General features: G+C 52.9%; 7 protein-coding genes and 2 non-coding genes across 13 annotated transcripts; 5 read left to right on the top strand and 4 right to left on the bottom strand.

Moving 5' to 3' along the window:
- The first annotated feature begins 11,099 nt into the window (after positions 1-11,099).
- On the top strand, positions 11,100-14,252 carry NOXO1 (NADPH oxidase organizer 1). Its single transcript, XM_074598283.1, has 7 exons — positions 11,100-11,174; positions 11,284-11,359; positions 11,850-12,030; positions 12,293-12,483; positions 12,792-12,905; positions 13,163-13,280; positions 13,547-14,252. The coding sequence occupies exons 1-7, from the start codon at positions 11,100-11,102 to the stop codon at positions 14,199-14,201; spliced, it is 1,410 nt and encodes a 469-aa protein (XP_074454384.1). The 3' UTR covers positions 14,202-14,252.
- Positions 14,253-15,762: 1,510 nt separating this feature from the next.
- TBL3 (transducin beta like 3) lies at positions 15,763-27,804 on the bottom strand. The gene is made up of 22 exons (XM_074598275.1): positions 27,697-27,804; positions 27,557-27,608; positions 27,379-27,471; positions 26,547-26,594; positions 26,111-26,252; positions 25,500-25,584; positions 24,864-25,031; positions 24,485-24,560; positions 23,959-24,055; positions 23,345-23,541; positions 22,836-22,977; positions 22,306-22,364; positions 21,669-21,772; positions 20,844-20,994; positions 20,473-20,703; positions 18,894-18,964; positions 18,146-18,302; positions 17,648-17,706; positions 17,051-17,154; positions 16,739-16,810; positions 16,157-16,315; positions 15,763-15,997 (listed from the first exon to the last, which is right to left on the bottom strand). The coding sequence occupies exons 1-22, from the start codon at positions 27,735-27,737 to the stop codon at positions 15,885-15,887; spliced, it is 2,421 nt and encodes an 806-aa protein (XP_074454376.1). The 5' UTR covers positions 27,738-27,804; the 3' UTR covers positions 15,763-15,884.
- A 616-nt stretch (positions 27,805-28,420) lies between these two features.
- Positions 28,421-28,545, bottom strand: LOC141748116 (small nucleolar RNA ACA64). The gene has a single exon (XR_012588925.1). It is a non-coding gene; the product is annotated as a small nucleolar RNA ACA64 (small nucleolar RNA).
- A 415-nt stretch (positions 28,546-28,960) lies between these two features.
- Positions 28,961-32,187, top strand: RPS2 (ribosomal protein S2). Its single transcript, XM_074596709.1, has 7 exons — positions 28,961-29,290; positions 29,472-29,561; positions 30,024-30,131; positions 30,739-30,912; positions 30,996-31,155; positions 31,623-31,714; positions 32,064-32,187. Exons 1-7 carry the CDS (start codon positions 29,135-29,137, stop codon positions 32,142-32,144), a joined length of 861 nt encoding a protein of 286 aa, XP_074452810.1. The 5' UTR covers positions 28,961-29,134; the 3' UTR covers positions 32,145-32,187.
- On the top strand, positions 31,408-31,547 carry LOC141748102 (small nucleolar RNA SNORA64/SNORA10 family). Its single transcript, XR_012588912.1, has one exon. It is a non-coding gene; the product is annotated as a small nucleolar RNA SNORA64/SNORA10 family (small nucleolar RNA).
- Positions 32,188-32,657: 470 nt separating the features above from the next.
- Positions 32,658-35,232, bottom strand: NDUFB10 (NADH:ubiquinone oxidoreductase subunit B10). The gene is made up of 4 exons (XM_074596710.1): positions 34,420-35,232; positions 33,625-33,763; positions 33,182-33,321; positions 32,658-32,879 (listed from the first exon to the last, which is right to left on the bottom strand). The coding sequence occupies exons 1-4, from the start codon at positions 34,565-34,567 to the stop codon at positions 32,779-32,781; spliced, it is 528 nt and encodes a 175-aa protein (XP_074452811.1). The 5' UTR covers positions 34,568-35,232; the 3' UTR covers positions 32,658-32,778.
- RPL3L (ribosomal protein L3 like) lies at positions 34,997-43,490 on the top strand. Of its 2 annotated transcripts, none has more exons than XM_074596706.1 (10): positions 34,997-35,193; positions 36,053-36,245; positions 36,879-37,047; positions 37,950-38,085; positions 39,216-39,402; positions 39,951-40,111; positions 40,399-40,500; positions 41,145-41,240; positions 41,722-41,841; positions 43,352-43,490. In XM_074596706.1, exons 1-10 carry the CDS (start codon positions 35,191-35,193, stop codon positions 43,406-43,408), a joined length of 1,224 nt encoding a protein of 407 aa, XP_074452807.1. In that variant the 5' UTR covers positions 34,997-35,190; the 3' UTR covers positions 43,409-43,490. The 2 variants fall into 2 exon arrangements, with proteins under 2 accessions (XP_074452807.1, XP_074452808.1); XM_074596707.1 differs by lacking the exon at positions 34,997-35,193 and adding an exon at positions 35,255-35,449.
- Positions 41,954-50,925, bottom strand: LOC141747082 (testis-expressed protein 2-like). 4 transcript variants are annotated; one of them, XM_074596704.1, is made up of 12 exons: positions 50,758-50,904; positions 48,426-49,324; positions 48,065-48,265; positions 47,661-47,964; positions 47,284-47,498; positions 46,918-47,091; positions 46,703-46,802; positions 46,407-46,539; positions 46,162-46,299; positions 45,669-45,881; positions 45,410-45,530; positions 41,954-44,608 (listed from the first exon to the last, which is right to left on the bottom strand). In XM_074596704.1, the coding sequence occupies exons 2-12, from the start codon at positions 49,305-49,307 to the stop codon at positions 44,483-44,485; spliced, it is 2,607 nt and encodes an 868-aa protein (XP_074452805.1). In that variant the 5' UTR covers positions 49,308-49,324; positions 50,758-50,904; the 3' UTR covers positions 41,954-44,482. The 4 variants fall into 4 exon arrangements, with proteins under 4 accessions (XP_074452805.1, XP_074452806.1, XP_074452804.1 ...); XM_074596705.1 differs by having other exon boundaries at positions 46,918-47,064; positions 50,758-50,897; XM_074596703.1 differs by having other exon boundaries at positions 46,918-47,498; positions 50,758-50,925.
- Positions 50,926-54,633: 3,708 nt separating this feature from the next.
- MSRB1 (methionine sulfoxide reductase B1) lies at positions 54,634-57,642 on the top strand. Its single transcript, XM_074598358.1, has 4 exons — positions 54,634-54,731; positions 55,287-55,429; positions 55,554-55,668; positions 56,336-57,642. The coding sequence occupies exons 1-4, from the start codon at positions 54,677-54,679 to the stop codon at positions 56,365-56,367; spliced, it is 345 nt and encodes a 114-aa protein (XP_074454459.1). The 5' UTR covers positions 54,634-54,676; the 3' UTR covers positions 56,368-57,642.
- The last annotated feature ends 8,510 nt before the right edge of the window (positions 57,643-66,152 follow it).

Raw genomic sequence — 66,152 nt, 5'->3', positions numbered from 1 at the left:
GCTTCACAGCTGGGTCTCTCACCCCTTGAAAAGGTTAATTATCTGCAGCTTGGCTCCTCGCTGAAAGTGCAGATTTTGGCTTTTGGCAAATCAGCTTTTGGCTGATTTGACCACCTGAAGTGCAAGAGTAGTTTTTACAGGGGTCAGCCGATGAAAAGTGGGAGGGCAGCACAGACTTGCTCTTTTCCTTCTTTTTGGCTTGACGCTGTTGTGCCATTAGAGGTTTTGAGACCACAGGATAAATCTCCCACTGTGGACAATACACTCCAGAATGTGAATTTTGTATCCATCTCCACTTTTCACCTCTTCATGTCAGGTCAAGTAAAAAATATGGTTATTTTGTTTAATACAAACAAACGTATGGACGGGATGGAGGTAGACTAAAATATCATCTTAAGAAATCTTGTATTGGCTGGCTGGGGCAGGTTTTTGCCTCCCCTTCCTCCTTCTCTTCCTTTCAGGCAGCACCAGCCCTTTTCTTGTCCCTTCAGGAAGTCGCGGCCTGGGGCCTTCTCCTTAGCAGCACCTGCCCCTGCAAAGAGCTGTACTTCTCCACATCCTATTCCTTCCAGGCTGTTCCATAGCCTATTTGAAATTCATCCTGAGCCTTTTACCCAATCTTGAGTGCAGTTGTGCCACCAATTCTGCAAAGACATAAGTTGTTTGAAAGTTGCTGGAAAAATACCGCTCATTTTCAGCTGTTATCCTCCGATATATTTAACACAGCATGGTGTAAAATGTTTAGTAGGTAATACGTCATTTTAGAGAAATACTTCAAAGACTTGCCTTCGAAAACATTTCAAAACTTAGTATGCTTTATATGGAAATGGATGGTCTGTTTCCCAATCTGTGCAGAACTGAGCTGATGATCTGGATCTCCATCTTTGTGCCTCCTATTTATGAGTGCTCCATTATTTTTTTTATTTGCAATTTCATGAGAACATTTATTTGCTGATATTCATGAGGAAGGGAGAAGAGACATGAGTAACTGATAGGAACTACTGAAATGGCTTTGTCTAAAGTTATAGACAACTATAAATTTTACACGCGAAGGAAAGATCAAGTAGGGGAAACGACGTTCTTTATGTTTGTTTTCTTTACACACCAATAAATATTTAAATTATGTTGATAATCTCATTCCTTTTGTTTAAATTGAGGAAGAAAAGGTATGCTGGTATCTAGAAGAGAGACCCGGGGAATTTCCTACAGTGCTTTATTGCTTAGCCTTCAAGCAATTAAATAGTTGCAGAACTGTTTCTAAGTCAAAGCAATCTCCTTGTTTGGCTGCTAACAGTCTGTTTGCTTTCTTGTTAGTGATTTCATTTATTGAGTTAGTTAAAATACAAGCATGTTTTATTTAAAAGGGAGGAGTTCATAACCTGGAAAGAAGCTGTTTACAGAGGGATTTGTGCTCCGTGTTGCTCCCCCTGCCCCTTTTCTGGTCGGCTGTAAGAGCTGACTCTTTAGGAAAAGGTGCTCCCAGTTTTCTCTATTTGCCCTCACAGCAAGCATTATCTTGGTTCAAAGCAGGTGAGGAAAAAAAATGGAGAGATGCTTAAATTCAAATCAGAGAGAGGAAATCCACTTTCCTGTCTCTAATTGAATCCGAGCGCAGAGCCTAATTAATTCTGTCCAAAGGAGGGGACACAGCGCAGCGAGAGGAAGGACTCAGCAGCCCTCCTTCCCGCTCTCCTTGGACATCCCTTCTACTACATCCCAGCAGGAGCCTGGTGGATACTGGTGTTCAGCCCCGTGTGTCTCACCGGGACTGTGTGACACTGGAGCATCCCTGCACGTCCCTGCCCCGCTGCTGCCCTGTCTGCTCCCAGCCTGCCCGAGGGCACTCAGACCAGGCAGAGAAGCTGCAGCGTGGTCGGGGGACACGAACGCTCGGCGGGGACGGAACTCGGGGTGAAGGAACCCGCAGAGAGCCCTGGCAGGCTGGCGTGATGCACGCTCCCACCCAGCCCTCTATGATTTAGGAGCTGGCAGTGTGGTACAGCGTGTTACCAAACGAGCGCCTAACGAAGACCCCTCCTAAGAGCAGCTGCTTCCTGGGGGCAGGGAGCAAAGCACAGCTCCATCCCACGCTGCCCGAGGCTTCCTCGGTCTGCAGTCCAGGCACCTGCTGACAGTGGCACGTTGCAGTGCTCCTGGGTGTGGGCACTGCCAACAAAGCACCTATTTTTCAATTACTTATGTCTGCAAGACTGGGCTCACTCAAGTCTACTGAATTGGTGCCTCTTCCTTACAGCTGCGTAATCTGTGACTGGAACAGGGTAATGTGCAGAATGGCAATGATGGTAATTACCAGGAAGCATCCGCAAAACTGGCGCTTGAGAAAATGAAAAGGGCGTGTTTGCGTTTCTCAGAGGAAGACTGCTGTTTGATGTTCTGCTCTTATCTTGGCACTTGCTAAACAAGAGCTTGGGAACAGGCAACTGATAGTGGGTGCACGGGGAAAGAAGAAACGGGCTGGCAACGGGAAATGACCTGTATTTGAGGCCAGATATGCATCCCTCTGCTCGCTCTCTAGCGCGAGGGCAGAATCTGGGGTCAGACACCCCCTTTGGGGACGGGCGCCTCTCTAGCCCTCTGATCCCCACAGCACCGTGGCCAGAAAGTTGAGTCAGGATAGGCGAAATGCATGGCACAGGCATACCCAGAGTGGGCTTTGGGGGAGGACAAAGGCCCGAGCTTAAATGCAGCTCCTGAGCGAAGGAGGGGTGACCCCAAGGAAGGGTGGCCCCAAAGAAGGGTGGCCCGAAGGAGGCTTCACGCAGCTCTCTACCCAGCAGCGTGACCCCAGGCTACATCAGGATGCTCGTTTTATGCATGGGTATGATTATACCTACAGAAAGGCTGCTAATTTTCAAAGATAATGGGCTTAACGAACAGAGAGGACAAAACCATTGCTGTCTGCACAGCCCACTTTCTAGGATGCAGTGGGATTATATGAAAATGTGACAGCCTGCAGAGCCAGTGAGCCCGGACTGCCTGCTGGTATGCGTTTCTCTCCAGTACTGCAATAAAAAGTTAGATTTTGACCAGAGAACACGGAATCATATTCACAAAGCCTTCTGCTTCGTTTGGGAACCTAAACACCACTGGCTTTCCACTAATTGATTATTACTAATTTATTTGAAGATCTTTGGAAAATACCTCTCAGGTTTCTTATCATGGTTTTTGTGATGGTTTTATAGATAGCTCCAGTGAATGTAACTGTTGCCCTCTCCAGGGGAATACATCAGCAGGAAGCTGATTTGTATTGACTTGTAAGGATGTGAGCCTGAAGCCCAACCAGTTGCAAAGCCAGCATCAGGAATTAGCCATGCGGGTATTTGTGAAATTACAGCCAACTAGGAAATTGCAGCATCAAAAAATAACGTGTATTTCCAGATAAGTGAATCATATTGAACAGTTTTGCTTGTATACAAGAAACGCATCACCTGCAAAATTTCACAAGGCGTGAATTTGCTCCAAATATTCAGGAAGGAGCTTGCTGCCGTACTGACACACTTCACTGCCAGCGAATGGGTGAGACATTGATCTCAGTTCATATCCATCCAGAACTATTAAAATCTGTTCAAAACGGTCTGAGATGTAAGACTTCGCACAGATGGGACCAGGACTCTTCCTTGCTCAAATCTGGGGATCTATCCCCAGAGACTGCGGCATGTTATTTTAAAGTTTGTGCCGTTTTAACCTGTGGGTCCTCTTGCTGATTAAAATGAGAATTCAGAAGTACCTGTGTATATATTTGCAATAGCAGGGATAGGGAGAAAACCAAATTATTTTGTGCAAGATGGTACAGCCAGTGCTCCGACGCTTGTGTCATACTCCAGTCTGTGCCTCCTACATCTCAAACTCTGTCCGAGCATCCGTGGAATCAGTTAATGCATTCTGAGCACAAACACAGCAAAACTGGGATTTTCCTTTTGTGCTTGTGTAAAATAAAGCACAAAATCTTCAGCAAGCAGCACCCATTCCTCTTGGCTTTGCGAAAGGAGACTGGCCCGACTGCCCTCTGTGAACGGCAGGAGAGTTCAGGGTGGGCTCCAGCGGGGACTGGGGCTCCGGCTGCTGCAGCAGAACCGACTGCACGATAGGAGCACCCTTTGTTTTAGTAAGAAGATGCTATTTGAAGTTCATTTAAAAATGTTGTAGCATGCTGTTTCCCACGTGGATTTTGAGGGTCCTTCCTTATTGGAGACTCCCATTTTCATCTCCTAAAAATGAATGACCCTGTTGTTATGAGAAATGTGCTTTTAAAAGGGCTTGTCCTGTACAGGATAGGAGATTTCTGTCTTTTCCCTCATCCATATGCAGCTCTCCCTAGTTGTCGGGTGATTCCTTTTTCTACAAGTAGATCAAAGCATATAGACAGTAGTAAGTCTCAATCAGTGGTGGAGGAAGAGATTTCGCTCAGATAACAATTGCTATAAGAATGTGTTGAATCGTTGAGAATTAAACATTAATGAAACAACATTTCTTCCACATTACTCTTCTCCCCGCCAGGCTGTTGAATGAAGATCAAATATTGTTCTCCCTGTTTTCTGAAGGGGGAAAGGAATGCAAAAGTCTTGTCTTTGGTCTGAAATAAAGGTGAACTTGAGCTTCAAGCGCTGGTGGATACACCAAGAGAGGTAAGACACTTTGTGTATTCTGCTTATTGATGGCTGTGCGGAATGAGGAAAGGGGTAAGAATAGCACGAGCATTTCTCTGACTAATCTGGCAGGAATACAATGGTGTTGTCTCTGGTCAGACTTTGCCATATTTAGCATGAGGCAAGAATAGATTTTGCCCAAGTGAAAACAGTATTTCTACGTGTTCACCAGCGCTTGCTTCGCTTGCTGTGGCTGTACCGGTTGTGTCACTGGGTTTTCCCCTGACGGATTTCGGAGTGTGCGGAGCAGGTGGTGCACTGCAGAGGCACAGCCTCCTCAGGACTGAAACCCCTCGGAAACTCGACCCAGCCTTCCGTCTCCCTTCACATCACATAGCCAGGTCCCAGCGTGAACACACGCTGCATTGGCCTCGTACCATGCAACGTGCTCATCAAACATCTTTTTTTTTTTTCCTTCTAGGAAATGATGCAGAAAACTTTCTTGTGCAGGGGCTTAAGCTTTACATTCTCCTCCTTCCTGGAAGTTTTCTTCTTGAATCATGCTCTTGTCCTTTGCCTAACCTTAGAGAAACATGCCACTTTTATAAGAGAGCTATGAAATCATTGCAACAAGTGCTTGGTAAATAGGGGCCTGTCTGTTGTGCCCCAGGCGGCAAGCAAACATCCTGTGAAAGGCAGCTTTCTCCCTGGGCTGGGCAGCTGGATCCTGAGGGCATTTCAAGGAAAATTCGCTCTGTTGCTTTCACCCCTCTCAGCCAGCAGATGCGGGGTTTGAGGAGTTTGATGTGCTGCCGTGATTTTATACCAACAGTCTGGCTGTGGCCATGCTGTCAGTGACCCGAGGGGACAGGACCCTCATGTCCTGAGCCCTGGTCTCCTGCGTGGGGGCAATAACCACGGATGCCCCGGGCATACGCCCATGACAGGAGATTGCAGATTAAAAGGAGTGGGACTCACGCTGAGATGGGAGGGTGGCAGAGGACAGCAGAGCAGAGAGGAGAATGACAGCCCCTCTCCACGTGCTGGCTCACGAAGCCACAGCGATCACGTGGAGTTTCCTTGTGGAAAAGGCAGATCAGGGGCTTGCAGAAAATGAGCGCTGCCTTTTCCCAGCACCGCCATAGGAGGCCTTGCTGGCTGGGACTGTTTCTAAGACAGCTCAGGTAGCAGCACTGCAAAATTACTTTTTTTTTTTTCCTTCCAGCAAACTCTGCCTTACCAGCCTGAGCTGCTGGAGAACAGAGAAACACGCTCAGCCTTAACGGATCTTTGGTCTCCGTAGCAAGAGAACACTGTTATAAGCGGCAGCGATTAGCTGGGATCTGAATGAAAATTCAGCTTGTGGGTATTGCAAAACGCGTTCTTGGTGCTGTGCACACACACGGCAAGTTCATCACGTGGAAAGGCAGGTCCCGCGCACAGCCCCGCTGCAGATACTTACCCTCCAGCTCCCGTTACTGTACATCCAGTGCCAGTTACCACAGCTCTTCATGCTGGAGCCCTGCTTATCAGGAAGTAAATCTGCCTGTGAGTAGTTAATGAGCCCCTGCACTGAAGATGGACCTGCATCTTCTGAAGCTCCTGCAAGGCAGCCGCTTCTCGGGGTGGAGAAGTGCCACGCTGCTGCGTGTGCTCAAAGTCTTTCTGCTTCCACTGGCCACTGAAAAAATGCTTCAAAAGCTGCTGAAATTAGGAGGAAATGAAATACCTTCTTCTGGATTAGATATTGCAAAATCTCTCATCCCAGCCTGCGTGAAAGTTCAATTGCTTCCTTTGTTTATGAAGTGAAGGGTATTTTTGTCAACTCCAGTGTTTGATTTTTTTTTTTTAAATAAACGTCTGTTTCTCTATTTATTTGAAGTCTAAAAGCTCTTTGTACTCTTAAAAATCAGCTTTTAGCAGCTGGGCTTTTCATTAAAGGTGCTGATAGGTCATGTGTTATTGCAGGTGACCTTCAAGAACAGCAAAGGGCAGGTTTTGATCCTGAAGGTGATGGTGGGAGAAGATGAAGCTCTCCTGCTGGTGTTGTGCCAGGCGAGGGCCCCCTTTGGCTGTGCCCGCGGCTCTTTTCCTATCTCTTCCTTGCAGTCGTAGCATCTCACGGGTGGTTTGAGGATTGTTTCTCTCTTTGCCTTTCCCTGGTGGGTTTGCAAGAGGTCAGTGAGGCTCACCTCTAGCAGTTCCTCCCATTCTGGGCATAGAAAGAGAAAAGCCTGATTTAGAGTCCCACACATCTGCAGTGATGAGACGTGCAGGTCACTGACCATCCTGGACCTGACTTCTATGTGTGGTAAAGGCTGTTCATAACACAGCTCCTTCTCTTTTGTGTGTGTGTGCGTTTGTGACAAGGCCCTTGCTTGTTAGACTTGGAAAATGGCCGTGGTGGAGCTGGTGAAGAGCTGCCTTTGGCATGCCCAAGCATCCACACGCTCAAACTCTGCTTCTGGCTCCCATCTGATGCAGTGAGGGATTGGTCCGGACTCTGCCGTACTCTGGGTAAGCACACCAGACTAAGTTATTCCTGATCCATTCTGAAATGGTAAGAAAGCCAGATCCTAAGCATTTATTTGTCATGGAGATTTTACAGTTGATGGAGGGAAGCTGGTCTTGTAATGGAAGTAGCGGAGGGGCAGCCTGGGTGGCCAGGGGTACTCCCTGAAGCCACTGGATGACCTCCCCTGTCCTTCAGACCGTGGGCTCTTTGGGGCAGGGACTCTGGTGTGGTTCCCCATGACTGTACCTTAGTCACTTTCTGTGACAAACAGTATTTCGTACACCCAAAGCAGCTGTTTATGGCAGGGATGATGCTCCTCGAGCAGCAGGAGGCAGAGCTCCACCTTTGCGAGGCGTACGTGACTTTCTTGGAGCAGGCTGCAAAACGTCTGCAGTTATTATGGAGGAAAACACGTGCTTCCTCGGTCTTGTCAAACCTGGACAGTCCCCTCCTATATATTACTTGCTAATTTATGATCTTTTTTGTACCTTGTAAAACGACTACAGAAAAAGTAACTGCGGTCCTTGAAACCTATGTAAATAAATACTGATGATGAAATAGCAGAGCCCAGCAATACTCGCTGAGCTTTACTTTTTCCAGGCATACCACTCCTACCCTTCGGTTAATAATTACACATAAGGAGGTACCAATTTATGGCAGGATGATATGGAATTAGTAGAAACGATAAAGTAAACTTGATGTAATGTCAGGAAGACGGTTTTTTGGGTTGGTTTGTTTTTTTTTTTCCGTAAGTGTGCTCAAATGTATCCAGCAAAGACCTGGAATCAATGGCCTCTTCTAATCAATTATCCACACTCTTTCCACGAGAAACGGCCCTGACCCGTCAGAGTTTTGCGAAGGAGGAGCAGTAACGCTGTTAAGGAGCACTTGCGCTGATGCAGAGGCAATCTGGCATGGCCCTTTCTTTGGTTTCGCAGATGGCATCACTTCAGACTGATACGACGTGACTCATTAGGTCAATCTCTTGAGCAGTTTCTTGACATCGAACTTGACAACAACAAGCCAACAATACTTGATACTCGACGATGACAACTGCAGAGCCCTGAACAGAGCTCTCGGGGATGACACCAGAAGTATTACCCCTGGGTAGTGCCTGGCCATTCTTCCCCCCATACCTCTCTTCTGCATTGCAGTGACTTTTACTTCTGCAATATGCTTTCTCAATAACTAATTATCCAGTTTTGAGTAGTATTTTGCTCATATCTCGCTTTATCTCTAAAGTTTCGCTTTATCTCAGATCCCCCTCCCTAGCCAACCTCCCCCAGAAAATCAACTCTCCAAACAGGTTCTTCAGCCTCTGGTGACCTGAAATTTCATTATACCTTTTCCACGCTGCCCTTCTGCTTGAATTCCCTAAAAATGGTGAAATACAGTGGAGCCTTTGAAACTAGCAACTCGCAATTTCACTGACCCCTGCAGTACCTGCGGCCATGGAGCGAGGTGCTGTCTGAATCTCCCCTGGCCGTCTCCTGTGCCTGCAGATTGCAGCTCTTCTAAGATCTTAATTGTCTTTAGCCTTTCCTATTAAGGTTAAATATGTTTAAACCTTTACGCTCTTGAAAATACATTGTGGTTTGTGTTTACTCTGAGACAGGAAACCAAACCAGTGTGCTTTGTTGGGAGTCTTGGTTCCAGCCATCTCCGAGAGCCGCATGACAGCCATGTAAAGGCGAGCGTGGCTGCGGCTTGGCTGCCAAGGAGAAGGCCGTGAGCGTGGGTACGATGACAGGGAGTCGGTGAAGTGTTTTGCGACCTCAGAGACTGGCAGCTTCTACATAGGCACAATCGTAAAGAATAAACTCTCTGGATGAAGCGATTTTCTCTCTGTCCATAAAACCCTTACCTTTTGAACCCGGTAGATTTAACAGCACATGCTTTTGCTGGACCCTTTGTGAACAGAGGGATGGAGGGTCCGATTCTGGGACTGTTGAGGGCAGCAACCTGCTTTGCATTGCCCTTCCGCAGGGGAGCTCCTTCCTGGCTTCCTGAGCCAGGAAGTGCCCTGGAGATGCCATCAAAGGGGTTTTCCCACCAAACCAAACACAGGACCAAAGTGCTCTCTGTACAACCTTCTCTTCCCAACAGAGGAGAGATATCCCATAGCAATAGATTAAACTGCAACGAAAGCACTCCCTCTGTCCCCAGAAACTGTTGTCCTGCTGTGCAAGAGCAGCCTCACATGCTCATGAAATGCAAACCAGGGCCATATTCACTGTATTGTCTGGCCATCCAGAAGGCATCTTCTTTGGCTTCCTTTTCAGATTCTGGGGTTTTTTTTTGGTAGATGAAAAATCATCCGCAGCTGTTGCCAAGGGTTTTGAGACACCAGTTATAACTGGATAATGAAAGGCAAAGCAGGGCTGAGCCTCTCAATTTGGGCTCCAATAACGATAATGATTCAATTTAGGCTTCATCAAAGAAGAGGGGGAGGGAGGACGGAGAAGGCGGTTTGATCACACAGATGCCCATCAGCCAAGTCATAACCTGAGGCACGCTCAAGGCAGCAGTTCAGTGAAAGGACAGGCTTTCCAGGGCTGTAATTACCGGTCCTGCAGTGCCGTCGGGCAGTGGGAGCCGGTCCGTGGTTGCCCTGGGGGGGGATGGAGACCTGGTTTGAGGCAGGACAGAGAACGGGGCACTTGGAGCTGAGTTTCCATTGCATATTTACAGCTGAGAAGCTCTGGGACTTTTCCAGTTACAGCCCATGGATGTGCTTGTTCCTCCTTTGCTCCAGCAACATTGGCATCAGCATCTCCCACTGATTTCTGAGAGCATGCAAATATCGATACAGCTCCCAGAAATCCATCCGAAGTGAAGCATCTCAGCAGATGGGACAAAGCAGTAAAGAGAAGAGATTTGTAACAGCTGTCGCACGTGTCGAGTTGTGACTGATTTGTGCTTGACAACAAGCCACGTTCCTAATCGGTTTTTGGGACTGGTGTGAGCGCAGCCCACGCTGCAGGCAACTCCGACAGGCACATCCATGCAATATAGCCATAAACACGACATGTCCGTCCCTGGAAACGTGCTTCAGTTCATAGCAGGTGTTGCTGCCCCGGTGACCTCCCCAACACCCAGGGACGATAAACAGACCCGGTTGCAGGGCCAGGCTCACTTACCAGCATTATTCTAATAAGGATGTGATAAGATAAGATGCTTCTCCTCCCCAGCTCGTTGAACTATGCCCCTGCCACCTGCACCCGGGAATATTTGCATGTTAAAAGCAGGGGGGCAGGTAAAAGGCACGCGGTAGTTTGCCAAATTACGGAATTTCTGCCAGCGTTACCGGGCGGAGGAGGAAGCGCACAACGCCCGTGCCCTGCCTCCGGCTCCAGCGTATTTAACCAGGGCAGTCGTCCCCGGAGCCACATCTCCGCTCAGCCTCCAGCTGCCCCGGGGAGGGAGGAGCAGCAGCCTTGGGGAAGATGAGCTCCAGCAGGTACCCAGTGGATGTAAAGGCTGTAGGCCTGATGCAATGCAGAAAGCAGAAGGTACTTTAATATTATTTTTTTTGCTATTGGATTTTTCTTTCTCCTTAAATATTTACAAACTGGGAAACTGGCGGGCTTTTTGCATTACTCATACAGGGTTACACTTACTCATTTCCCCGCAGTGCTGGGATTAGAGGCTTGGGATCTAGGACAGGGGTCTTGGACTTGTTTTTTAATGGTCTTAATATCGTAAGAAAATGGTTATCTTAGATTCTGCTGTCTTTCTGTTCACAGTGTCATAAATTTCCCCTGGTTTTAACAATGATTACCCATTTAAGGCCCTAAAATTAAGGAAATATTTTTGTAGGTCTAATGTTTTATTTAATTTTTTAAAGTGACAGTCTTGCAGCCTGAAGCCAGAACTAAACCACGTGTTGGCAAATGATGACTGCTTGAAAGCATCCAATAACGAACACTTAATTAAAAAAAATGCACTTCTTTTCCCTTTTATTTTTACAGAAATACATGATGTTTGTGTCTTGGTCAGATCAGAACAAAATTGTCATCTACCGGACATTTGAAGAGTTTAAGAGTTTCCATGTAAGTATTTCCCTGAAAACAGGATTCCCGTCCCGGGGAGAGGGGAAGGAGCCCAGCCGTGTGTCAGGGCTGCAAAGCATCACTATTGTCTCCTCCTCCTCACTTTTAGAAAGAGCTGAAGAGAAAATTCCCCATCGAGAACGGCTCACTCAGGAGATCTGAACGGACAATACCCCGGTTTAAAGGTAAGGAAAACAAATCCCTGATGGACCAACAAACACGATGGAGCTGTTGGGGGCAGTCGTAACTGAAGACGTAGACTTCAGTATCCGAGTCTGACCTTCCTCTGGAACAGATTAACAGCTCAGTCCTGCTTGTGGCATGGCACTGCTGGGTTACAGCAATGTGCTCAGGGTTATTACTGACTTAAAATAACTCAGGAAGACTTTTTTAATAGGTAGTTGCACTTGGTAAATTAACATTATACTCCAAATATTGGCCCAGAGCTCCTTGCAACATTTATGTGTGAACAAAGATAAATTCTAGATATTAAAAAATTGTATCAGGAGCTATGAAAAAGGCAGAGACAGCTGCTGTCTCGGCTTCTTACAGTTTGGGCTTGCGTGTGGGAAGGCGGTAGGTGAGGGCACACCTCTGCTCAGGCAAAAACTGCTGCTCTCAAAGCGCCCAGATCCGTCGTTGTCTTACACCAGCTTCGCTTTTATCATTTTAAAGACGTAAACTCAAAGCACAGGAAGAGCGGGAAGCTGAACAGGTGCCTGGAATTACTGAAACTGCTGGAAACTTACTCCCAGGAGCTGCTGAAGACAGAGGCTAAAATCTCCCAGGGTGAAGACGTCATTCAGTTTTTCAAGGCACAGACCCAAGACTTAGATCCCTGCTTTCCTGAGAACAGGTGTGAAATCATATTTGTACCTTTTGTTTGTATGTGTCTTCATGAAACAGCAATGTTATAGAATAGGGGTAGATGAGAAACAAGTTAAATACTGGGGCAGCAGAGCAGGGAAGTTCTACTGAATGCTTTAATATATGTCGATGTTGTTTCTGATGCCTAAGCTTTTCTTAGCCTACTGCATAGACAATTTTACCAAAACTAATACTAAACTCAGCCTTGCACGTGAGTTTTCAGTAAACTGATATTAAACTTTGCCTTTCAGTGTTGTGATCATGCCATCAGAAATTGGAGGGGGGAAGAAAAACCAGCCAGGGCGGCAGCTCTCTATTACACACCCTCAGGCATCCCAGAGCTACAGATGCATCGAAACCTTTGAAACCAAAGACACAAAGAACAAGACTTTCAAAGTCACTAAGAAGGAAATTGTTGAAGTGTTAATCAAGGACATGACTGGTAAGTTTGATAGGGATTCTTCGCTTTCAGGGATGGATGGCGTAAGTTGATTCATAGCTTGGCAAATGCCGAGTCGGTAGCATCCCGGGTGCGGGTGGGTGTTCGTATGCACGGGGTCCTTACCTGGATTTACACAGGAGCAAAGAACACAGTGTCAGCACGGCATCAGCCAGGCGCTGAGCTGCTCTGCAGAATGCCCCTGGCTCTTGGAGCAGAGCAGCCCCTACCCCGGGATTATGGTCATCTGTCCACTTGCAAGCTGTTAAAAACCTTTTTTTTTTTTTTTTCTCCTTCCCTGTTTTCTGCAGGATGGTGGCTAGTGGAAAACACAGACAAGCAGATAGCCTGGTTCCCAGCCTCGTACCTGGAAGACACTGACGTCCACGAGGACATCCAGAATTCTTTGAGCTCAAATGAGGAGGGTAAGTCTGCTTCTGTCTCCCTGGAACACCACATTCCTTCTTCAGAAAATTAGTTCTGTAAAAACCCCACCGCTTTAGCCATTGTTTGGAGTCCCTGCCTGTATCTCTGGCTCTTCTGAGCAGCTCTACCCTCAGCTGTGGGTCTCTGAGCAAATCAGTCACTCTCAGGGACGCTTGCCCTACACCTCTCTGGTTGGTCACAGGGATGGAGGTATTTTCTCCACAAGGCAAAACCAACCTCCCCCTTCTCTCTGCAGGGAGCCTGTACTTTGTTGTGCGGGACTACGAGTCTCAGAAGGCAGACGAGCTCTCGCTGAACAACGGTGTCGTCGTGGAGGTGGTCAAGAAATCTGAGGATGGCTGGTGGCTGATCCGGTAAGGAGGCTTTTCCGAAGCGGTTGTTCCCTGAGGGAGCCGGTTACCTGCTGCAGGTGCTTCTTGCCTGCTCCTCTCCAAGCGCGGTGCAGAGGAGCTCCCCCAAAGTTGACTGCCCTTGGTTAGGGATGATTTTCCCCTTTGTGTCCTGTGTATGGCACTGAGCTGAGTCCTCACCCTCTTCCCCTTGGTGCTCTGCTCCCTCCCCTCAGTTGGAGCTGGGAGAAGGGCTCTTTTCAGTGTTGCTTTTCATCCTTCCCCCTCAGATACAACGGCCATACCGGCTACATGCCCTCCATGTACCTTCAGCCCTACAAGAATCCTCACCACAAGCTCCAGACCATCATGACCTGCGGACTCAATGTCTCCACCCCGAACCTCTGCTCCTCTCTGACGGCTCCTCAGCCCCAGGGTGAGGCCACAGGACAGCACAGGGCGCGGGCTTGCTCTTCCCTTGACAAGACTGAAGAGGACGTGAGCTCTACGAGAAGCAGATCAAGGTCTCTGCCCAGGCCCAGCTCCACCCCGGACCTGGAGTCAGACAGCTCATCCCTCAGCTCAGGGAGTAGCAGCAAGCGGGACGGCCAGCTGAGCTGGAAGCCTGAATTGTCAAGATCTCTGCCCGAAGTTGAGCAGGCCAGGAGCTCTCCCCTGGAGCACGCCTTGGCCATGCACACCAACAAGTCTCCACACCTCACCCACAAGGACAGGAACGATTCAGGCTTCGTGGAGTCATCTGCAACTGATTTAAGTTACTCCCTCACTGACCCAGACTTGGACACTTGTGTCCCCAAGATGCCCGTGCGCCCCTCAGCCCATGAGATCCTCCAGAAGTGCAGCACCATCACGAAGCAAGCTGTGCAGAAGTCTTCCACCCGGCCTGCCCTCCAGGCTCTGCTCCCTCCCCCGAGTGTGCACTAGTCCCTGCTGGGGAGGCACGGACCCGGCCCTGGGCCAGCCCCACGACCGAGAGCCAGGCTCCCTCCTCACTGACATCCCACAGGAGCCGTGGGCAGTGGTGCGGGGACTGTGAGGGCTTGGGAGTTGTCACTTTCCAAGGACACAATTAGATCCTGACAGAACTCACATGCAAACATTGCTTCCCTGGGTAACCCTGATTAGTGCTGCAGCTCGCACAGGGAGGTCGGGAAGCCCGGAGGGGCTTTACCGGACTTAGGGAATTTAGTGGTTTAACTCATCAGGGGAGTCACGGCAGCTGCGGATGCGGCAGCTCCTCTGTAAGTTAGCGGTCACTTCGGATTCAGTTAATTCTCCCTCAGGCAGGTATTCATCCTGCAGTGTAGTATGAGAAAATGTCACAGTCGTTACCATGTGATTCCCCACGCGGGGGTAGCTGGCAGAGCGCTGCAGCCACCCTGCCGAGCCGCGGAGCGAAACCCAGAGTAAGTGACAGAGTCACCCATGAAATCCACAGCTACAGCTATTGGCATGGGGTAGTTGATGGGATGCTGCTATTTATTTGAACCACCTATTTTATATATTTTTTAAAAACCTCTATTTTTGGTGTTTCGGCGTTTGCTTGGGGTTTGGGTTTTTTTGGTTTTTTTTTTTTTTAAAGGTTAGATCAACTTGGGTAGTGGAAACTGGCCATCAAATATTTGAATTGGCTGGATCTGCTGAATGGCTGCGAGTACAACAAAACCTGTTGGCCAGGAACCTCTTCTCTGACCCCTCCCTACAGAGATGTGTGTGCAGGCACACAAACAAAAATGCTTGTAGTACAGCTCGTTTCCCAAGCAGGTAAGGGGGCCAGAGCTCATTTTTACGAACAAAATATTCCCCTTTCAAGGGGGTCTGGTAGTTACTGAAACTCACAGCAATTTTCGTCCTAAGTTTATTTGCTAGAATTGAGTTATAAAAATAGTTATAAGAAAAATGACTTTTAAATAGATTGTTACCTTTAATTTTAGTTATTATCTGTTTTTGTTTGTTTTTTTTTTTAAAAAAGCAATATAACTTGTGAGGTGTTTATGTTGTTCTGAATTTTATACATTTTTATTACATTTATTTTGGAGACTAAAATAAAATACAAGTAAATATCCATGAAGACTGCTTGTTTTTTGTACTTCAAAAAATTTGTTAGCTGGGGAATTAAAATTGCACTTATCTCCCTCCCAGGCGCTAACATTCAGGGCAGGCACAGGCGAGAGACCTGCCTTGGCCCAGGCTGCATTTCCCAAGCAAAGAAAATACTCAATGACACAACACTGATTCAATGACACACGCACCGCCTAGCTGGGCTTTGGGATGTGACACGACATTGCCCGTAGTGTCTCCCAACTCCGCAAAGTCTTTAAATCCCCAGCAAAGACCAAACGCTTCTGCCTTTTCTCCAAACTAAGTGCTGTTTAAGTGTCTGGGCCTGAAAATCCAGGGTGTGCAAATAGCAAGGGAAACCACAGCTTGGCCAAAGGAATGACCCCTTCCTCTCACCAAGCCCCAAGGAGACTGAATGCCGGACTGGTTTTAGAAATTCAAACTTCAAAAATTTATTATAAAATACAGGAATAGTCCAGCTGCCATACCTGGTGGGAAGGCAGTTCAGACTCTCCCCTCCAGAAGGAGCAACTGGCAGGAGGAAGGTCACAAAGTCACATCTTCCTGCTGGGCTGCATCAGCCAGCCTCATGTTTTGCCACATGAAATCAATGAACATGGAAGCCTGTAGCAAACGGCTCAGTCTCTGAAAATGGCGCTCTGCAAAGAGAGAAACGCAATGGTTAGCATCACAGGAGAGAAAGCTCACCAGAACGGGGGGCAAAAACCTCCCCTCTCTTTAGATCAAGGCAAACAGGGAATATTCAGAAGACAGGAGGCGAGTTCAGGCTCGCAGCCTGTCCCAGCAGCGTGACCCACCGGTGTAAGGCAGCAGGGACTCCACAGCAGATTTAATGCCCGAGTACTGCAGGAGGCTGTCCGGTGCTTCGTGCTTCAAGAGGGTTTCAATGACAGCTTGGGCCTCGTGGCAGTTTCGAGAGTTCGTATTCCACGTCACCAAGAATGCTAACACCGCCTCTAGGGAGGAAGGAAATTTGTACAGGCTGGCTGTGCCATGGTGCTGGCACACAGGAGACGCCAAGTTCGAAAGCATCTCTTCTGTCGTACAGAGCGGTTCAGCTCCCACACCCCCTGACCGACGAGCCCAGACGGGCAGAACAGCTATGCACTGAACCGTTTCTTGAGCCGTTACACGAACATCCCAAACAAGGCGGGGACAAGGCCAGGCAAAGCCACTCACACAAGCTCAGAGCAGTTGCTGGTGTGCACCACGAGCAGCACCATCACAAAGAAGCTGCCCAAGGCCAGTCCCGCTTCAGCACGGTGGGAGCGCAGCGGTAAATACTGAGTCTAAGGAGATTCTTCTCCTTTTAATTTCAGTTAAGAAAACAAGCCCCTAACCTGAATGGGTTTATCACTTTAAACCAAGTTACAACAAACCTTTCTGATCCTTCCGCAACCGAACAATGTTCTCTTCCAAGTGCTTCCTCCCATCAGTTTCCTTGAGGATGGCTGTGGAAAAAGAGAAATGAAGAGTCCATGCAGGAGTCCAGCCCACGCACCCATGGGCTGAGAGCACGGAGACCATTTGTTATCAAGGGCGATTTCACTTAGGAAAACGGGATTCATCAGAGAAAGAGAAAACTGAGTCTTTCAGACAAATGAGACTTTCTAGACTTTGTCTACCTGGAAGAGATGTTCTGGAAAGCAGAGAGGGCAGGAAAATGCCTTCAGAGCACAACGTGGACTCACCTTTGATCACCATCAACACCGTGTGCGGACGATCCAGAGAGATTGCCAACCCTAAAGCTTTGAGATATCTTTTCTCGTGAAGCAGGTTAGAAAGCTCTTGCTCTCTGGAAAACAAATCAGGGTCAAGAGAGTGAGACAAGTATTTGGTTGGTGGAAAAAAACTCTCTACAGAAAGCAGCAGATTTGGCAATAATAGCGTGCAGAGCTTTAATGCCAAGAAGTTAATGGTGCTTGCCAATGAATGCCTCGGTGCCCTCATTGTGCAGATAATTACCCTGGCGCATTCAAGGGCTCCCTGAGCTACTCAGTGCTGGCTGAAGCAGGAGAAAGTGAAAGTAGGCTCTGGCGGTTTGACTTTGCTTATCTTAGCAGTGCATAAAAAAGAAACTAATCAATTGTCAAGGTGACAGTATTATAGTAAGGCTTTGCAGGAACTAAAGATAAACTACAAAGAGGAGACTACTGTGCCTTGACAGCCTCTAAATAGCTAAACGATGTGATATGTGGATTAGATGGAGCTGGATGGCTCTAGGTGTCGACAGCTTCACTGGACAGAGTTTGCCTGTCACAGCTCATCATTGCACAGGATCGACTTACTTCATAATCTGCTCCTCCTGTTTAGCTTGCGCCTCTTTCTCTTCAATTTCAGTGACATCCTGTAGAGAAAAACAGAATATAACTTTGTCAAATCTTGTTTTAATACAGATTATTTTTTATTTAGCCATCAAGCAATTAGGAGCCATCAAGCGATTAGGAGATTTCTGCAGCAAAATCTGTAGGTCAAGTAATTTAACCATTAAATCCAGCAACTCACGACTTCCCTCCAAACCACCTTTAGAACACCAGCACCGGGCAGGCTGCTAAAGCCCATCTGCTGTTCCTCTTACAACAGCAACTGGGGAAACACAGTATGGCAAAAGAAACCCAGCCCAAACCCGAAGACATGCCTTATGGACCCGGTTTCGAAGTGCAGAAAATGAGGAGAGCATGTGTCATGCTGGAACAGTGACAAACAAGCCCCTGGGATCCTGGGCTCTCCAACTGCATTCTGATTTCTAACCCAGAGGGGAAACACAGAAAGACCCCGTACTGTACCTTCCACAGCGTGATGCAGGAGTCACTGGATGCTGACACAACCATATCATCTTGCTTGTTAGAGTGAAGACCCCAGATTCTATCTTCATGACCATCTAAAGTTTTCACACACTCATTTGTTTTAATTGTCCAGAGTTTTAAGAGACCATCTGAACCGCTTTCGGAAGAGAAAGAAACACAACAGACTTCACTCAGAGAACCAGGGGATAGATCCATTCTCGCTCTGCCCCACCTCAAATATCAGATAAACTTGTCCCATTCCAGTGCCTTTTAAACAGGAGTAGAATTAACCAAAAATGTCAAAAGAGCTTGAGAATTCCAAACAAGCAGTTCCCAGTACTACCAGCATTCCTTCAAGTGACTCCTAGTTGGGAAATGCTATTACCTACGTTTCCTCATACGCTCCGGTGGTATCCCCAGGTACCAATAACTGTTTAGCTCTGGCTGCTTTGCCCTCACCAAAGGCAGTAGGGTGAGATGCACCCCTAGCTCCACCTAACCGCAGTGTATGTCACCAACCCAGCAATGTCACAGCAGCTAACTAGAATCCACAGCGTAGCTGGAGAAGAGGAAGATAAGTTAGCCCCAGCAGAAAGCTTGGCATAAAAACAGCATCTTCCTATCAGTCTTTCCAAAACTAAATCCACTGCACAAGGCTCTTCCCTCCCGCTGCTGATGTAAGCCAAGAGATTTCTCTTCTGATTCATTTTGACATCTTCCTCTAGACTCCTGGTCTAGAGGCACTTACCTGCTGAGCAGTTGTGTTCCTCGGCTTACGAAAACGATTTTCAGTACAGAGGCATCATGACCTTCAAAGGTCTGGAAAACAGCAAGGAAGCTCAGAAGCGTTAGAGTTGTTGCCAGGCCTTTCCAGAAAGTCCTCTTTCAAGAGGATATTTACTCTTAGAGCCCCAATAGGGAAGTTCCAAAAAGCAGCCTCTACTCTCAGGACTTTTAGTGTAGGTTAAAAGGGCAGTAGGAAATGACTTGTCCCTGTATCATCTCTTCAAACCACCTGCTTGCTTAAACTTGTTGGCCAAGGTCATATTGCAAATGGTCTGAACGGTGAGGCCAACCGCATAGGATATCTCCCCGAAAGGCCGATTCCCCTGCCACTGCATGAGGTGAGGTAACACTGCTGGGCAGAACGTGGCACAGAGTGGCAATCGCCTTCTCATGGTCTTAGTGAGACACTGCTGGAATGGAAAGACAGTTCTTCTATGAAGAGTGAGTCTGAAATTTAAGCTTGTGTGGTTTTCCTTCGTGGCCACAGCTATGTCAGGCAAAGCCAGCTTTCCTTCAGTAGCGTGAATGTGCGTTTCCCTATGATCAACCATGTGGCTCCCTGGTTAGCTAGAAAAGAAAGATCACTTAAGCACTGGGCAGATGCTCTTGTCCTGGAGCTTTGTATGCAGCTTACATATCCAAGATCCTGGAGAACAAGGGTAGACCCGAATAGCTATTCGTTCAGCATGGACACGTTGCTAAATTTCAGCTGCACTGACCAGCACATACTATTTTGAAACAGCCTTAATCAATCCCTGTAGCACGCAAGGGTTGCCTAGAGCAAGGGGCAGTCTGAGTTCTCATCATTTGGGGAGGAATAACCCCATGCACCAGTACAGGCTGGGGGCTGACCTGCTGGAGAGCAGCTCGGTGGAGAGAGACCTGGGAGTCCTGGTGGACAACAGGATGACCATGAGCCAGCAATGTGCCCTCGTGGCCAAGAAGGCCAATGGCATCCTGGGGTGCATCAAGAAGAGTGTGACCAGCAGGTCGAGGGAGGTCATCCTCCCCCTCTGCTCTGCCCTGGTGAGGCAGCACCCGGAGTGCTGTGTCCAGTTCTGGGCTCCCCGGTTCAAGGACAGGGAACTGCTGGAGGAGGTGCAGCAAAGGGCTACCAAGACGACCAGGGGACTGGAACACCTCTCTTAGGAAGAAAGGCTGAGGGATTTGGGTCTTTTCAGTCTGGAAAAAAGATGGCTGAGGGGGGACCTTATCGATGCTTATAAATACTTAAAGGGCGGGTGTCAGGAGGATGGGGTCAGGCTCTTTTCATTGGTGCCCAGGGACAGGACAAGAGGTAACGGGCACAAACTTGACCATAGGAAGTTCCACCTAAACATGAGGAGGAACTTCTTTACCCTGAGGGTGGCAGAGCCCTGGCACAGGCTGCCCAGGGAGGTGGTGGAGTCTCCGTCTCTGGAGACATTCCAAACCCAGCTGGACGCGTTCCTGTGCAACCTGCTCTAAGATGACCCTGCTCTGGCAGGGGGTTGGACTAGACGATCTCCAGAGGTCCCTTCCAACCCTATGACTATGATTACCTTCAGACAGCTGAAGTCCCGAAGGCCCCAAAGCTTCAGGGTCCCATCTGCTGAAGAAGTGGCCAAGATCTGATCCACCGGGGAGAACTGCACACACCAGATTCCACGCTTATGTCCAGTGAAGACACCCAGCAAAGAGCAATCAGAACAGGACCACAGCTTGGCCAGCCGATCCTGCGAGCCTGTGGCAATGAGCTTGTCATTTGGAGAAACTGCCACACTGTTTATGTCCTAGAGAAGTCACACAAGTACAGAGAGCGCAAAGCAGTTTAAGTCTTTGCTCTAGCTTTCAGACAGGTAATAAATGTAGGGTACAACACAGAGAAAGGTTTAAGTACTAAAAGCATGTTCTAACACCACATGAGCTTTACCTTGTCATGACCCCTCTCAGTCACTTTTGCATGAAGGATTTCTGGACTGGAGATCAAGGCCGCTTTTGCTTTGGAAGTGAGGGATTCCGGGATATTCCAGATCTTGATTGTGCAGTCTTGGCTGCTGGTTACTATGAAGCTTTCTTTCAGTCTGAAAGGAATAAAGATGTCAAGTGTAAGGAAGCAAAACAGTGGCTTCCTGTGCACAGAAAAAGAGGTCTTCCCCTCCCCTACTGGGATCTACACATGGTTTCTCTGCTGGGATGTGAAACAGAGTGCTTTAATGTTTTTTCAAGCTGTCTTTCATTTTACTTAGGTCCCTGGGACAGCCTCCAACAATTCAGACATTAAGCCAGAGCACTGCTAGCTCTCATCGTTTACAGACAAAGGTCCACAGCAGCTCTTGAACAGGCAAGCTGTGCTTTCCAGGCTGTTAGGCAGCACCGAGAAAGGAGAAGAGCTGATAAACAGACATGCTGTTCAAGCAAGCGCCTTCATAGACACATTCCCTTCACTCCCCAACCCTCCTCTCCAGATCACTCAAGCTTTATGGGGCAACTTATCCAGCTGCTGCTCTTTAAGGCAAACAGGAGTTAGACTAACAAAGAAATGCAAACTTTACAACTTAAGCAGAGACAGATGTGCATCAAAAAAAACAAAAAAATTATCCTTCCTTCAAACTCAGAGCACCATGACAAGCTGGAACCAAGAATGAGAAACAGCATGGCTCAGAGGCAGGCATCCACCAAAACATTCACCCTGAGGATCAGCAAAGCAACCATGACTCATGCTTGTAAAGATAAACCCTCGTCTGATTTTTATTACCTTGAGCAAGACACAGCGCCTACCCCATGTGCATGACCCAGTCCTTGGGCAACACAGATCACCCTTCCATCTTTGTTCATCCGCCAGACTCGAAGGCTTTTGTCCTGTAATAGGAGAGGACATAAACTGCTGTGGTTTTTTGACAAGTGATTGGTTCCCCATGTGTTCACCACGTCCATGAGCCTGACTATTCACTTCTCAAACTTGAGCCTTTGCCTGAATTAATCAGAGCAGGTGAGGGCAGACACAGCCAAACTCTGTGTGCTCCAGTCTGGGATTCCAGCATGGAGGTTTATTTATGGGGGTATCAGGGCAGTCCACACCTTTCCTTCCAACATGGTTTTTACCCACAGCTCCCCATCAGCCTCACACTAATGACATCTCTGAACTCTAATGCAAGAGCAAGACGCTTGGAGAATGAGACATCTCCTTTCAGACTAATAAAATACAATCAATCGCATTTCCCCAGGGACAACGTTAAAAAGGGATAGTGAAAGAACCTCATATTTGGGGGATGTAGCAGACAGGAATTCCGTCTGAACAAAAGCCCTTTCTTGATCACCAAAAAAGAATACAACTCTGCCCATAAAGATCACTAGAAATGAAGAGTTTCATTAAATGAAGAAAACTAACACACCTTAGCACAGCTGACAAACATCAGGCCTTTTCTGAAGACATCCAAAGCAAGAATTGTTTCTAAACAGAAGAAGAAAAAAATAGTTGGATGCAAAGTAATACTGAGATCAGACAATAGAAACGCATGAATTAATAAGCCCATTGCTTAATGACCCAGGGACAGGTTTGGGACACTCAGGAACATATCCAAACTCACTACAGAGTGACTGGCTGCTTACAGCATTGGTGCGAGTCTGTCACTTGCAGCCACAAAACTGCATTCAGAGCCTGCATTCACATACCAATTTAAATTGATCTCACAGCTAGTGAAAGGGACTGAACTGACAGACCTGGATAAAGTAAACTGGTGTTTGCAAAACCAGGATGGCATAACATATACTTTCTCTGCACAACTCCAAAACTTTTTGTGATGCTGTTCCAGGGAGAACTCGAGGACTCCAGTCTCCACATAAAAGTTTAGCAAGAAGCTGGACAAAGAAATGCTTTCACATCTCCCTCCCACCCACGTACATCAGAGCTGATCACACACACCTGTGTGGCCATAGAGGATCTGGCAGTGCAATGTTGCCAGTTCAAACACTTTCAGCTGAGGGCTGTTGGTAGCCACAACAATGTGAGAATCACCAGGCCCGAGGAACTTCACATCCAGAACCTCATCGTTGTAACCTGCAAGCTGAGGATGGCAGAACAGGAACAGTTTAACAGGAAGAAGTCATCTGGTTAGAGAAGTACCAAATGGCACCATGCTCAGTGAGGCTGTGTTACTGTTACTTTTCATGTAATGCTGCATGTAATAATCTTAGATATAAGATGGAGGATTTTTGGCTAGGCCTGTTCTGTTTTCTTTTCCTATGTTTGTGTCTGTGCAATATTCCTCCACACAACCTCACCAGTGAAACTGGCTTTCTGACTTGTAACCAAGGAACAGCTCAAGAACAGGCAGGAGAGGAGGGCACCCCTGCACAAAGCCTTCGCCAGGAACAGAGCTGATCCTAAAGTATGGACAAAGGAAGAGGAAAAGGGAGGCTGAGGGTTGTTACCTGCTTCCTGAGCTGAAGAGTTTGAGCATCGTAAAAAACAATGTTGTGTTCAACGGACACTGTGACAATCTCATGTCTCTCAGGCACAAGCATGCACTGGGTGAGGCTGCGCTCGCTGGCCTCCTCCTTGGACTCAAAGGGCACAGGCTGGGTATACACGCAAGCGGCTGTGGCAACTTCCCAAACTTTCAGGATGCCTAACAAAAATTATGATATAAATTACCTGTCAGAGACACTGTTTTAGGCAGTGATTGTCCAAAGAATATAAAACAAACCCTGGCCTTGCCCACTAGAAAAAGCTGCACAGCTTTAAGGCGAGACTGTGAAGAGATCCAATCACAGTGGCAGGAAGGGCCACGAAGTTTTTCTTCTCCATCCCAAATCAAACTTTTTGCAGTTTGAAAACATAGATAGTTAAAGTTCCACAGCATGCCTAATCGATCCCACTCATCCATTACTGTCAGAGGACCTCAGGACCAGGCTCTGCTCTCCAGCCCTCAAAGTTCAGCCCAAGGCTTCTGCCACACAAAGAACACACATCCCAGGAACAAAAGCAATGAAGTACAGTCCTTCTTCAGTCTCCAAATCCAGCAGCGACATGCCAGGACGCTCACCTTTGCTGCCAGCTGTGACAAAGTGCAACCCTTGTTTCTTCACACCCAGTTGAGAGAAATCTCCCTTTTCAGGTAACAAGACGGCAGCTTCCACGCTCTGCAAGAGAGTTGGCCAAACACCAGTTGAGTGCAAGGGACCAGGGTCCCATTTCAGCAACCAGAGCTGTGCAACTGCCCTCTCATACCAACAGACACACCCCCACCTCCCCCCACTCCACTACCCCATACTGCACAGCTACCAAGGACAGGCAGGCAAGAGACTACATGAGAACAAATTTTTTTTCCATGATTGCCCTTCCCTCCTCCTCCAGCACTGGGGGCATATATTTCCTCGAACTAACACGACCACACCAGGCAAGGAGAAAAAGAAAATAAACAGCTTCAGACAGAGTTTTAAGGCCTCTGGAAAGTAAAAGGGAAAGAAACACGATTTCACAACATGTAAGAACATAAAGAGGGAGCGGTACCATACAAACTGTGGCCTAGAAGCTACAAAGGATCTCAAATAAATGAAACGCAATTTCACCTCGTATACAGGGACGGTTCGTCTACTTTCTCTGGTTTTCAGGTCCCACACCATGCAGATTTTATCACGGCCAGAACTGCAAGTTAAAAGAGCAGTTCCAGTGTTAAATCCATTCAACTCCGGCTCTGAGTGCCAATTTGGAATTGTGGGAAGAGGCCCATGTGAAAGAGGGCACCAGCCTTCCATGTGACAGCATGGTATATCACCAGACACATGAGTACTGAGACCTCCAGTCACTTGCTTGTATAGTCAAGCAGAGACTGAACACTTGTAGCAGTCCTTCCCCTCACAGGGTGACCTTCCCAGGCCCTACAGAAACACACGGTCTCTGGCAGGAGGCAGAACAGCAGAGAAAGGCTAAGCCTCTGCAAAGTTTTACCTAATAAGCGTGTTTCCATCTGCAAACGCCAGCGAGGTGACAGCACTGAAGTGGCCATCCAGCATAGCAACACACTTGCTGGAATTCAGGTCCCAGATGCGGATTTTGTAGTCAATTGAGGAGGAGAAGAGTTGCAGACGGGAGATATCAGGGTGGAACTCAACAAGGCTAAACAGAAGGAGATGCACTTGAACAGGACAGGAATAAACCATCTGGCATGCTGGCATTAGCCCAACATTTAAATAAATACACATTCTACACAAAGAGTTTGACGGATCAGTTGAGATGAATTTATAAGTGGACTTTGTAGGACTTCATTCCTCTGCCACCCACCAGAAAAATTTACAACCGATCTTTGCCAGTCTTCCCACATTCTTGAAGTGCATCAGGTAGTAAGCACAGATATTCCATTTAGATCCCAGCCCAAACCACGACACAGATTTATTGATCCAAGTCTTTTCTCTCTGGACTAAAGTCAGTCATAGCCCTGCTCCTTCACTAGACATTTCAAAAAACGGGAAACAAAAGAGCCCAGAACGGGCCTTCACATTCCATTAACTCCAGACATTTCACATCAATCCCAGTGTCCAAACATCACACTAACGCCAGTGACTGACAAATGAGACCCATCCTTACTGTACAACTCCTGAAGATCCTTTTAGGTTGTGTGTGCAGTACTGCTTGATCATATCCCAGATCTTAATGGTGCTGTCACAGCCACCTGGGTAAAGAAGGGCATATACGAATGAACTACAGAGGAGAGAGAGACCAGAGGTCCAACACATCAGCAACTGCAAAATTTCATGGGTTGCAGAGGCAGCAGAAAGAAAAATGAATTTGATAACGACAACCCACACCAAGAGAAGCTCAGGGGCACCTTACACTTTCAGAGAGCTGGGCAAAACCTGACTGCTCGCAGACAAGAATCCTGGAGTACAATTAAGTTACAGGTCATGCCTGCCCTCTTCCATCTCCAAGCATTCCAGTTCTGCACTAGGATAACTACACCACACTATCTCACAGATGCCTGATTTTTATCACTATTTTACTAAGTATATTTTAGATAGAACACTGAAAGGATCCCTTGTCTGTCAAGACATCACTTCTACCCAAGTAAAACCTCTTCTGATTATGTCTGAATTCAGGAGGCCACCACCTCAGGCTGTGTCCAGCTGAGCTACGTTATTCAAAAGCAGAAGGGCCACTCAATATCATTCCCATCATGTGACACTGAAATAGGATTGTACCTGTGGCTAACAACGTTGAAGTAGAGTCAAAGGCCATGCTAGCAACCGGTGCTGTGTGCACAGCTTTCCATGTGCGAACGCACTTGTTCTCTCGCCAGTTCCACTGCTTCAGCAACAGGGCTCGGCTCCCTGTCACCAGGATCTGCGCAAAAGCAAGGCGAAAGAAACACCGTTAACTACTAACTAGATTTCAATTTCTTCCAGTGCCCACAGGCAAAGCACAGAAATGCCAGTTGCTATGACACTTTTGAAGCTCAGTCTCTCAGCATTCCTGTCTGACCTGAGCCCAGAAGGGGAGACAGACAGAAGTGCCTGAGAGGATTCCGCAGGGATCTCTGGAAATGCAGGGCACTTCCAGGCAGGGAAGCCTTCAGTGTCCACTGGCTTTTATCAGGCCTGACAGGGCAGCACAGAAAACCACACACCAAACACATACCTCATCGTCAGGGCTAAGAACAAATGAAGTGATATCCTCTTCTTCATCCTATAAAAGTTAAAGGAAAAAAAAAAAACATTTAAACCCCCCGTAGAGTGGCATGTTCACAGAGTTCCCTTCTGTACATGCTTCTGCTGACACAGAGCACAGCCAGCAGCTCCCAGCTGCACTTAGGGACAACACAAATAACATCTGTCTGCATTTAGAGCAATTCTCATCCTCCACTTCTCGCTCCGGGGAGTTTTAGAACAACAGCCAGCAAGAGCAGAAAAATGCCCCAGGAGCCTTGGGAAACTCTCAGCAGTTTCACCACCAGTCAAAAGAGGCTGGATCTCATAGAACGGTTTGGGCTGGAAGCGACCTTAAAGGTCATCCAGTTCTAAGCCCCCTGCCCTGGGCAGGGACACCTCCCACCAGACCAGGTTTCCCAAAGCCCCGTCCAGCCTGGCCTTGAACACCTCCAGGGATGGGGCAGCCACAGCTTCTCTGGGCAACTTGTTCCAGCATCTTGCCACCCTTAAAGTGAAATTTTTTTTACTGATATCTAATCTAGATCTACCCTCTTCCAGTTTGAAGCCGTTATACCTCATCCCATTGTTACGCACCCTTGTAAGAAGTCCCTCCCCAACTTTCTCATAGGCCCCCTTCAGACACTGGAAGGCTGCAATAAGGTCTCCCCGGAGCCTTCTCTTCTCCGGGCTGAATAATCCCAACTCAGCCTGTCCTCACAGCAGAGGTGCTCCAGCCCTTAGAGCATCCTCACGGCCTTCTCTGGGCCTGCTCCAACAGGTCCACGTCCTTCTCGTGCTGCGGACAAGCACAGCCTCCTCACCTGCTGGAGGCTGTGGAGAGCTCCCGTTTCCACCTCGATGACGTTCAGCTTGGTCCCACAGGGGCAAAACATGAACTTTCCATCCCGGTTTATCTGGCGAAAAGGGAACAGAACACGGGAACGTTACGGAGCCGGGAGAGGGTGGTATTCCCAACCCCGCCCCTCGCTGCCTCAGTACCTGGACTCGCCCTCCCTTGTAGAAAGGCTCGATCTTCCTCGACACGGCGTAGCTGGAAGAGAGAGAGAGAGAGACGGGCAGGCAGGGGGTTATATCACAACCGCGGCGGCCCAGCCCCAGCCATCCCGGCCGCTCCTCACTTGCTCTTGAAGCGCACGGGGCTGGCGGCGGCCGCCTCCATCTCCCGCACCGCCGCGCTCCGCGTGCCGGCCGCTTCCGGCGCTCCCGGTTGCTACGGGAGAAGGGCGCCACTTCCGGCGCACGGACGTGACGCACCGCGCAAGGACGCCGTGACCACCATCTTTAGTGTGGGCAGGGGGCGGTGCCCCTACCGCCTCCGTAGCCCCCGCGGTGGTGAGGACGGAGCAGCCCCCGCACACTGCTCCGAAGCGTTCTCCATCAGCATACTCCCGCCCCAACGAAGCGACCCCCCAGCTCCAACCACAGGGAAATGTGGGATTTTTAAGTCAACAGGAACAACACAGGCTTGACAAACAAGCTTTCAAGTGATTCATCTTTTATTGCATATAAAAAAATACATAGCTGAATCATTTCAACGCGTTCCAGCTGTCGATACTCCGCCATCACCCATTACAGCGCCCCCTTTGCTTCGCAGGGCTCACCAAGGAGGCAGGAATCACCCTGAAGGTGTCAGACACGCACATGGCGCCGCACACGACGGGGCCGGCGGCTCCCACTCGGGAAGGCGAGGCCTGAGCAGCCCCACGCCCGGCAGCTCCGTCCGCCCGGGGAGACCGAGCGGTCCCGGGCCGCGCTCAGCACCTGCTGATGGAGAAAAAAATTAACTCTGAGAAACGGCCATAGCCTCAGCACACATCATTCCCCGATGCCTGCTAAGTAAAGGGTTATGGGAACATGGGTTTCATTCCCCACGCATTACCGTGGGCAATAAGCTTAATGTTCCCTATACTGTCGGCACAGTTATCTCACCAGGGGCCACAGGAGACCTCAAGTGATTTTCAGACTGCGCCCGGCGCCCACAGCTAACGCGACCCCCGAAACACCTTCCCAGGCCGCTCACCGAGGCCCTCCCCTCTGCGGCCCACCCAACACCAACTCAGACAGCACCATAAGCATCCCAAAAGCCTTTTTTAAACGTTCCAGGAACACAAAAGGCAATAGATACCACAACACCTACCATCCCCTCAGACTGAGCGGTACGTGCGCGTGCCCCCTTATATATCCGACTCGGCGCATGCGCACGGCTGCCGATGGGTCTCCCCGCCCCGCAACCTGTATAAGCGGGCGGAAGGCGCCGCTCTGCCCCGCAGTGTATTCCTCATTCAGCGCGCGGGGCGGGCGGCGCTCTCGCGAGACCCCGGCGGAGTATAAATAGCCAGCGGCGGGGCCGTCCGGCCTTCTACTCTGAGAGATCACGTAAGTGCGGCGGGCGGGCGCGATGGCGCCGGCGGAGCGGCGCGGCCTGTGTCCCATCCACCCTCATCGGGGCCGGGGGCGACCGCGCCCGGCTGTATCGGCTGCCTCCGGGCTCTGCCGTTTCCCGCCGGTGCGGCGGCGGCGGTGTCCCGGCTAACGCGCCCTTTTCTGCTCTAGCAAATGGCGGACGACGCCGGTGCTGCGGGAGGTGCAGGAGCGGCCCGAGGGGGCTTCCGCGGCGGCTTCGGGACCGGGCTGCGGGGCCGCGGGCGCGGCCGCGGCAGGGGCCGGGGGAGAGGCCGCGGGGCCCGTGGAGGCAAGGCCGAAGATAAGGAAGTAAGTGGAACCCGGGGCTGGGCGGGCTGTGTGGGGTCGTCCCGGGTGGTGGAGCTGGGCCCTGTGGGACAGTCTGGTCTCTGCTGCCATCCCGAGAGCCGGAGCGGAAGCCCAGCCGGTTCCCTTGCAGGGCTGGCAGCTGGTGCTGCCGCTGACCCTTTTGCACGGATTTCTTTGTTAGTGGATTCCTGTCACCAAGCTTGGTCGCCTGGTCAAGGATATGAAGATCAAGTCTCTTGAGGAGATCTATCTCTTCTCGCTTCCAATCAAGGTAGGCTTTGTGTATGTTAAAGGAACGAGCAGCGGAATCTTAATCTGAAATGCAGAGCTCACAGTAGTTGCTCCATTTGCTCTTTAGGATGCTTTAGGTTAAGGGGGTTCGAGTTGAAGGCATAAGTCAGCAGAAACTGAGGGACCAACGCAGTCACTTGTGAAGCATGGTGGGTTTTGTGTGTTGTAGTCTGCTTTGTGTGGAGATGGCAGCACGTTGCCTAAGTGTTTCTGTCATAGCTCTGCTCAGCGATGGAAAATTGAAATGTTACCTTGCTACGTTGGACTGTCTAGCAAGCTAGAATGAGTTTATGCTGGCAAAATTCAACATTCTTAAGTACTTATTGTTTAAAAAAGTACATGTGTAGAGGATTATTGAACTTGAATTGTAGGAGCCTTATTAGCTGTGTTTGGTTTGTTTTAAAAGTGTGGCCTTGTGTGATTAAATGACTGACTCTTGCAGGAATCGGAGATCATCGATTTCTTCCTGGGGTCTTCTCTGAAAGATGAAGTTTTGAAGATCATGCCTGTCCAGAAACAGACTCGTGCTGGTCAGCGTACCAGGTTTAAGGTAGCCTTTTTCTCCTGCTTTCTCACAGCAAAAACTTTGTATGTGTCAGCTACTTTTTTTTTTAATACCATATCGATAAATTAGTTCAAATACTTTTAATTTTCTTCAATAGTGTTTAGCAAATATTTTGGTATGGAGATTTGCTTGTGCAGCTTACGAAGTTTTTGTATTGGCTTTAAAACCCTCGTAATATGTTTAAATGTTACTTGAAACAGCCCTAGCACAAAATTAAGTTGTACTTGTGCTACGATGTTGGCTTTTCAGGGGCTGTGGAGAGAGAGAAGTCTTAGCTACAAAGAGGGAACGCTGTTTGGAAATTAGTGGGACCTTTGAAGAGTATGAGGCTGTAGCAGGGATTTGAGTCACAGTTCTTCAGCCGTAGCTGTTTTTTGACTGAAGGAGGAACTCTTAAGGGGAAAAATGGGTTTCTTAAGCTGTGAGCTCTGCTGTGCAGGTTTTAGCAGGTGATGTTTTGATTTGTACTTGGAGGGAGCTGAGACTGTTCAGTGCTGAGCTCGCACCTGGGGTTATCCTTGTTGAGAGACCATCCTTGATGGAAGACCCCATGCAGTGCAGCCACCACTGAAAACTCTTCTTTCAATCCTAGGCTTTTGTCGCTATCGGGGACTACAACGGCCACGTTGGTCTTGGTGTCAAATGCTCTAAAGAAGTTGCCACTGCTATTCGTGGGGCAATCATTTTGGCCAAGTTATCCATCGTACCTGTACGACGAGGCTATTGGGGGAACAAGATCGGCAAGCCCCACACCGTGCCTTGCAAGGTGAGGGCTCGCTGGGCCTCGTCTCAGTGATGATGCTATAGCGTGTGTTTTTGGGAGATGTAACCCCCGCTGTATTTGTGTAGGTCACCGGCCGGTGTGGATCTGTCCTGGTGCGTCTGATCCCGGCCCCCCGCGGGACAGGGATTGTGTCTGCCCCTGTCCCCAAGAAGCTGCTGATGATGGCCGGTATCGATGACTGTTACACCTCGGCCAGGGGCTGCACTGCCACCCTCGGCAACTTCGGTAAGCTTTAGCTTTTCTTGTGGTAGCTTAGCTGTATGTATTGCCGTTTTTGTCATTGACAGGGACATAACATACCCCTTTCTGTAGTATTTTTTAATACACGTTGAACCGAAAGTTTCTAGCAGTTCAGCAAAAGGGAAGACTTCTGTTACTTTTTACAGTGCAGGTTAGTCCCACTGTAGATGATCCTGAAGTTCTGTAAAAGTTAATTACAATAAATTGTCTTTTTATATGTGCATTGCTAAAAAAAAAAATCTCCCAATCTGCGCGATTGCACTTGTTTGAAGTAGTGTAATTGTCGTATATGGAGAGAGAAAGAAACTTGAGTTTTGGGTGTGTATATCAGGGAGACCCTGCTATGGTCTCCCTGTTCCTTCCTAAATTCTACATTTTTGGAGCTGTGTGGGTGGGTACTAGTGAGCGTATTTCTTTTGCAGTGATGTCTAATGTTTGACTTATCTCGGTAGCTAAAGCCACCTTTGATGCCATCTCCAAGACCTACAGTTATCTGACCCCTGACCTCTGGAAAGAGACTGTCTTCACCAAGTCTCCTTACCAGGTAAGAGTATTTCTGCATTTTGCAGCTCAAATCTTGCCCTTCCCACCCTGTAAAGTTCAGATGTTGTACCCAAAGAATGTGCAGCTTAGTAATGGGGGAGTAGAGTTGTAGTCAGAGCTGACTGTCAGGTAGTGTGTGATTATATTTTTTTTCAGCTTGCAGTTTTGAGTAATAATACTTAAAAACGGCGTTTCGTGGACAAAGGAAAGCTTTGAAATGCTCAGTAAAAATATAAATTGTATCTGAACTGCCCCAGCTCCCACATACACAACTTGTTGCAAAGGGATGCAGTGCTGAGAAACCTGTGATAGTGGCTCAAGAAAATAAAACATTTATTTATTTTTTGCAGGAGTTCACTGATCATCTGGCGAAGACCCACACCAGAGTCTCGGTGCAGAGAACCCAGGCAGCTGCTGTGGCAACAACTTAAGTGGGTTTTGTACAAGACAATAAAGTGATCAGTGAACAAGAAATTGTGATTGGTTTGACGGGATGGCTGATGCATTCAGTGGGCAGATGGATTAAATCTCTGCTGGGGATTTAAGTAGGTTCACGTCTGCAGGCCAGAGCCTGAACATCTGTTGAATGAAATGGTACGTTACATTACACTGAGCCTTGTTAATCATGTATTAATCCCAAATGGGGTCTAGAAACAGCTCTGAAGATTATGTGCTGTCCTACAGCACGTAATCTTTACCCTAACTGGGGGAATTCTCTGCCAGGGCTGGGCAGAGCAGCAGAGTGTTTCTGCTGGTTGATGGAGGTGGGGGAGAGAGCTCCCGAGGGGAAATGTCAGCTAAGGCAGCCAGGGGTGCCTGGAGCGTGGCGCTGACTGGGATTCCGTGGGATGGTAACAATCAGCTGGAATTCAAAGATGAACGCAGAGCTGAAAAGGGAAGAATTCTGTAAATGTTTGCAGGTCTCTTCAAAGAACGAGTCTAAATTCAGGTTGTATGGCAGATGTCTGGGCTGCACATTTATTGTAGAGGTCAACAGCATCAGAGTTCAAAGAGGCAACATGCACTATTCCACACAAGCACCGTGGGGATGCTAACCATTTAGATCTACTGAGATGCGTTTGCTTGTGCCTTCCTCTCCTCCATCATCCTGTGCTTCTGCTTCATCAGGCACGTCCTTGCATTTCCGTGGACACCAAGATCGCCATCTAAAAAGAAAGTAAATGTCTGAGGAGTGTGCCCCATAGCAGCTAGAAAGAAATAAGCCCCTTTCCATGTGAAGTTGTGGCTGTCCCATCCCTGGAGGTGTTCAAGGCCAGGTTGGACGGGGCTTTAAGCAACCTGGTCTGCTGGGAGGTGCCCCTCACATGGCAGGGGGGTTGGAACTAGATGGTCTTTAAGGTCCACTCCAACCCAAAACATTCTGTGATTCCAAGTCTGGGAAGTGGCTTAAAACCCCCTTTCCCCAGGTGCTGTCACAGCTGCAGCAGATGCGTGCAGTTGTACTCACATCTGTCCTGGTAGGCCTTGGTGACCTGTGCCAGCAGCTCCGCCTCCTTGGCACAGTTCTGGAACTGGTTGGGTCCTTCCCTCTGCTTGCATGCGCCTAGCCTCTCCCGGACGATCTCCACGATTTCCTGATCAACCATCCTGCAGGAAAGATGATAATGGATGCAACCACAGCCAAGAGATGACAGAAAAGCTGAACAATGGGGTGATGACGCCCTGTGGAAGGTCAGCTCTGGGTTTTTACAGGAGAGAGTGGTCTGTCCTGCAGCAGTGCTGTAGGAACCACGCAGTGCAGGAGGATATGTCCTAACGCCACCCTGCTCGGCTCCGGTGTGCTGCAGGGGACAGCAGGACTATGAAATGGAAACTCCATGAAAATGCTGAGAGTTCAAGCCAACTGCTGCGGTTCCCAGGGCTGAGTAACCACAGCAATGACAGCCATACCTGTCCCTCCTCCACTGCGCTTCGGCCTCGAAAAAGCAGAGGTAGTCGCCCTCCAGACACTCGCTCAGGTCGGGCACGCGGCGAAACTTCTGGTGGTAATAGTAGTACTTGTTCTTGGCTTGCTGGCGCTCGATCCACTCTGCAGGGACAGCCCGCTGGTCAGACACCCCCAGTTAGCGAGCGGCAGCACAGCCCCAATGCTGACATGGCCTTGCTGCCCTCCTGGGCTGCACTGCAGCAGCAGGCCCCGCGCGTGTGCAGCTTGGTGTTCCTGGCCCCTGTGTGCCCATCTGTCCCTGTGTCCTTGTCTGTTTCCCATCTCCGTGCGTTCCAGTGTCTGTGCTGTGTCCTTGTCTCTGTGCCGTGTCCCTCTGTCCGTCCCAGTGTCCATGCTGGGTCCTTGTTTGTGTCCCATCTCCCTCTGTCTCTCCATGCTGGGTCCTTGTCCCCCATCTCCTTCAGTCTGTCCCCCTGTCCGTGCTGGGTCCTTGTTTGTGTCCCATCTCCCTCTGTCTCTTCATGCTGGGTCCTTGTCCCCCCCTCCCTGTGTCTGTCCCTGTGTTCATGCTGGCTCCTCGTCTGTCCCCCATCTCCCTGTGTGTCCCGGTGCTTGTGCCCTTGCGTGTCCCATCTCCCCGTGCCTGTCCCGCTGTCCTTGCGTCTTTGTCCCGTACCCCCATGCCATCCCGGAGCCAGACTCCCGCAGCCGTCGGGCACCGCGGAGCGGCGCTAGTGAGGAGGCCCGGCCGCCCCGGGACGGCGGGGGAAGCGGGGGAGGGCTCGGCCCGCCGGTACCTCGGACGAAGGTGACGGGCGCGTCGATGACATAGTTGAAGACGGTCTGAAAGAAGGCGATCGGGTTGGGCACCGACGTGGTCCTCTCGGAGACGGGGGTGCGGGTCGGCGGCACCTTGTACGCCTCCCAGTCGCTGTCCTCCGGCATGGCGGCGGCGGCAGCGGGCCCAGCGGGCGGCGCGAAGAAGATGGCGGCGCCCCACACCACCCCGGCGGCGGGGGACGGCGGCGTCGGAGGGCGCCGCTCCGCGCACGCTCCGCTGTGCCCCGGTGCATGCTGGGAGTTGTAGTCCCGGCAGGGCCGGGCCCCGCCCCGCGGCCCAGCTCAGGCGCCTCAGGCCCCGGCCGGGAGGAGCGGCAGAGCCCGCCCGCACAACCCCATCTATTGCCTCGACGTTTTCCAGTCAGAATCACAAAGTCCTCCTTGGCTGGGCCGATGGAAGGATTTTTAGTCTGTCTCTACCGCTTGCACCGTGCTGAGGGTGCCCACACCTGTGGTATCCCATTAGGAAGCCGTCCTAATTCCTGCCATTCACGTTCAAGTTGTTTAGGAGGGAGAAGTGTAAACCGAGACACCGGCAATTGACCTTTTACCACACCGCAACTGGTACGCCCGACCTGCCAGCTTGGCCCAGCACGAAATGAATATAGCCGCGGGTGAAGCAGGCAGCTAAATTTGTGTCTTCAGACCATCAGCCATCTCAAGTATTAGGCAGGGGAGGCACTTACCGACAGCCTCTTTCTGCGGCTGACCTGGGCTGAAGACGTCCCATGGTTCGTACGGCTGGGCTCTGCTACCTTTCGATTGTGTGCGGAGGGGCAGTCGGCAGGGCTGGGTTACCAGCCACGTCAGCGTAGCTGAAATGGGGTTGAGCTCAACAGAGCTCCACTTGGGCTGGAAAATAAGCTTGGTGGAAAGTGCAGCCCGGTGCCGGGACTCATTTTAACGAGGAGGGAGTTGGAGTAGACGTAGATCTAACCCTTTGCTGCTTGGGCTGACCCCCAGCCCCCCTGCCTTGAAGCCAATCGTGTGAGAAGTTGTCCATGTTTCTAAAGCGCTGTTGCTTTCTCCATGCCTGACTCAGCATGACCTTGCGATTGGGGTTTATATATTTAGCTCTTCTAATTTGGTTTTCAAGGTGCATGTTTAACCTGCGCATGTTCTTATTACTGATTCCTTTGGGCATCCTTTCCTGTTTCTTCTGATCGTTAGCTGTGCTTGTTTGGTACCATTTGCCTTGATGACACAAAGCCCGTGAATTCTGAGCAGGCCCTTTTGGTGCTGCGGAATGCAAAATAAGTCATTATAATTAATATCACAAAAGGGCAGACTTATTAAAGAACATATTTGTCCTTCGAAGTCCTCAAGCAGAAGGACGGAGATCAAATTTTTTTTAGTTAATTGGCATCATTTGTCCAGAAACTTACTAAATTCTTCCATGCACATGATGGAATCTTGAGCAAAATCCCTTCCTGTTAGGAGATATTTCTCTCGTGTTGGAAGCGAGGAAGAGCCCAGAATCCCTCCAGCATTCACTGATGTTAAAGGAGAGATTTCCCATTGTGCTTTGGGTCCTGGCATTTTCTAGGACCTGAAAGTGAAGCTGATCTTTCTTGTTCTTCCTCTCTGCAGTCCCACCGCAAGTTCTCTGCTCCCAGGCATGGCCACCTGGGCTTCCTCCCCCACAAGAGAAGCCGTCGCCACCGAGGGAAGGTGAAGGCATGGCCTAAGGACGATCCCAGCAAACCAGTCCACCTGACAGCTTTTCTGGGCTACAAAGCTGGCATGACGCACACTGTGCGGGAGGTGCACAGGCCTGGGCTCAGTAAGGCTTTGCTGATGGGAGTGGGGAGCCACATCCAGGAGGGAAGTGAGGGAACAGACTTGGTGGTGGGAAAGGCTGCTCCTGGGAATGGGTGGTGGACCAAACAGCTTCCAGGCTATCGCCTGTAATGCCGTCCAGATCTTGGATGGCCAAAGGCCACCTCATGGCCAGCATGAGCTGAACCTGGAGTTCCTGGGAAGTCCCCACACCGGTATGGTGACTGGTGGTTTGTTGTATCCTACTGACAGAAGGATCCTGCAGGGTAACTACGTGACAAACCCTGGGCTTGGAGCGTCTTGCTGGGGAAGTTTATAATGTTACCCTCCAGGATCCCCACAGGATTGGAGCCAAACTCCAGGGCAAGAACCACTGCTTCCACCAGCGGGAGGAAGATGGATTAACGTGTGCTGGGCCACAGGGTCTAGCCTGTTCTGGGGAACAAACCCTGCGTGGTCCTCCAGCAGGGCTTGCGGCCATGGGAGAAGGAAGGGCTGAGGCTGGCTGTGAAAGCAGAGCGCAACTTTGCCCCCAGCACGTTGCTTGCTCGCTGTAGTGGCATGGGCCATGAATGGCTCCAGGGAATGATCCGATCCTAGACGATGCTGAGCACCATTTTCCTTTACTGTCTTGCAGAGATCTCCAAAAGGGAGGAGGTGGAGGCTGTGACCATCATTGAGACCCCCCCGATGGTGGTGGTGGGAGTTGTGGGGTACGTAGAAACACCGAAGGGCTTGAGGAATTTCAAGACTGTTTTTGCTGAGCACATCAGCGATGAGTGCAGACGGCGCTTCTACAAGAACTGGTACGTGCCTCCGTGGCTGGGGAGGGTCCCAGGGGCACTGCAAGTGGGGATTCTCTCACAGCTCTTCCCCGCGGGCTCTCTGTGATGCCCAGCCATTGCAAACAGCTCAGCTACTGGCAGCTGGCCCTGAGGTGGAGTGAAACTGCTATTTATTTAGTCATGCACAGAGATACTGCAAACAGAGATACTGCAAACAGCTTGATGCTGGGAATCAGCATACGCATATGTAAATTTATTCTAATAGTTGAACTGAGTTAGCTCTCTCTACAATATCATATGGCAGCGCATGCTGCAGGTTTGTTTTCCTTTGTGTAGGTCAGGCCCATCTACTCTCCATTAAACTGGAATACTTGAGCTGAGGCACCAAATGAGGGGAGTAAAATCAGATTTGTCAGGGGGAAAATTGATGCAGAACGTGACCCCTGGCCCTTGTAAACTTCAACACCCCAAATCCCACACCAGCAGAGAGGAAAATGGAAACATGAATTTCATAACTGTAGGAATCGTGTCTCCTGTAAAAGTGCCGTTGAGATCCACCCACCACATGCCTCTGATCCCTGTCGGAGCCTGTTTTCTCCTTTCTCCACTTAGCTCGGATTTTGTGCTTGTATTTTGATGGCACTGCGCCAGTCAGTGGGAGACAACTGGATTCCTCATGCAAAGAGGTTTGAATTACCAGCCCGTTTTCGCAGCTCATTATTCACTTTCCTCTTCCCACCTCAAAGCCCTGTGTCATGGCCCCAGCAGCCAGGCGAGGTTTGGGTACCCACAGGTACTTTGTGCCTCTGGGGAAGTGTCTGGCAAGGTGATCGGTCCCCCCACGCTGTGCTGCGTCAGGGCATAGCGATGTGCAGAAGCACTTCACCATCAGTTCTGCTGGATGATAAACACCTTTGTTGTAGGCACAAGAGCAAGAAGAAGGCGTTCACCAAGTACTGCAAGAAATGGCAGGATGAGGATGGCAAAAGGCAGCTGGAGAAGGATTTTGCCGCTATGAAAAAGTACTGCAAGGTCATTCGTGTCATTGTGCACACGCAGGTCAGAGCCTCACTCTGGGGGGTGGGCATGGGGGGCTCGGGGTCTTCGTCAGCTGGGGAGCAAGGTGAGGGCTTGGGAGCCAGGATTATGGGGGGTGTCTTGGAGGGGTGACAGGAGGCTGAGCAGGCAGACGCTGGTCAGAGGGTGTGGACAGGGTATGCAGGCAATGTGAGGTGCTGGCTGACCTTTCCAGCTACCTCCTGACACCAACCCTGTCCCCTGCTGGGGGATTGCTGGAGGGGGCTGTGGCTCTGGCACTCTGGGGAGCCCATACACCCCGTGGAGGACAGCAGACTTTGCACAGAGCCTCAGCAGGTGGTGAGCCCGGTGTCAGCAAGGGACCTTAGGCCCCATGATCACCTCAAATTAGCAACTGGTGTCAAATGTTTGAGCAAAAATAACCCATGGGCAGGCACAGTTTTGCCAGATGCTGTTTGCTGGATCCACAGGGCCCATTTTCATGCTGATCCCTCGAGTAAATGGCTGCTTTGTAGTCTGGGGCAGAGCTAAACTGGCTTAAGGCTTCACTTCTGGCTGGCACAGATCCTCACAGTCCTGCTGTGGCGATTTGGCAGGGGCTTTGCACAGGGAGCTGGGGCTGGGAGAGAGCAGAGGCACCTCTTGGTGAGAACTAGAAATAACTGCTCAGTCCGGAGGCAGAGGTTGAACATGACCAAAGGAGAGGTGCTGACTCTGGGTCAGAGCACAGAGCTGCATCCTGGCTGGTCACAGTGTTCAGCCTCAGACGGTGCTCTGGTGATGGGCTCCTCTGGGGCATTTACCATGGCTACTACTACTCTGCTTAACTCTTGGGGTAGGATGAGGCTGGCCTGCTGCTATGCTCCCTGGAGAGAGGGTGTGCATCAGCTCCTGCCTTGAATGGGAGCACTGGGAGATGGGGTGGTTGACCTCAAAGACAAGGAGCTGGGTCCAAGAGATATGTAGGCATGCTGACCCGGGTCACTGGCTGTTATGAAAGGGGTTGACAGTGTGGCAGGGAGAGGTGGTGAAGAGTTGGCCCTGCTTGCCCCCCGTGCCCCCCACAAGTGGTGAGTGGTGCAACCCTGCCCTCATGTTCATGCACGGGAGGTGAGGGGCAACATTTTTCCCTAATGCACTATCTAATGCAGATGAAGCTGCTCCCACTACGGCAGAAGAAGGCCCACGTGATGGAGATCCAGCTGAATGGCGGGACGGTGGCTGAGAAGGTTGACTGGGTTCGTGAGAGGCTGGAGAAGCAGGTTTCCGTGCATAATGTCTTCAGCCAGAATGAGATGATTGATGTCATTGGCGTGACCAAGGGGCATGGGGTGAAAGGTACAGAGCAGGGAGACCCTTGCCAGGGGCTTGGTTCTGTCCTCATATGGCACTGCCCATAATGTAGTGTTGGGGGAGGGGAGTGTTAGCCATGCTGAAAAACCACCAACTTATTGCACAGGGAGTAGCAAAGAGCCTCTGGACCTCAATAATGTCATGCAGTTCCATTGTAGCAGAGCTTGGTTTCCTTAATTTCAGTAAGAGCCATGTTTTCTGCTGTGCCTAGAGTCCTCCCAGAAGGCTCGGAGGCAGTGTGAGTACGTAAAGCCACTGCACTTCTCACAAACCCCACGTATGTGGAGGTGTGGATGTTTCTATGCGTGTGCGTGGATGTGCTCAGCAGGAACATATCACAGTCTGATCAGATCCATGGGAAGTGAGAACAGTTCTGTGCTCTGGCCTCTCATGGTGGTGACAGCTCTTGGTCTCTTTCCAACATGGTGTCTTCCAAGAATTGCAGAATGATGAGACTTTCCCTCCCCCACCACTCAAACACCAGCCTTGAATCTCCCCAGTGGTCTCACTGCTTTGTCTGGTCACACTTCCAGGGGTGACAAGCCGTTGGCACACTAAGAAGCTCCCCAGGAAGACACACAAGGGCTTACGCAAAGTTGCCTGTATTGGAGCCTGGCACCCAGCCCGGGTTGGCTACTCCATTGCTCGGGCTGGCCAGAAGGGCTACCACCACCGCACGGAGATCAACAAGAAGGTATGGCCCAGATGGGCTTCCTCAGAGCACCACTGCGCCTTTCTGTCTTCCTTCCCCCCATGCTGTCACCATCCTTCTTTGCATGGTGGCCTCTGTCCCCACCAGCTTCTCAGATGTTTCCCTAGAGATCTGCAGTGCTGCTGTTCTCCATGTCTTTGCTGGTGCTTTTTCCCTGCTCAAGGGACACATCACAGGGGGCGCACCTTGGTAAAAAACACATCCTCCTTGTGACGTCCTTCACTGAGGGGGTGGGAAAGTCACCATCTCAATTTCCTTTCCCTTCCTAGATTTACCGCATTGGCCATGGGATCCACGTGGAGGATGGCAAAGTGGTGAAGAACAATGCCTCGACGCACTACGATGTCACGGAGAAGACCATTACACCGCTGGTAAGGGCTGAGGGGGTAACGGGGCCGTGACTGGCCCTGGCTACAGGAATCTGAAGTAATTCCTTGGCTGGAGACAACTGTGTAGGAAATTATTTGAAGGGAATTCACTGAAAGAAATGCAGTGATTCCTTTCCTTACATTTTGGACATGGAAAACCATCTCTGTGAGGTGTTTTTTTAGGCCCATTGGTATACCCCAACATTTCATTTTCAGCTGATAAGCTGGGCAGAAACTGACAACTTTGTTTAAAAAGAAAAAAAAAACTATAAGTGACATTAAAAATCTGATACTTAACAGATAAATATTTGTTACTTGGTTTAAAAATTCACTTTTGCTTAGTAAAAACTGTTAGCTTGGGAATCTAGTCAGCTCTGCTTTCTGTTCACCCACATCCTCTGGGGTAGGAAGCAGGTTTGCTGGTTCCTCAGTTCTTGGGGAGTGCTCCTTAGCTGGGATCATGCGGTCAGTGTGGCTGACGTGCTCTGGTTGTCCTGAGCAGGCAACCTGAAGCGTGCAGAGTGTCGTTAGCTGGAAGTTAACTGTCAGTCACTACCTTCTCCTTCCCTAGAAAAAGCCACCTGTGGACACATCTGCTCCCATCCAGCTCTCCTGCCTGCCAACCTTCTCTCTGCCTCTCCCCACAGGGTGGCTTTCCTCACTATGGGGAGGTCAACAATGACTTCCTCATGCTGAAGGGCTGCGTCATGGGCACAAAGAAGCGTGTGCTCACCCTCCGTAAGGTGAGAGTAGCTCTGGGGAGAGATGGGCTGTAGATTCACCGCAGACAGATTCACCACGTTGAGAATGCCACTGCCTCCAAATGTTGGTCAGGGAGACTGGTCAGGTTACAGAGGGCGTGTGGCGCATGAGCAAGGTGCTCAGCGAGACCATTCGCAGTTAGGTTGTTTGCGGCAGCGTGCAGGCAGATGTGCTCTCTCTGGAGACAGCAAGCCTGTGTGGCTGCCGTGGGAAACCTTGGCCACAAGCAGACTGTGAGGAAATGAGTGAGTTGAGTGAAGAGCAGGCTCATTTCGGAGCTGCTCTGCAATCCAAGGCATCACCTGCCACCTGAGCACCAGGGCATTTCTCTGAGAAGGCAGATTTTCCTGGAGCTATTTTCTCATGGATGCACCTAGGATATTTCAACCCTGCTTCCATCAGAGCAGATGTCCAGATTTGCTGTAAAGATATGCCTGATGCATTGTAACTCCTCTTCTCCAGTCCCTTCTGGTGCATACAAGCCGCCGGTCTCAGGAAGCCATTGAACTCAAATTCATTGATACTACCTCCAAGTTTGGCCACGGCTGCTTCCAGACAGCTCAGGAGAAGCGGGCTTTCATGGTGAGTTACGCTCTGCGCCGGCTCCAGCTCCTGGGCCATGCTTGCAGCTGGGGCTAAAGCAACTGATTGACTCCAACCAAGCATCTGCTTCTCGATATAACAAGAGCCAAATGAGTGATCAGGACTGTCTTGCATAAAAGGCAGGCATGAATTCAGTTCACACAGTAGATATTATGCTAAGGAAGAACATGATGGTTGTGCGAGTGATCCAAGACAACCCAACTAGCAAATAATATACCATATGGCCAACCAGTTTCCATTCACCACAGGATGTTTTAAACAAGCAGTTAACTTGGCAGGCACTGCCTTGGACATATGGTCCCTTTCACCCGTAATTGTGCACGTCTTTGATTTGTTTGGAATGATTTATAACTTTAATGTTCTTAAGAGGAAAAGGTTGGGTCAAATTCAGTCACAAATTTGTGATTCTTTTGTCAAGAAGCTTTCAAAAAGGCCGAGCAGTATATTTTTCTTAAACCTAGAGCAAAAAAAAAATAAATTAAATAAATCCAAAACAAGCAGAGTTTCCTGAATAGTTTTGCAACCTACTCCAGGCTGGTGCATAAGTCTGAATGTGAAATTGAGGAAGTGTTAAGTAAGCCAGGCCATCAGCCAGCAGAAATTAAAGAAACAACTGCCTGGATACCACGCAGACGTAATCCGGGTCTGGATCTGGCCTGTCAGCTAGAAATCCCATGTGAAACAGGCTAAGCCTCCTGAGCCCTGGGAAGAGGGATTGGCTGTGCAGTGCCTTTGCAGAGCTCTTTAGAGGTTAAGCTGTTTTCCTTTATCTCAGCTTGTTCTGCGTTCTGCTCTTGCTGTCGCTGCAAGTCCTGAGTAGCCGTGACGTAGACTTTAGTGACAGGAGGTGGTTTTACCTGCTTGCAGATGTTTTCTTTGCCATTTTCTACTGTGGGGTGAGAGTTTCCCCCATGTATACTGTGGCAAAACTTTACATTTGGCTGGAAGTAGAGGCAGGTAAATAATTCTTGCCATCTGCTCCCATAGGACTTACTTGGTCCGAGACAACCCCATTTCTTAGCTGGTGGAAAGCCCTCAGGCTATTTTGAGTCGGCTGATGAGGATCTGTGCCTTTGGCTGTTGGAGGCCTTGCCTCCTCCAGGGCTCATCCACCACAGCGGGCTCCTGATAGCGTTCGTCAGCACAATTAGCGCTCCCCTCCATGCCCCCTGACTGCAGGCCAGCCCGCCTGGCTGGGAGCAGGTCATTCATTGCCGCTCTGGCTGCTTTTGTGCTGTCCAGAGAAACAAACTCCTTGTGCAAGGGCAATGATGTTCTGCTCCTCTTTCCTGCAGGGCTAGGGAAGCCCCTGGGGTGGCTAGTCAATGGTGGCACAGAGGTCCCAGCTGGAGAGCAGAGACCAGGAGCAGCCTTGCACAGCAGAAAGGGGCCAGAGCTGCAGTTCCGCTCCATGCAGCTCGCATGCGGTCTTGTAGGCCAGGTTTGCCTGCCACTAACACTGACAGCTGTCCTCTCTGCTCTCTTCCAGGGCCCTCAGAAGAAACACTTGGTGAAAGGGAAGCCAGGAGTGCAGGAAGAGCCGTAAGGATTGAGATATGCAAGGCTGCATAACTGGTTGCCTTCAATAAAAAGGCTTCAAGCCATGCCTGTGGCCTGTCTTCCTTCGGGAGGGGTGTCTTGCCTGTATTCAGTGCTGCCTGTGGGCAGTAGTGTGTCCTTGAGGCTCCTCAGCAGGTGAGGATGGGACAAGTAGCACTTGGGGCTGGCCCATTTGGACAGGGACTAACTGGGACAGCCAAGTGTCTGCTCTGTCCTCTGGGTCCTCCCTTCCCCTTGCTCAATTAATTTTTTCCCACTGCCTGCATTCACCCAAACCATGGTGAACACTCCCCTTCCTCTCTTCCGAAGGAGAGCAGAGCAGGTACCAGCACTTCTGCCCCAGTCTCCGCTGTCAGTACAGGCCCTCCCCGTTACCTGCCTCTGCCCAGTCTCATTGACCATCTCTCACCTCACTGCCCCTCACACACGCACACCCAGGCACTCCTTTGGCTGGGCTGAAAGTATGACCTGTGGACTTCTCTTTGCACAAAGCCCCACGATCCCAGCCAGCATCCTCAGCAGATGTGGGAACTTGTGTACGAGAAGATGGGTGCTAGGTAAGACTGGGCAGTGATGGGTTTATTCATATTTTGGACTCATTTCCCACCCATGTTTTCCATGCAGTCCAGCTGCGGGGAGGGTGTGATGTGTTTTGGAGCTGTGATGTCTTGGATCAGCGATGATCACAACTCCTTCAGTGCAGAACCGGTCTGGGCGTCCTGCTTCCTCTTTGGGAACCAGACAGTGGAAAGCCCAGCCCTCCGCTGGTCCAGAGCTGCCCACTTGACCAGGAGTCCTGGGAACCTGGTAGGACGTGCATGAAGTTCTTGGGTCTCCAGCAAACCCGTTTCCTTGGGTCTGGTTCTGCTCTGAACGTGTGCTTGCAGTATTTAAGGAGGAGGCTCATCTACATAAGTGCTGAGGATGAGATGAACCGAGAAGCTCAGACCCCACGGCATAGCCCTGGGTGCGGTCAGTGACCAGGCCCTGGCTGGCTCCGTGTCCCAGCAAGGTCCCTGAGCTCTGTGCAGTGTCTCTGCCCTCCCCGTGGGGCTGTGCTTCAAGGCCTCTTCTCTCCCCTGGCTGGTAGGTCTCTGGGCGGTCCCCCAGTGGGTGGCTGAGGATCCAGGCCAGAGTGCATAATGGGAATGATGAGATCGTCCATGTTTGGCATCACCAAAATTTTCTGAAAAGAGGAATCCAGAATAAAAAGTAAGTGGTTTTGAATACCACTACCTGACTGGTGACACATCTGCCTGGAAGTGGCTTTGGCAGGAGCAACAGGAGCTCCGGTCAGAGACCAGGACTGAACAGAAGGTCCTGGGCTCCCATCCCCTCATCAGCAGCTGACTGTGCCTGGCCCTAGGGGATTACCAGCTCTGGATATCTCAGGGTGGGGGCAAGCAGGAACAGTTTTTCTTTGGGCAAGCAGGAGCAGTTCTTCTTTGCCCTGTCCACCTCTATGGCTTCAAGGGTGGTCAAGGCAGAGGGCAGGGACCAGAACTTTGAAGGCATTCAAATGGCAGCTCTTTGGGGGGATTTGGGTACCCAAATATCTGTGGGGACATTTCTGCTTTTTGTCTAGAGGTCTCAAAGGTGAGAGGCAGAAAACAAACCAGCAGGAATCTTGTGATGTATCGTACACCTCCCAGACATCCCAAAACCAGAGTGGATGGGTGAATTCATCCCTTCTGAGGGGTATCTCCCTGGGACTTGCTGACTTTCCTGATCCCCCCTGCTTGGGGCAGGGCTGCACATACTGGGAGGAAACAGCTTTTCCTCAAGCACTGTAGTGCTCAGAGCACCAGCGCTTGGAGTTAGTACCCAGGTCATGTTTCTTGACTATCCCAAGCTGCCAGACCAGGTCAGATGTTGGGTTTTTGTAGAGCTAACCCTGGCCCAGATTGAGGGCTGATTATCCCTGATCGCGGTAATGCCTGTGCTTCTGCTGAGCCCTTTAACAGTCCCAAACTTTCGTGACAGGCACCTGAAATTCATGCTGCAGCTTCTTCTCAATCCACTCAGTGACATGGAGGAACGTCACCTCCCGCTCGCCCAGCTTTGGGCGCACCTTCAGCTCCAGCTGGGGCGGGACTCGGAAGCTGTACCTGTGAGGGGAAAGGAAAGAGGCAGAAACCATCATGTCCTGAAGCCCCAGAGCTGGCTCCTTGGCTGAGCCACCGGAGCAAGGGGAGCTGGAAGGAGGATTCACATGGGTCCCGCATGGGAGGAAGGAGGGCTGGTACCAGATACGGTCCGTTGGCGGCGGGGGGATGTTCACGGCCAAGGTCCCTGCCAGCTCCTGCACCTCCACCGTCAGCAGCAGTGGCGTGTTGGAAACCTCCTCGATCTTCTTTTTGATGAACTCGTTTTCAGTGGCCTTCTGGAAGTACTTGGACTTGGCGATCTTATCCACGAAGCGCAGGATCTTCCGGCTTGTGCTGTTACCGCTGATGTGGCTAAAGCGAGGGGAGCCGCAGCTCCACAGCGGGGTGAGACCCAGAACCACGCTGGGTTTCGGCACCCCCCAGCCATCTGCCATGAGCACCCCCCAGCCATCTGCCATTAGCACCCCGCGGGGACAGGAGTCCCCTGTGAAGGGCTGCCATGGTGTGCCAGCGTGCCTCTGTGTGCCTTCCCGGGGCAACCGGCGCCGAGTCCCTGTGCCAGCGCAGTGCTGTGCCTCCCCCAGCGTCTCCCCATCCGCCCCCACAGTGCAGTCCCCAAACAGCCCCTTACCCCTCAGTGCCGGGTGGTGGGACCCTCTCCCCCAGGGCTCCCATGGGCTCTGCAGTAGCGACGTCTTCCTCATCAGAGGAGCCGGCGCTGGATGACTCCGCGTCGCTGTCTGCCAGCAGGATCAGCCGTGGCCTGGCCCTGCGAGCGCAGGGAAGCATCAGGGGGGTGCCCTGGGTCCAGCACCCTCTCGCCTTGCTCAGGCATGAGGAGGAGGGGGATGAAACCCAGCCATGCAATCTCCTTACCCCTCTCCGCCTGTCTCTGCTGGGCCGCTCTCCTCAGCAGCGCTCTCCTTCCCCAGCTTGCAGAGGTTCATCTTCGTCTCAAGTGTCATCTGCAACGAGCTGCTGTAGGTGACTTCCATGTCCACCCAGAGCCCTGCCGGGGAGAGGGATGGGGCAAGCCCCTGTCAGAACTGCAGGGGACAAGGGCTGCTCATGTGCCTGCCAAAACCTCCCTGCTTCAGGGGCCGGGCTGGCACCTCAATAACAGCTGCTGTGGAGCCAGCCCTGGGGTCCCTGTCGCTCTGCAGGGCTCTTACCTCGGTCATTGACAGTGGGGCTGGAGGCACTGAGGATTGAGGGGATGGATGTGCCCATGTCCAGCTCCGTCAGCGTCAGCTCATTCATGAAATATGGGAGCTGATGGAGGGAAACCACACGTGGATGGTCACCGCAGCCTGGCACCCGCCATGGGGCCCCAGGGATGGGACGGGACTCTTCCGAGTGCTCCTCTTCTGGTGCTCCTGCCTCTCACCTTGATCTTGCTCAACTTCTTCTGGATCTTGTTGGACACTTGCTCGGCCCAGTATGGCTCCCGGAGGAAGTCCCAGAAGATGCGCCCCACCAGGGCGTTCATCCAGGCCATGCATGGCTCACTGCGCCTGGCTGGGTCCTCACCGAGCTGCGGAGGGACAGAAGCCGCGAGCCCCTGGAGCGAGGTGGCGCCATGAGTGGTGGGACCCGCTGGCTGGGCGCTCCCCTGCACTGTGGCTTGGCTGCTCAAACCGCGGTGCCAGGAGGGAGGAGACGAACCACAGGACTGGAAGTGGCTGCACACAGGGTCCGTCAGCCCCCGCTTAGCCTCGTGTTCTGCTCCCAGTGCTGGATTTGTCCCACTCACCTTGGTGGGCGTGGGGCTGCCCAGTGCTCCGTGAGAGGGGCTCTGGTCCGGGCTGCCCCCCGCCTGCGCTGGCACAAATCGGGCCATGTAGGTGCTGTAATCCAGGAAAATCTGTTGTACGCTTCCCTCCAGGTCCTTGGACGGGATGGCGGAGGGGATGTCCTCGGCACTGCCTCCACTGCTGCTGCCGCTGCTCTGCGGAGCTGGTCCCACGCCTGGGGACAGGAGGATATGAGGTCAGGATGGCATGAGAGCCGACGTGCTGCCTGGCCGTGATGGATGTGTGATGACATGCTGTGATGCACATGTGGTGACATGCAGCTCCCACCCCGGATCAGTCCCAGCACAGAGCAGAGGCCATGATGGCTGCTTCTCACCTCCCCTGGCTTCTCCGTGGCTGCTGCTGGGGGTCCCACGGGAGGCTCGCACGAGGTGCTGGTACCACTCCTCCTTCTCCCTCCCCGTTCGCCCAAAGAGGTACAGGCACCTCTCCCTGCAGTCCCCGGGGACGTCCTGCCCCGGCACCGACACCTTCTTCGTCCCTTCATCCCTCTGCAGCTCCGCATCGTGCTCCTCACTGCTTCTGCACTCCATGTCTGCTGGATCAGGGAGGAGGATGCAGATGGGGTATTTCTTGTTCCACATCCGCTTTCGGGCCAGGCTGGGGGGGCAGAGGAAGACCTGCAACACCAGGAGTGGTGGTGAGGTCAGGACACTGGGGGTGCCCACAAGGGGAGAGTCCCCACTCCCACGGGAGGGTCCTTTGCCCTGCCGGACTCACCTTGGCATCAGTCAGGTCGTAGTAGCGGTGGCTGATGAAGACGGCGTCAAGGATTTCCTCCTCGAAGGTGGCTCGGCGCGGGATGTTGCTCTTGGGGTAGGAGAGCTTGAGGGTGGCCCCGTCCAGCGTAGCGAGCACCGAGTGCGTCAGCGAGGGGTGGAAAAGCTCGGGGTCGTAGACGTGCAGCTGGTTCATCCAGCCCTGGGTGGGAGGAGAGGGAGCCGGCTGCTTCCCGCTGTGCCTTAAGGGATGGCAGCCTGCACCCGCCGGGGGCTCGGCACCCCCTCAGTGCTGCACCCCGAGCCCCGGGCTCCCCTCCAGCTGCCACCCAGCTCCCCATCCCGGACCACCCCTCTCCTACCTGGAGGTGGTGGGTTTCCCATGGCTCCCCCACGAGCAGCTCGGGGCGCAGGCGGCCCCGTGGTACCCGTGCCATCGGCGGAGGCTTTGGCATGAAGAGGAGGATGGCGAGGAAGCCCAGCACCAGCCCACAGATGAGCCCCAGGCAGAGGCCGGCGGCGTAGGGTGGCAGCGGCAGGATGAAGTAGCCGTAGGCGAGGAGGGCGACGGAGGCGAGGGCTCTGCCTGGCACCGTGCCCCCCGGCCGTGCTGGCGGTGGCTCCTCGGGGGTTGGCAGCTGGGGCTCAGCATCCCTCTGTGCCACCTCCACCACCTGGATCACGTCCCCGTAGGAGCAGATCTCATAGCGGCAGTTCAGGGTGGGCTCCCAGGGGCTCCAGTCCCGTACCCGGCGTCCCCCAGCCCCATGGCCCCCCGTCTCCTGACCCCTGGTGCCCGCTTTTGCCCGGGACATGGGGCTGCTCTCCTCGGCCATGAGCCGGCTGAGCCGGCTGAGGGGCTCCTGCACGGCCTCCGACAGCCGTCTCTTGGTGTCCTCCAGCCTGGCCTCCCGCAGCCGGAGCAAGGCAGCGCGGCTCTCTGACGGGGATACGCTGGGGGAGGACGGGGCCGTGCGGGACTTGGCTGGGCTCAGCCGGGGCTGGGGGGCCCGTGGGAGGTCAGCCAGGAGCATCCCCCCGGGCTGGGGCGAGGGGAGAGGTTTCATGTCCCCATCCATGGCGAAAATGAGCCCGCAGCCATCCTGGCTGCCGCCGTCCTCCCTGTTGCCGGTGGGATGGAGCGTTAGCCCATCGGTGTCCCCGCACCGAGGTGAGCCCGGGGACGGTGCCAGGGTTGGAGAGGCGTCTGCTGCCACCGCAGCCTGGTCTGCCATCGCTCGCATTGCCGACGGTGCTGGTGCTGCCGAAGGAATGGGAGGAGGCAGCTCAGCTCCGTGCCACCTCAAGGCATAGCATGTCCCTGCCCCGATCCTGCCTTGCCCGTCAGCATCACCATGAGCCACCGAGCAGGAGCGGGGTGCCCCCGGGGACCCCATCACTGTGGGCTGGGCACCTTCCAGACTATTTCGGGATGCCCTTGGGGCCATGGAGCTGCCAGTGGATGGGCAGCTCATGGCTCTCCCTGTGCTTCCTGGCAGGGGTGGGATGGAGAAGGCACCAGGGCAAGACGAGCTCAATGACAGCTTGCGGAGAACTGCTTGTGTAACAAGGATAAACCTCAGCCAGGCAATTAGCAACGGGGCCTCCGAGAACCCGGAGCCCTGAGCCAGGTCTGCAGCGAAACAAGGGGGATTTTCCCGCACCAGGACATTACGTTGGTCCCAGCGCAACAGTGGGGGCTGTGAGGAGGGATGCAACGCCAGGAGGCAGGACTCTCTGACTCCTCTAAATGTTTCTGGCTTAGCCAACAGTGGTTTGGCCCTTGCTTAATGCATTGCATGAACCTGAAATAAAGCAAGCCCGAGCTGCGGCCCCAGTTCAGTTGTGCGGATGGATGCTCTGCAAACAGGGGGTTGGTAATCTCTGTTTTTACTGGAGGCACGCAAAAGTTTTCCTAACACATAAAGTTTCTGCAGCCCTGAGGGTGTTCATGGCCATGGCAAAGTGTTGCCCCGTCCCCAAATGCCACCGTGATCCCTCCATTGCTGCGCTCCTGCCAAAGGCCCCCTTCCCCTCGCAGCATCCCTGCGGCAGGAGCGGGGACACTGTCCCAGGGGAGCCGGGGCTGAGCAGGACGTTGCCGCTGGCGGATGCTGCCCCTGGGACTGCCTTACGCCCGGCATCCGCGTCGCCCTGGATCTTCAAAGCACTTCACTGCCACGAATTAATTACAGGCTGTGCCGCAGCTGCCTCCAGCCTCGTTTATATAATCTCACGCTTTGTGGCTTTTGCTTTGCTTCAGATTTACGGGAGCCACTTGTTAACCCTAAATATAACCGGCAGGTGATTACCGGGGTGGTACCCAGCACCTGCAAAAACCCTGGCTGTGGGACTGGCGCCATCCAGCCCATGGGCAACACTGCTGGCACTGCCGGCACTGCCGCACCACCGGCACCCTCTGGCAGACAGAGTGGTCCAGGGCACCGCGCAAAGCACTGAAACACCAAAACGGGGAGTGAGCAGAAGAAAACGAGCAATAGATCTGGGCCTGAGAAGGGACCCCTTTCCTGACACCACAGACCCACCACCTCCCAGCCAAGCACAACAGGTGGGAGACAGTTGGGACCCCCACTTGCCCCTCATCATGCAGGTTTCCCAGTGGCCCCATGCCACCGCCATCCCCAGCATCCCCAGTGCTGCCCATCGCCCTCCCCAGCCCTCCTCTGTGCCTACCAGAAAGCCCTGGGGCTGGTCCTTGGCTGGTCCTGCCTGGCCACCGCTCCCCGTCCGCGCCGGGTTAGGGGGACACCAGCTCCCCTGTGCTTAGCGAGAGCTCGGCACTCCGCTCCGCCGTGCCTGGCTTTTGGTTACCACCACTCCGGTATTTGTGGGTTTTAAAAGCTAAAAAAAAGAAGACTGTTTCCTGAGAGACCATTAGCACAGTGGAAGACGGAGATAATAATAGCCTGGGTTTGTATGGGAGTTTTCATCTGGCAGGGACGTCAAGTACAGCGGGGGCTATAGACACGCTGCTGAAACGCAGCCACCTCTGGGGAGTGTGGGTGGGGGAGCACCGGGGACGGACCCCGCTGTGTGCCACGGCTGGACCACCAGCACCCTGAGACGGAGGGTCCACACGGAGCAGCCCCGGTGAAGGCTTTGCTGCTGGCTCAAGCTTCAGAGAGCAAATATGGCGCCTAGAGGTGCCCCCGGAGCCAGCTCCTCGGTGCCAGCGCTGACCCACCTTCCAGCACAGAGCTCGTCCCCAGCCTGTGACCATGGGGGCACACTGGGCAGGGGGAATCTTTTTGTGCTTTATAGGATAAATTGAATGTGAAGGTCCTTGTGAGGATTTCCATCAAGAGCTGAGTGGGCATGGCTGGGTGATGGACTAAGCCTCTGCACAGCACCTGCCTTGCGGGGTTTTGGGAGCCCAGTCCCAGTGGTACCCAGAAGGGATCGGTGGCGTGTGGGATGTCCCTTTGAGGAGCGGCGCTCGGGACACCCAGCCCAGGAAGGTCACATCTCTGCAGAGCCTCGAGAGCTGCGAGTGCTCCAGCTGGGCAGGGACACAAGGTCTCTAACGACTGCTGACCCCCCTCGCTGCTCCTGAAAACATGACCAAGCCTCTCCACTGGACCCAGGCTCCAAATTTCTGCTCCTTGCTCTCAGCTCTCCTTCAAATTCAGGTCTTGGACTTGACCTGACACAGCCTGCAGCCCTGACACAGCTGCAGCCCTGACGGGGATGATGTCTTTGAGCATCTTCCCCCAAAAAGCTCCCTTTACGTGCCCGAGGCAGCAGCAGCCTCCGCCGCGTGGCATAGCGTGGTGCTCCCCGGCGTTAGGTCACCCCAGGGTGCAATTACCTACAAACCGCTTGGAAAGAGAAAGTTTCCCCACACCAGGATCTGCCCCATCAGTGCCCTGAGCTGCTCGCTCCCAGGTGGGCATTGCCCAACTTGGTGTTTGCTTTTGTTGTGAAATCAGGGAGAGTTAATTGAAAAATTAATTTCCAGCAGCCCTCTCCAGTTAGGTAGAGGTGCTGGTGGCTGGGGCAGAGGGCTGGCGCTGCTGGCGGGGACGGTGGCACAGCTCTGCCTGGGCGCAGAGGCGGCTTTCATCACCCAGCCAAACGAGCTGGAAATCCCTCATCTAATTATCTCCACAATATACTGCTACAGAAACCAAATTGCTGTGGTTATTAGCGCTGTAACTGGAGAGCTCTCTGCATTATCCTGTGATTAAGGAGTGTGGGGCTTTGAAGAAAGTCTCACTGCAACCTCCAGACATAACTTTGGGCAATGGGTAGACCAGCGCGGGATCCCAGCTCTGTCTCCCGCTTCCACATCACATCTCTCCTTCTCAGGGGGTTTACTGGTGGATACTGGGGCGGACTTCTTGCCACTGGGGGAGCGAGGAGCTGGGAAGGCTTCGTCACCACGCAAACAGCTACAGGGCGGCTGTGCCAGCTGGGATGCTAGAGCCAGCCAGCCCCAGTGCCCAGCCCCAGCACCCCGTCTGGTCCCCCAGTGACCCTCTCCCAAAGCCTCCCTGCCACCCCGTGCTGTCCCAGGGTTGAACTCAGCCTTTCCCCTCCTACGGACTTTGCTTTGCCTCCATGTCTCAGCTGTTCTCTGCCCATCTCTCACCATACCTCCCTGCACAGAGGCTGCTGCTGATGCCAAGAGCCGCTACTAACTCAGTGAGCAAAGTGCTCCTGGGCCATCCCGAGACCTTTGCATCCCTCATGGCGTGGCCCTTTGCAGCTCACGGGAGAGCTCTCAGCCCTGGTTTCAGCAGGACACAGCCCTGGGGAACAATCCGGCTGGTTCACCCATCACTTTCATTAGCACAGGCTTCACCTTCAGAAAAGGCTGGGTGGACGATGCTGCCAAGACACTGGGTCCCAGCAGCTGCTGTGGCTCCTTCCACTGGCTGAAAATCTGCACCCCGAAGGTGTACACGTCCCTTGAGTCTATTTGGAGCCTTTCCCGACACCCCGCTCGTCTGATCTCTGTGGATCATAGGGAAGGTGCTGTCAAAACAGCACGTCACCTGTTCTCTGTGCCGTGACACGACACGTCCTCGTCTCTCCACCGCCCCTCGGTGCTGCAGCGAGAGCCCCTTCCTCCCCCTGCCCGGGTGCCTGCCACAAATCATCAATCCCCGGGGCTGGAGTGGGGAGCTGAGCCTCCCCGCGATGAAAGCCTGACCTAATTCAAGCCGGCAGCATCCAGCGGGTAGGAGCACCGCCAGCGCTCGCCCCACGTAGGGGTTTCCACACTGGGCATGACCCCGGGATGAGGTCCTGGCTGATGGACATGTCCGTTGGCATTAGGGAGCAGGGACCCATCCAAGAGCTTTGCTGTGGGCTGCAGGGCGCCGGTAACATGGATGGCTCCTCAGGACAGTCCCCGGCTTCCATCCGAAGGACTCTGGCATTTTTGCTCTTGCACCAAGGAAGGTGCAATTTCCATGAGAGCCCACTGGATGAGGACTTATCCAAGGGTCCTCAGATAAAACTAGGGAAGAAGAAACTCGTGGTGCCTGGTTTTTGGGAAGGAAAAGGAAGCCGCACGCAGCTCATCACGTCCTGGAGCCTGCCAAGGAGCCGGCTGCCTGCAGTTCACCTTCAAAGCCCTTACCTTGCCGCATGCTGGGCTGCTGCCTCCTCCTTCTCTGGGAGCCCCACGGGCCCCACGGAGGGACACAGCTCAGACCCTGCGTCGCCTCCCGCGCTGGCCTCCGTGGGGAGGGTCCCCACGGGTGACCCCTGGCTCTGCTCTCCTGGGGTGGCGGGATGGGGTGGTACCCGCTGAGCCTGTGCCTGCACCCCATCCGCTGAGACCCTGGTGTGTGCGGGGGGGGGGAGCCCCCCGTTCGTCCCGAGAGCTGCCCAACCTCCACCACCCAGCGCCGCTGAGGGGGCCCGGGGTGCCCCGGCCCCCTCCCCGCGAGTTCCCCGCTCCCGCAGCACCGGTACCTGGGACAGAAGGGAGGTCCCGGTGCCGCCGGGGAAGGGTCGGTCCTGATGCTGGAGAAGGACCAGCAGCCCCGGTACCGCCGGGGAGACGGACTGGTCCCAGTGTCGGGGGAGAACCGGTGTCGGTGCCGGGGGGAGGAGGAGAGGAGGGTCAGTCCCGGTGCCGGGAGAGGAGCGGTGTCGGTGCCGGGATGGAAGAGCCGGTGCCGGCGCTGAAGAAGGCCGGCCGGTCCCGGTGCCGGGATCCAAGGACTGATGACGGTGCCGGGAGAGGAGGGAGCGGGGGAGCGGAGCCGGTGCCGGGCGTGAACGATGGGGGGCCGGGCTGGAGCTGGCCCCGCTCCACCCGGCGATGCCGGAGCATCCGCAGGACCGTGCCGGGTCCCCGCTCCGCCCCGCGCAGCTCCGCACCGCCCCGCGGCTCCCCGCAGGGCTGCCCCCGCCGCCCCCTCCTCACCCGGCGGGCGGGGGCTGCGGGACCCGGCGTTTCCCACGGCGGAGGGCGGGGGGGCGGAGCGGGGCCCCCCCCTCGGGTACCGGGACCCCCCCGCCCCGGTACCGCCGGCCCCGCAGCGCCCCCTGCCGGCCGCGAGACGGCGCCGCGGCGGAGGCGGGGCCGGGGCGGGGCCGGGGCGGGCGGAACCGGGCCGGGGCGGCGGGCGCAGCCATGTCCTTCTGCTCCTTCCTCGGGGGCGAGGTCTTCAAAGACCACTTCCAGCCGGGTGAGCGGGGCCGGGGGCGCTGGGGTGCTCCCCGTGGGGTCGGGGGGGATCTCCCTCCGTGGGGCGGGCAGGGGATGTCCTCTCCGCCGGGGCTGCGGTCCTCGGGGTGGGTATCCTTCCCGTGGGGTATCCTCCACCCGTGGGGACCGGGCTGGGGGTCCCCTCTCTGCGGTCCTTGTTGGGGGACCTCCCCAATGGGGCTAGGAGGGGGTGATGGGGGAGATGCTGCCTGCGAAGGTAGAGCTGGGGGGGTCCCTGTAGGGGTTGGCTTAGAGGGGAGCCATCCGGTAGAGGAGCCCCTACAGGGGTTGTGGGTCCTGCCCCATGTCCCAAAAGCTCCCGCTCGCCTGCCTGGCCCTGGGGGTCCGGCAGCAGCCGCAGGCAGTGGCCCAAGTGGGCAAAGTCCAGCGTGTGTGAGTGTCCTCGTGTCACCCTGCTGTCATGTCCCCACTGCTGCCCCCCAGTCACTGGCCATCACTGCTGGGAGCTGGCCGGGGAGTGGAGCCGGGGGGCTGCCCCCCCCAGCACTGACCCCTCTCCTGCCACCCTCCCCAGGCATCTACGTCTGTGCCAAGTGCGGCCATGAGCTCTTTTCCAGCCGTGCGAAGTACGAGCACTCGTCCCCGTGGCCAGCCTTCACCGAGACCGTCCACGAGGACAGCGTGGCCAAGCGCAAGGAGCGGCCGGGGGCTTTAAAGGTGACAATTCCCAAACCTTTGGGAATCATCAAAAAAACCAACTCTACGAGCTTTTTTTTTCATGAGCCTGTCTGCTGAGACAGGCCACTTGCTGTCGAACCGAACCCTCTCCTTGCATTTCTAGGTGTCTTGTGGCAAGTGTGGCAACGGGCTTGGCCACGAGTTCCTCAACGACGGGCCGAAGAGGGGGCAATCCCGCTTCTGAATATTCAGCAGCTCGCTGAAGTTTGTCCCAAAAGGTAAAGGCTGCGGCTTGGCAGCTGTTTCAGCCCACGTAGTTATTTTTGGGGGAAGCTGCTGATAGCCCGGCCATGCTGCGTGCGATGCGCTGCTTTCAGCAGGGCGTAACTGGCCGTTCAGATAAGCCAAGGAGCCACTGGCATCCTAAATAAATCTCATGTGCATCAGTCTGCTTGGCCGGCGGCTCAGTGGGGGCTCTCTGACCTCCCATGGTGAAATGCGGAGCGTGCTGGGGCTCCTGGATGCGGCCGCAGGTCTCCATCTGTCCGAGGGGTGTCTGAGCACTGGGGGGTTCCTGCTGGTGGTGCAAAAGCAAGGACTGGGAGCTCCTGCCAGGGCAAAAATGGGGCTGGGAGAGTTTGCTGGTTCACTCCTCGGGGAAGTCTAAATATTGCAGCTGCCCTACGGGTAGGGAGTGGAGCTGTGGGGAAGGGCAGGGCTTCTTGTCGTGGTGGTTATCATGCTGTTTGCTTCCCCCGAGCCAGTAAAAGGCTTTGGGAGACCAAGTTCAGGGCAGCACCCCGGCCACGACTTGCTCTTCAACTTGTCGAACTGGGATGGTTGTGAGACGTTAGCTGCATATAGCAAAATAACCGTATAAAAGGGGCTGGGGGTTCTGGAGCAAGGAACGCGAGCCCTGATCTTTTTTTCTCCCCCCTCTTTTAGGCAAAGCAGACCAGGACCTGAAGGAGAAGTAAGCGAGCTGTTCTACTTGGCATGCTGCTCTTGGGCTGGTCCTGCTGTCACACCTTGGGGTGCACCATCTGGTCAAGGGGGCACCGGGAGCAAGAGAAACCCCGAAGAAGCTCCTGGTTTCCCCGGGCTGGTTCCCTCTCAGGGCTGTTCCGATTCGGGATACCGGGAGGGGAAAAGGGGGTTTCTGAAGTTCTGCACTTGCTGGGTTGTGTCACCTGCGCCTGAGGGTGTTTCACACCAATTGGTGTGACGCAAAGGATGCGGCTCTTCATTTTACCCCCCTTTTCCCCCTCCCCAGCACCCTCGCCTCCACCGGTAGCAGCTGCTACTGGGTCCTTGTGGCTTTGCCCATTACAGCAGCACGCGTGCCTGCGGTCCTGCCTCTGCTGGGCTCTGCGGCAGTTTTGCTGTTGACTTCAGCCGAGCCAGGACACTCTCCAGATCACAGCCCCGGGGGGGGGCCCATTCTGCCCTGGCACCGATGCAATCCAGAGTCACTCCGCTGGCATTTCGAGGGAGTAACGCTGGATTAGCTGAGGTCAGAGTCTGGGTTAATCTCTGGTGCTATTCTGGGCTGGGATCATGGTATGAATTGCCCTATATAAACCCCTCCAGGGTGCTAGGGCAAGGATGATTTTATGATCCCGCCTGACAGCATCCAGGTATTTTCCCCCTCCACCCATCTTGCACACAGTTATAGGTTTCCCATACCCTCTGGGCTTGATTCTGACTTGGCCTTACACCAGATTTATCACTGTGCTATAAACTCCAGGGGCACTAACGGTTCCTCCTTGCTGTACTCTGGTGCGAGGGAGGCCAGCGTCGGGCTCACGGGATGCACTTTTGCACATGTCAGGCTGTAGGAATCGCGTCTGCGTTCCCTTTGCACTCAGAAGGGCTGTGACGCTGATTTCTCCTTAACTCAGCATCTGGTTCGTGGCCTTCCCTCCCTGCCCAGAAACCAAATCCTCTTTGAAATCTGTACGCAAGGATTTTTGAAGACGGTTAAAACCTTTTGCTGACCGATGGGTCCAGTGGCGCGACTCTAGTGCGATGCACAGGTGGTTTGGTGAGGCGGCGCTGCCGACGCCGTTACGGTGCGTCTGCTCTCAGGGCACCCAAGAGGCTTTTCTCCACCTGCGTTTTGCCTCAACCCCACCGTTACGAGGGCACCGATTAAGAAGTGCAACGTGCCAGCTGATTACCTGGAGCTCACTGCTGATCTGGTACCTCTTTCAATACTGAAAATAAAGCACTGATTCACTGTGTTGGAGAAATAGCCTCTTTTTTTGGAAAAAAAAACCCAAAACAAACCTGTTGATGGCACCTTGGTGCATCTGTCCTGGGATTCCTTCTCTGCTCGGTTTTCCCAGTTTTGGATGCAAGGATGGGGAGGCTGCTCCAGTGGTGGGATGTGTGCCAGGCAAGTACAGATGCAGGGCAGGTTCCTGTGGCTCCAAATCCCTGGTCAGAAAGCTGAGAGGAGATTTCATCTGGTGTCTCCATCTCCAGCCACGGACCTGCATCCCTTGGTGTGGACACATGGTGTCCTCCATCCAGTGAGGTCTCACCACCCAAGCGGTTGGCCTGAGGTTGGTGCGTGTGGTTTTACCCTGTATCTCTTACCGCTACCCCAGGTTTTGCCGTGTGAAAGGGGGATGCTGATGCATTGGAGGCCTTTGGGCATTACCGGGGTCACAATTTTCATTGGGGAAGGTTTCCTTTTCACTCCAGTTAGCATTTTTGGCCAACTGAAGCTGATTTTAGCTTGTTTCATAGTGTGTTCTGGGGTACCTTCTGGGCTGGCAGGATTTTCTGGGCAGAGGGGATATGGGTTTTAGCGCTGTCTCACGATAGTTTCCCTGCACAAAGCTGCCTGCAGGACTGTAAGCTACAGCCCTCTCTGCCTCCCAAAGGTCTCTTCAGCCCATGAGTTGGATACTGGGTTCGTGGAGGTTGGAGACTCGAGTTGGACTTTGCAAGACTGCAGTTCCCTCCTCCAAGGGGGTAAAGTCTGCTTGGGAGCGCAGGAGCCGGTGCCACGTCTCCCTCCTGTGCTGCCGCTGGCTCCATGCCCCGTGGCATTGCCCTCGTCACCTTCCCGTGCGTGGGTTGACCTCCGGATCTAATTACTAAGCAGGTTTCAGCTTGAAGGTTCAAGCTGCTTTTCGACTCATTAACACCCTGATCTGCTGCTTTGCCCTGGACCTGGTGACCTCCACGCAAGCCCGGGAGGGCAGGAGCTGCCCCTTGGCTTCCCACCCTGGAGCACCACGGGACCGTCCATCCCTGGGCCACCTCCTGCCTCGCTGCCCCTCGCCCACCCCACTGGGCAGGAAGGTATTTTTGGGGTGGTTTCCCTTGAGATGCTGCAGTGGAAGGAAACCTCCCCGGGCGTGCTGGCGGTGCAGGGAGGGAGGTGATTCCTCCTGCTGGTGGGCTGCCCGGCCCCTGGGGACCCAGCCACGCTTCCACGCTGCCTTGCAGTTCGTGGACGCAGGCACCGGAGGGTGCAAGTGCTTTTCCTAACCCTTTCCCAAGCGCTGCAAGCGTGGAAGGACGAGAATGGGGTGGGCACGGCAGTGGCTTCGCCTTCCTGCGCACCCACCCTTGCAGCAGCGAGAAGGGAAATTACCCGGAGCCAAAAAAAAACCCCACCTCAAGATGGTTTAAATAAGGATGGGGCGTTTTCCTGGATAGCTGGCTGGAGCCGCTGATGCCAGCAGGGATTTTGGCTGGTGTTGAGGGTGCAGGATGCAACCCTGAGGGCAGATGTCCCTTCCCAGTTCCCCTGAGCATCCCCAGCCATCCCGGGGACCGTGGGGTCCCTCGTCCTTCTCCGGACCGCTGCGGGTGCTCCGGATTGCAGGAAACCTGCTCTGCCCTTGCCCCACTCGGTGGCACCGGGCATCCCCATCACCTCCATGGGCTGCGGCCAGTCCTTCCCCTCTGCCATTCATCCTCATTTTATTATTACGCTAATGACAATTCTGGCTTAATAAGAGGATTTGGCTTAGTTGGGTAAAAGCGGCCCCACATCAGCGATGCGGGTTTAATGACAGAAATTGAGTTACGTTACCAGGCCAACGCAAACTTCCCTGGTTGTTTAAAAAATCATCAATTTCCTCCGCCGTAGCCTCCAGTTGACCTCCCTTTTTAATTTTTTAATTTTTTTATTTGCATGCCATGAAGACGACCTGCCTCTTTGACCCTCCTCGGGATGGCTCCGGTGGACAGCAAAGAAGCCAGAGCACAGCGAGATTTAGATTAATTCTCCTAATAAAGACGACAGGGCCTATAGAAATTGCGTTACGCAAGGAAAAAGAAAATGACCTGGAGGCATTAGGAAGCTCTAATTAACATTATTCCTTGGAGCCAGTGCCTCCGTAGGAGCAAGCTGGCTGGTCGGGCAGTCCTCTGCCTGTACCCAGCTGCTTTTACCTGAAATTTTCACTTATATTTTAAGTGGACTGCCCGGCCTCGAGGGGATGTCTCATTCTTTTTTGTTTGTGTGGTTTTATTTAATTTTACCCTTTGATCAACAGTTTTTCCCACTCCAGCTGAGCCCGCGGGCTCCCCCATGCTGGCAGCTCTGGGGACAGGACGGCACGCTGTGGGCAGGAGGGTGCCTCTGCCTGTAAATATGCACCAAGACCCCAAAACAGCGCTTTTTGGGGTTTTGCACGTTGTGGCATCCCTTGGGGCAGGGAGTGCGACCCAATTTGTGTGCCCTTGCGCAGTCTGGTCCTGGCAAACGGGCACCTTTAGCCCCAGCCACGACCCTGAGCCGCACCAGTGATGGGCCCTGGAGCATCTGTTTGCTTAAAACGGATTTTCTGAATTTCTTTTGGGGCTGTGAAAAATGCAATAAGGGCCAGAGCTGGGTTTGTATCAATTATAGAAAATAAAGTGATGGTAATTAAGAAACCCCTACAGAAACCCCTGATTTCCCTGAGATGCGGCAGGCTGTCAGGAGGCAAGGTGCCTCCCCACTGCCCGGCTCGCCGCTCCGTCCCGGGGAGCTCACCTGTCCCTCCGCACATCCAGCAACAGCTGGAGAAAATTAAAGGCTTATTCCACTTCATTCACCGATAATAACTTCACGTCTCCCTATTCCGGGCTGCCTCCCACCCCAAGACGCCGCTCACCGGGCAGTCGCTGATCTCGTTCCCAAGGTTTGTTTAATCCGGCTGAACCTCCCAGAGCCACGAGGTGGGGAAATTTGTTTTCGGTTTGTGGTGCGCGTTAATTAGGGAGATAATGACTGGAAACATTCAGAACGAGTCTGAGCGGGCCGGAAAAATGTTTAGCCCAAGGAAAATTTAAATCTTTCTTTTTTTTTCCTTCCCCGGCTGTTGAGATCCGACTTTTTAAGGCAACTAGCGAGGGTTTATTTGTTAATCAGTCATACTTATATGCTTGCTTTGGGGTCTTATCTCACGCTCCCAAGTGCACATCGCTTCTAATTATGATCTTCATTTTTGATGTGAGAGATACCTGTCCCGGGCCGGCTGTGCGTGCCGCCCTGCAGGCGCGCTGCTGCGCTCGGCAGCCGGCACACGGCGTGGGCTGACAGCGGTGCTGCCCTTCCCCTGCCCAAGAGCCGAGTCCACCACAGGCTCCCTCCTCAGCACAAGCGCATCCCAAGTTTTCGAGGGTGGCTTCCCCGCACGGATCTCCCAGAGTCTGCCCAGGGTGGGACGAGTCGCCCCCATCCCACGCCGTGGGTGCGGCCAGAGCCAGTGCCGGCCTCCGAAATGGCGGTGCCGGTGTGGGGATGCACACAGCAACTCCTGCCCTCCCCGCGCCCCGGCATGGAGATGGATGAGCCATCCCCAAAACGCACTCACTGCCCTTATGGTTCCCAGGAAAGGCGCCGCTGGGGAAAGTTACTCCGGGCTGTGCCAGCATCGCTCCAGCCCTGAGAGCATCAGTCCAGCCCTGCACGAGCACCGGTCCAGCATCACGGCTGCTCCCGTGGCCACCCCCATGAGCCACAACCCAAAAACCCACCGGTGGCAGGTGATGCCCGGCCGGGGCTCTCCTCTCTGCTGAGCCTCGTGGCGCACGCTTTTAAGCGATACACTTTACTGTCTACAATAATGATTTGTTGCTTGTAAAACCACCGTGATTAACTACAGTTTAGCCTCCCGGTTTCATGTCTTATCATGTTTCATCTCACACAAAAGACATTTACAGTCTATTTTCAACTTCAAAGCAAATGCTTCTTGCGTGAGCATTAAGGAAGGCAAATATTTAAGCAGAACCTGTATGGTATTAGCGTCTCTTGATGTTCCCTGCTGAGTGAGGATTGATGGCTGCCTCAAAAGGCAGGTTTTTCCTATTGTTTTATGCGCCAGTGGTTATTATTTCGTGTTCCCACTGTTATATATTTGCTGGCTGGCACTGGCCTACCCTGACAGTGCTTTCTTCATGTCTTACATGTCCAGCTTTTATGCACTTCAATATAGGAAGTGTGACTCTTGGCAGGGTCCTTTGGTCTTATTGAAGCCTCCTGGCAGACTTTTTTGAATTAAGTTCATCTCTATGAGGTTAGGGCTGATGGCATGTTCTGTTCTCCACCAATATCTCTGTCCTGTCGCCTCATGGCGCTCAGCCCCAGCTTTTGGGTGGGTGGTGCAGGGCGTGCACCTCCCTGCGTCCTACCTCGCCCTGCATCCGCCGGGATGGGGACAGCGGGGACGGCACCGCAGGGACCGGATCCTGCAGCAGAAAGAGGATGAGCTGGATCCTGTGCTACACGAGCCCTGCGGAGTTGGGGAGATATGGATCAGGGGGAGAAGCCACTCTTGTCCCTGGTACCACCCTCTGCTCGGTGCCTGTGTGTCACCGGCATCTCCCTGAGCCCGTCTCAGCGCTGCCATCACCATCCGTCACCACCGATGCCGCCCCGGCAGGGATTCCACTCCCCAGTGATGGAGGAAGAAACGCCGCATTTGTACTGGACTCACCAGTGCTTCCGCACCGCAACCCCCGAAACCCCTCCGAGTTTCCTGACTGGCCTTGTCAGGGCAGGATGAAAACAGCCCAGGACCAAATTCCTCTGCTTTGAACACAACAACACACTGGCCTGCCTTTGTCTGAATGCTAAACATATTAAGACCAGGAACTGTAAGGGACGGCTCTGCTTATCATCCAGCTCAGAGTTAATATAATTCAATTAGCATGAACAGTAAATATAGCTCGTTTTAATTTAGATGGAGGGGTTGCTGCGGCTTGATCCTTTAATTTCAGGAGTAGGGAAGCTGTGGGAGGGCTGCCAAGAATTTCTGCAAACCCCACGTTTTTCTCTGGGCTGCGGGCTCTCTCTCCGGGTGCTCCACAGCGGTGGCACGGAGGCCACCTCCGAGGAGCCCGCACGCTTGGCTGTGCCCATGGCAAGTGGAACTCGGCGAGGGGCTTCCCGGAGGGACCAGGAGGAGACGATGGTTTTGAACTGTGTCGTTATTACATGCAAAATAAAGAGGGGAAAGCCACTGGGAGGGAATAAGCGGCGCAGTCTATTTAAAGAGGAAAAGATCATCTTGGGAGAGACGCTGGAGACATGTGTCGGCAGGGCTGCGCTGCATTCTTCGGAGATTATTTTAAATGCGTGCATCTTTTCTGCATCACAGTCTATCTTTGTTCCCCTCTGACGTCTTAAATCGGGGCTGGTATTTTATGGCGGCGGCTGTGCCTGCCAGCAGCACGACAGCTCTGCTGGAAATTAACTTCTCTGCGCTTTAAAAAAAAAAAAAAAAACTCACGGGCATAAAATTCAAAGTAAGAGATCAAACTAATTAATCTCAGATTAATTTAAGCTGCTGGCTCTGGCGGGCTAAGCGTCGAGGCTCTGACAAGGATGTGATGCTCAGGAAACGCTCAGGGCGGGTGGGAGGTGCTGCCGTGTCCCGTGTCCATCCATCCAGGCACGGGGACACGGCGTGGGTCCCTGCCGTCTGTCCGGACGAGCTCACCATTCCTGTCCATGACCATGGGACAGAAATGGGGTGGCCTGCTCTTCTCCCGGGATGTCGGGCTTGAAGCGAGCAGAGTTCGTGGGCGCCACGTCTGTGCGAGCGTGCACGAGCACGCACGTGGGGCGAGGTCCATGACGGGTCACGGGCTAACGAAGCTCATGAAATACACCCTTCTCCGCTGGCTGGGCCAAGGGGAGTGTTTTCTATCACCTCTCCTGACATTGCCGCATAACTTAGATTGCACTTAATTAAAAGAGCTCATTTAACTGATGGCTCCTAAGATGCAATACTGGGGATTGTCCGCTTTTCCTCTCCAGCCCACGCGCAGCAGAGGGATGGAAACAACCGGGCATGGACACTCTGGTGGGACTCAGGGGATACTGGTGGGGACCAGCTGCCTGTGCTGCTCTGGCTCCGGCGGTACTCAGACGGAAACAGTCACCAAGAGAAAGCGGGTTGAGTGCCCAAAGAGTTTTTGAACGTCCCGGGTCGTCCGGTACCTGGGGGATGAGAAATGGGGCACTCTGGGCCTGATCCTGCCTGCACAGCTGATGGGGCTGGGTCCGGGGACACTGATGGGGCTGAGTTGCTCCACCTGGCTCAGATGTTGCCCAGAGCAGGGCTTAAAGGAGGGAGCAGCCAGTCCTGACCCCTCCTGTGATGGACTGAGCTGCAGTTTGGTGCAGAGACTGCTTAGGGCTCTCCATCAAGGCCGTAACCCCAAAACTCTGCAGGCAGAGATTGATGGAGTCAACGGGAGCAAACCCTCCTCCCAACAGCCCCATCTGGTGAGTGGACGCGACCCCAAAACCCTCCAGAGCCCAGTGAGGGGTTCAGCTGAACCCAGCAAAGCCCTGGGACCTGACTTGAACGCCAACCCTGGGCTGCACCCTCATCTTGTGCGCTTTATTGTGTATTTAAAAAACTGAACAATAGATGTCGCATAAATGCTAATAAACACCAGGCTGAGACGTTGGCTGTGGGGTGGGAGCTGCAGCGCAGAGCCCCCAGTCTGGGCGGTGGATCATGGGGGTGCTGCTCAGCAGGGACCCTGCACCCCCTGCCCTGAATACACCCGCAGCCCCTAACGAACACCCTGTTTTGTGGGTACATGAGTCTTCTGGAGAGCTGTGAGCCCAAGCAGGTCTTTGCTGGGAAACTGTATTACCAGAGCTGGCGTCTGTCCCCGGTGGGACCCATGTAGATGGTGACGGGCTCCCAGGGGAGCCAGAGGCATTAGAAGGAGGGGCTGCAGCTCTCAGATGGGTTTTCCACGGGAAGGCGGCTGCTGTGTCCCTTGGGCTCTTTTGCGAGGGGATTTCCCTCTGGACCATGGCGGTCAGTGCCACCCAGCCTCCCCACAAGATGTGTCCCCAAGCCCTTGGGCTCCCTGGTGTGAAGGAGGTTCCTCGCAAAGCTGGGATGCTGCTGGGGCTCCTGTGCTGTGTGGACAGGCTGGGGCTGCGGTTTGCTGAGTTGGGTTTTTTTTTTTTGCTGTTTGCCTTGTTCCAAGTTACCCTGGAGGTACGGTGTTTGTGGGGGGAAAAGAAAAACCCCCCGTGGCCACATATTCCAGCATACCCAGGCTCCCCGTGGCAGCCCATCCCGGCTGTGCCGAGCACCAGGCGACACCAGATGTGCCGAGACACCCAGCTGGGGCCGGGGCAGCCACACGTGTGCTGGGCTTTCTCGGAACGAGGGTTTGCACAATGGGCAAAGATAAACTGGGAGCGTTTCTTGTTTCTGAGGGAGTCGTCGGGAGCTGGGCTCCCTGCGAGGGGCAAAGGCGAGACGAACCCCTCTGCCTCGATGCAGGTTAAACTCAGGGAAATAACACAGGGCTGTAATTTGCCAATACATGCTGAAGGGCGAGACAGATCGTGTCTTCAATTACGGCTGCTCACGTGCGTGAATCACCAAAATATGCAAGGTATTTGTTTAATTTCTCCATTTGAGGCCAGCGCGGTATCCTGATACTTATCAAACCCATGGCTTGGATGTAGGCTCTGGGGAGGAAACATGCTCTCGCAGACAGCCCGTGTCAAGCCAAGGCACTGCTTGAATCTCCAAAACCGGGCCTAAATTGAACTTATATGTGGGCTTGCTCTCCTGTTGGAGCAGGATTATTTTTCCCCAGTATCATGCAGGGTCTGAATTTCTGCTTCACATGGCAGCAGGGGGAAGATATTTCGGATCCCGGCATCCTGAGGAGGTGGGAGCACCCAAAGGGAGCTGTGAGCACCCTGAGCTCAGCCTCAGCCAGGTCGTGAGTGCCTCCTGATGCTTCCCAGGCTGTCCCCAGCATCCCGGGGACGGGGCTGTGTCTGGCGCCAGTTGTCCTGCTCCGCCGCCGGCACTGCCGCCCCGCTCTCCCCAGGGAGCCGCCGCAGAGCCATCCTGGTGCCCACTGGGAGAGAGCTCTGGCTGCAGGGCTCCAGCCCATGGGAAAGGTTAAATGACTGCAAACCATAAAGAAGTCTGTAAAATTAGCAGCTAATTAGCGGCGACTGCGGTGTACGTCATCCCGCGCTGCTGATCCATGTGGGGATGGGTGCATGACATGGCTTTTCCCCCCAGCCTGAGACATTTGCATTTGCTTGTAGCCCAGAGCTACCGTCTCATAATTGCAAAATTAGGGCAAAACAAGTAATTTGTTGCTACAAATGATAGGAGTAGATGGAAACACCTCCCACCAGAGCTCTGGCAAGGCGGGCTTGTGCCTCCTGGGGCTGCGGCCTGCAGGAAGGGAAGGGATACCCGGGCAGGACTGGCACCGCTTGGTCCAGGTGTTGGCAAAAATGTGCCGG

This window comes from Larus michahellis, chromosome 8 (genome assembly GCF_964199755.1).
Source record: "Larus michahellis chromosome 8, bLarMic1.1, whole genome shotgun sequence".
In the NCBI taxonomy this organism is placed as follows: domain Eukaryota; kingdom Metazoa; phylum Chordata; class Aves; order Charadriiformes; family Laridae; genus Larus; species Larus michahellis.
The sequence above is the reverse complement of the archived record's forward strand: the minus strand, read 5'-3'. Positions and strand labels throughout refer to the sequence as shown.

Excerpts from the sequence above, each read along its gene's own strand:
- NOXO1 (XM_074598283.1), top strand. The coding sequence starts at position 11,100 with ATGATGTTTGTGTCTTGGTCAGATCAGAACAAAATTGTCATCTACCGG. Across the intron at positions 12,484-12,791 it reads GTTAATCAAGGACATGACTG|GATGGTGGCTAGTGGAAAAC; the intron begins GTAAGTTTGATA and ends TGTTTTCTGCAG. Across the intron at positions 13,281-13,546 it reads GATGGCTGGTGGCTGATCCG|ATACAACGGCCATACCGGCT; the intron begins GTAAGGAGGCTT and ends CTTCCCCCTCAG.
- TBL3 (XM_074598275.1), bottom strand. The coding sequence starts at position 27,737 with ATGGAGGCGGCCGCCGCCAGCCCCGTGCGCTTCAAGAGCAA. Across the intron at positions 25,032-25,499 it reads GGATCTTCAGGAGTTGTACA|CCTTGTTGAGTTCCACCCTG; the intron begins GTAAGGATGGGT and ends CCTTCTGTTTAG. Across the intron at positions 22,365-22,835 it reads GATCCTCTATGGCCACACAG|AAACAATTCTTGCTTTGGAT; the intron begins GTGTGTGTGATC and ends TCTTCTGTTTAG.
- RPS2 (XM_074596709.1), top strand. The coding sequence starts at position 29,135 with ATGGCGGACGACGCCGGTGCTGCGGGAGGTGCAGGAGCGGCCCGAGGG. Across the intron at positions 31,156-31,622 it reads TGCCACCCTCGGCAACTTCG|CTAAAGCCACCTTTGATGCC; the intron begins GTAAGCTTTAGC and ends TTATCTCGGTAG. Across the intron at positions 31,715-32,063 it reads TCACCAAGTCTCCTTACCAG|GAGTTCACTGATCATCTGGC; the intron begins GTAAGAGTATTT and ends TATTTTTTGCAG.
- NDUFB10 (XM_074596710.1), bottom strand. The coding sequence starts at position 34,567 with ATGCCGGAGGACAGCGACTGGGAGGCGTACAAGGTGCCGCCGACCCGC. Across the intron at positions 33,764-34,419 it reads GCCCGTCACCTTCGTCCGAG|AGTGGATCGAGCGCCAGCAA; the intron begins GTACCGGCGGGC and ends CTGTCCCTGCAG. Across the intron at positions 32,880-33,181 it reads CAAGGCCTACCAGGACAGAT|ATGGCGATCTTGGTGTCCAC; the intron begins GTGAGTACAACT and ends CTTTCTTTTTAG.
- RPL3L (XM_074596706.1), top strand. Across the intron at positions 40,112-40,398 it reads GCACGGAGATCAACAAGAAG|ATTTACCGCATTGGCCATGG; the intron begins GTATGGCCCAGA and ends TTCCCTTCCTAG. Across the intron at positions 40,501-41,144 it reads AGAAGACCATTACACCGCTG|GGTGGCTTTCCTCACTATGG; the intron begins GTAAGGGCTGAG and ends CTCTCCCCACAG.
- LOC141747082 (XM_074596702.1), bottom strand. The coding sequence starts at position 49,538 with ATGAGCTGCCCATCCACTGGCAGCTCCATGGCCCCAAGGGCATCCCGA. Across the intron at positions 46,803-46,917 it reads AGAAGTTGAGCAAGATCAAG|CTCCCATATTTCATGAATGA; the intron begins GTGAGAGGCAGG and ends TCCCTCCATCAG. Across the intron at positions 45,882-46,161 it reads CCACCACCCGGCACTGAGGG|CCACATCAGCGGTAACAGCA; the intron begins GTAAGGGGCTGT and ends CCCTCGCTTTAG.